Source organism: Culex pipiens, chromosome 2, assembly GCF_016801865.2.
Source record: "Culex pipiens pallens isolate TS chromosome 2, TS_CPP_V2, whole genome shotgun sequence".
NCBI classification, from domain to species: domain Eukaryota; kingdom Metazoa; phylum Arthropoda; class Insecta; order Diptera; family Culicidae; genus Culex; species Culex pipiens.
In genome coordinates, this window is record NC_068938.1 from 79,175,829 (window position 1) to 79,229,225 (window position 53,397).

General features: G+C 40.2%; 4 protein-coding genes and 1 pseudogene across 6 annotated transcripts; 2 read left to right on the top strand and 3 right to left on the bottom strand.

Annotated features, from left to right (window-relative positions):
• Positions 1–3,383: 3,383 nt before the first annotated feature.
• Positions 3,384–5,342, bottom strand: LOC120422988 (protoheme IX farnesyltransferase, mitochondrial). The gene is made up of 3 exons (XM_039586598.2): positions 5,104–5,342; positions 4,514–4,805; positions 3,384–4,452 (listed from the first exon to the last, which is right to left on the bottom strand). The coding sequence occupies exons 1-3, from the start codon at positions 5,215–5,217 to the stop codon at positions 3,482–3,484; spliced, it is 1,377 nt and encodes a 458-aa protein (XP_039442532.1). The 5' UTR covers positions 5,218–5,342; the 3' UTR covers positions 3,384–3,481.
• A 74-nt stretch (positions 5,343–5,416) lies between these two features.
• Positions 5,417–27,585, bottom strand: LOC120422985 (U3 small nucleolar ribonucleoprotein protein MPP10). Of its 2 annotated transcripts, XM_052708944.1 has the most exons (3): positions 27,316–27,585; positions 25,305–27,257; positions 5,417–5,432 (listed from the first exon to the last, which is right to left on the bottom strand). In XM_052708944.1, exons 1-2 carry the CDS (start codon positions 27,414–27,416, stop codon positions 25,313–25,315), a joined length of 2,046 nt encoding a protein of 681 aa, XP_052564904.1. In that variant the 5' UTR covers positions 27,417–27,585; the 3' UTR covers positions 5,417–5,432; positions 25,305–25,312. The 2 variants fall into 2 exon arrangements, with proteins under 2 accessions (XP_052564904.1, XP_039442530.1); XM_039586596.2 differs by lacking the exon at positions 5,417–5,432 and having other exon boundaries at positions 25,261–27,257.
• LOC120422994 (6-phosphogluconate dehydrogenase, decarboxylating-like) lies at positions 9,557–10,585 on the bottom strand (annotated as a pseudogene).
• LOC120422983 (anamorsin homolog) lies at positions 14,865–16,107 on the top strand. Its single transcript, XM_039586593.2, has 4 exons — positions 14,865–15,132; positions 15,194–15,397; positions 15,513–15,838; positions 15,898–16,107. The coding sequence occupies exons 1-4, from the start codon at positions 14,991–14,993 to the stop codon at positions 16,009–16,011; spliced, it is 786 nt and encodes a 261-aa protein (XP_039442527.1). The 5' UTR covers positions 14,865–14,990; the 3' UTR covers positions 16,012–16,107.
• A 1,383-nt stretch (positions 27,586–28,968) lies between the features above and the next one.
• On the top strand, positions 28,969–50,527 carry LOC120422984 (ethanolaminephosphotransferase 1). 2 transcript variants are annotated; one of them, XM_039586594.2, is made up of 6 exons: positions 28,969–29,457; positions 38,500–38,601; positions 41,953–42,405; positions 42,474–42,809; positions 42,870–43,046; positions 49,522–50,527. In XM_039586594.2, exons 1-6 carry the CDS (start codon positions 29,380–29,382, stop codon positions 49,591–49,593), a joined length of 1,218 nt encoding a protein of 405 aa, XP_039442528.1. In that variant the 5' UTR covers positions 28,969–29,379; the 3' UTR covers positions 49,594–50,527. The 2 variants fall into 2 exon arrangements, with proteins under 2 accessions (XP_039442528.1, XP_039442529.1); XM_039586595.2 differs by having other exon boundaries at positions 28,970–29,457; positions 38,533–38,601.
• Positions 50,528–53,397: the final 2,870 nt, after the last annotated feature.

The window sequence follows — 53,397 nt, forward strand, 5'->3', positions numbered from 1 at the left end:
TATAAAGCACACTTTGATCAGCGCAATGCATGTCACGACCAAGTGTCACTTCAGGATACCAAAAACCAGCATGGCATTCCGAGCATGCTTTGCTTATTTCAGATTTTTTTGCAACCACGTGACTTATTCAGATATGAAATGAAGCATGTTGATCGAACATACCAACAATTGAGCCTACTAAGGGACCTCTGCGATTCTCGCAACTGCGGGATACGATCGCAGCAGAATGATAATTAATCCTAATAGCCGCAACAGCCAAACTAATATCCGTATTGATTTTTAATAGGGCGAATCCATAGATGTAAACAAGCAGCCTATCCCTTTCTTACTCAACGTGAACTGTCACTAGAGCTTGCTGAGGAAAGGCTATCCAAATTTTTAAGCGAAGATGGCGTAACGAATGATGCACGCCCGAAATGTCAAAATCGCGCAGTGGTACCAACATTAGAAAAAAAAAGTGTGGCTGTCATGCCATGGCACACTTTTTTGTAATGTTGGTACCACTGGAAGACTTTGACATTTCAGGCGTGCACCATTCGTTACGCCATCTTCGCTTAAAAATCTGGTATCCTGGTATCACTCGAAAAACGAACTTCTAAATTCGACATCCTAGACCAGTAGTTCTCAACCTTTTTCATTCCATTCCTCCCTTGACTTTTTTGAAAGAACTTCATTCCCCCCTTCCCAGTTTGAACATATTGGTATCAATGCACAAATAAAACAATTTATTAAAAAAAATAATCTTCATAATCAAATTAAATAAATCATACACACAAAAAACTAATTAAATCTGAGTGAACTTTGAAAACACATTTTTTTAATAGAATGCAAAACCTCACAAAAAATCATTTTCAACAGCATTTTTAAAGACTAAATAAAGTAAATAGCTGATCCTGTTCAAAAGAATGTAATAACTCAGAATTTTTCTTTAGAAAAAAAAATTTTTAGCTGTTCAACAATTAAACCATTGTACATTCTGTAAAACCTCTCAGAATTCTTCAAATTTTTCAAGATTCAAGATGAATACATAAACACAGAACTCACTGAAGCTAATAAACACAAACAAATAAAACGGTTATTTTGTAATTAAAAAATAACTGTATCAAAGTTAAACTTGTAGGAAATTAGACGGGCTTTTTGATAAAAATACACTGAAAGAAAAATACACGCCAATTCTATGAGATTTTTCAATTTTTGAGTTAAATTTTAAGGTGATATCACGATTTTTTTTCGTTCAAATTTTTTGTGAAAATATCTTAAAATGTGACAAAAAGACTCACGAAAAATGCAGGATGGTATGTCTCTCCTAAAAAAATACAAAAATCCTTTATTAAAACTGTTTTTTTTTTGAAAAGTGTTCTGAACGTCAAAATTTTCAAAAACCGTTGGCGATTCCCCAGACAATTTTACATAAAAGTCTCCATATTGACCATTGTCCTATGTCCAATCCTTTTGATCCTTGTGCGGCTTTAAAAATAAAAATGATGAAAAAATAGGTTTTTTGGCTATTTCTTTATGACAGACTTGATTTTCCAGTCTCGTAAGTATTTTTACCGGAAAGCTCGTCCAATTTCCCATAAGTTTGTCTTTCCCGATTTGAGCTGGAATTGCTCATTAACCCTCAACTGCCTAATTTTTTTTCGAAGATTTTGATTTTTGTTGTGGAGGTCTCTTTGAGCAAATTTTGTTCAACGAAAAACTTTACTTCTGTTGTTTTATGTTTTTCTTGTTTCATTTTTAGTATTTCATTCTGCATTTTTCTTGTTTAGTTTATGTTTGTTTTTGGTAGTATTTGGCCTACTCTACCACCTCCTATCAATAGGGGAGAGTGGGGAGACTTGATCCCCGGGGACACTTGATCCCAAGCCTGTATCTCGTCAGCATGTGGGTAAAATAATTAGCTTTGTTCTAGAAAGTTGTGCGAAATTAACTAAAACTCATAGTAGAAAACAAAGAAAAAAATTAAAAAATGTTTAGATTGAGTTACACACATTTTTCTAAAACGAGCTGCAAAAAACTTCCAAGAGATCTTTTTTTTCTTTTTTTGATATGTATAGAAAACACTCAAAAAATATTCAAAAAAATATTTTTTATATATGAATTGTTCGATAAACTTATCAACTCCAAAACCCTTACGCATTTGATGTTAAATTTATCGTCATACTATTTTTACAATCAATTGTTTAAAAAAAGTGCGTTTAGGAAGACTTGATCCCTGCATATTTACAGTCGCTGGAATCAGCCTCAAGATTAATTAATTGGGCTGGGTTTTCATACATAGTTTCCTTTAGTATAGTTGTACATAACTTACTGCAGTTTGAACCTTTTTTCAAAAGTTTTGTAAACAAAAATTTCCAGCTTTTGTAAACATGCTCAATTTTGGTCTAACAAATAATATTTTAAGTTTTTAAATATTTTACATACTAAAGTTGTTATATTTTGAACACCAACGTACAGATTTTATGTGAAATTGCTGTAACTTATAGAAAATTAAAAGTTTGGATGAATAAGAAACATTTTGCTTAAGATTTCTTCAAAATGTTGAAAGGGGGATCAAGTTACCCCTAACATTTTTAAAGTGCCGGTTTCAAATATTTTTTTATGACGCTTGGCATGATTCGAAGAGTTCATCTGATGAGATACCCTTTAGCCAGACATAGATGAATGTTTAAGCTTTCAATTCATGCAAAAAGTTTATAGTTTTGTGAGAAATTGATAGAGTTATGTGCGATACAAAAAAAGGGGATCAAGTCTCCCCACTCTCCCCTACCTTTTGCCTATCTAATTTTTTCATGTTTTTACAGTCACTTTTCAATTTTTTGCTTGTTTTTCACATTTTCTGCTATAAAATGGCACTATTATTATTTAAACTGTAAAAAATGCGTTGAGGCATAGTCTGGGAAACTACAAAAAATACTGCATACTTATTTTTACTTAAAATATAAGAAATGTTAGTAAAAAACACAGCCAAAGTTGACCCCAGAAAATATGACATTTTTTTAAAAATTGGCAAGGTCACATAACATAAGTCAAACTACCAACCCTAACATTATCTAAAATTTTAAGAGTTCTGCTTTCAATGCTTTTTAAAGATCAAAAATTGGTTGAAAAATAGATTTTTGGATTTTTTTTAGATCGAAGCCCGTCTAGATGCGGGGTTGGGTTGTAGATGGTTAATCTTATTATTGTAATGATTGAATTTTTGCCGGTACAGAAAAAAAATCCTTATCTTCAAGGTGAAATTATGCATGGAATCAATGTTTGTGTGCCAAAGTAAAGCTATCCAAAGATATTGGACCAAAATTTTCTTGTTTACTATTTTTAAACAGAAAAAACAGCTTTTGTGGGCCAATTTCTTTTCGCAAAATCCAAACACTTTACGCTCCGATCACAATAGTCATCCCGTTTATTCAGCTCATCTTACACAACAATATTTTACACAGCATCTGCGACGCGCGCGCGCGGTTCACATATAATTCTTCTAGTTCTTCGCGGCCGCCGCCGGCAGAACGCTAGCCACGTTCATCAGCAGGTTATCCTCGATCGCCTTGATGCCACCGCCGCCACTTCCGGCGCCCACTTCGGCCACAATATTTGGGACCAGATATTCGTCAATCTGCTGCTCTTCCGGCTTATCGTCACTAAACACCCAGTGCTTTTTGTTAAGTAAAAAGAGGATCATGAGCAGGGGCAGATGGAGCAGCGAGAAGCGGAACAACTTGCGGGAGCTCTTGCTGTCCGCTTTCTGGTGGAACTCGTAGGCGAGGTACGCAAAGTAAGCGTTCAGCGGGAGAGTCTCCAGGGCGAACCACATGTTTGTGACGTCCAGTGCCGGTGCTAGAAGGCACAGGGCCGTGGTGTAACCCGTGTGACGTAGCGAGACCCTCGTGCAGAGCTCCGGGTGGGAGTTGGCCATCATTTTGTAGCCCGCCTTCAGGTACTCGGGGCGAATGTTCCACGAGAGGGCGTTAAAGTGCGGAAACTGCCAACAGTAGAGCAGACCGGCGAGGATCCAGGCGCCGGCACCGATGTCCCCACCGGTGCACGCGGCCCAACCCATCAGCGGCGGGATGGCGCCCACCAGCGAACCGACCCACGTGTTCAGTATGCTGTACCGCTTCATCGGCGTGTAGATGCTGGTGTAGAGGATGAGGTTGGCCGCTCCGAGCGCCGCCGTCAGCTCGTTCACGCCAAAGTAGAGCATTCCGACGCCGACGGTGCTGGCGCCGAGCGCGAATCCGACCGCGTGGAGGCGACTCAGGTGACCCTGGACGAGCACGCGGTTGCGGGTGCGGGCCATTTGTGCGTCGAACGACGTTTCGATCACCTGGTTGATGGAGTTGGCGGCGCCGGACACCAGCGTGGTTCCGATTGAACAGAGCAGGAACGTGCTCAACTCGAACGGTGCCGGTGCCATCGCGTAGCCGGCCATCGCCGTCATGACCACGAGTGCTTGAATGGGGAATTTGTTTGAATTAGAGAATATCTAGTGTCAGTACCTTAATTTACTTACAAGTCAACCGAATCTTGGACAACATCAAGTAGTGGTAGATTAACCGGCTAAACCCAGGCAGGGACGTAATCGACGCCACCACCTGGCCATCGTCCTGCTTCCCCGGTTTACTTTTGCTCTCTAACGATTTGGTAATTTCATTGACTATTGCTTTGGTGTCCAACGGCACCACTAAGGGGACGGCCAGCGGAATGGCCTGGGGCGCTGCTCCTTTCGCGGGTCCATTATGCTCGTCGGATGATTTAGCCGCGCCGGACGAGCTAATCTGACTCACTGGAGCTTTGCTTACGTACTGAAAGAAAGAAAATTAGACGCATTTATTTCAATTTCACTCAAGATAACGGTGTTGTAAACAGATAAGACTCATCATCAAGGAAAATCAAAATAATCTAAAAATAGAGGTCATTCGACTGTTTGGAAAATCTACAAAAAAATATGGTAGAAACTTTTATCGTGAATTATTTAGTTGCTAATAAGCTCTAATTAGCGCCCTTATCAATCTCCAATCCAATCGACAAAGATAAACACGAAAAATCGCAGAATATTGGTTGTGTAATCATCACAACACAAAACTTCTTCTGCTGCCTTACCAATCGAACGAATCCGAGTTGGCCTTGGCGTGCGGCCAGGGAACTGCGCTGCTGGGACAGGTGCCGTGCGGCCAGGTCACACCACAGCCGACTGTTGGCCACTATCCGATGCATTTAGGACGCGCGCACCATCGTTCGCAGGAAAAATCGGGTAATTCACAGGCCACCACAGGCGCCGCGAGGATCCGGTGACTGTTTTGAAATCGATTTGCACCGCACCGCGCACCAAAAGAGTGAAAAATACGCACAGCGAATGACAGCTGGAGGCAGTCGCGTGCGTAAAAGCGTTGACAGTTGGTTGATCGATTACTTTTTTTTTCGCAGGGTTGCTGTGTGAAGAAAAGAAAATGGTTGATGGCGTTGGAGTACGCGTCCTCAATAATCTCAATTTAATTGGGTACTAAAGCCCTGGGTGCTGAATAGTGGTTCGCAAAGCGGCCTCAATTTAGAACTGTCAAAGCGGAACCAATTTACTGTTGGTAAAATACTCCCAAGACGTAGCAAGTATTGTAATCGATCAATAATTTATTTTGTCAGGCATAAAAAAAAGTCGATGTCGTCAAAATTTGAAGTGTTCGAAGTCAATTTATCCTAAGAAGAGGGTTGAAATCGAGGTTGGCATAATTCGTCACTAACATTTCAGTAAGCGCTTTATCTCACGCAAAGCCTATGTTTATGATGAAATTTGAAATTTTAACGACGAATTATCAATAACTATGAATCGCACCTGCGACATAATATTGAATAATATTACTCCGATATTATCACTGCGCTTCAAAGATTCCTAACCTCGGGACATCCATTTGGTTGCTCTTATGATTCAGTAAATTCCACCCACTTGTGACGCAATTTTTCGTCACGTAGGAAACAAAAAAGGTCTTTTTTGGCCGCCCATCGTTTAGTCTATGAACAAAACATGCGCGAAGCACTTAATTACTGAGCGAAAAGTCTAACATCAACAGATCCAAAATGTTTCAAAACAAGTCACTTCAGCAGCAAGAAATATGTCACGCTTGAGCTTGAACATAGCCTTCTACTTTGTTTATGTTTACAGCTGTAGTGCAGTTGTATTAGTGGGGAGCAGTAGGGAGCATTCGAAAATCACGTTACGCATTCTGTCTTTTCAGCACCCAGCTAAAGCCCTATGTCAATTTTTATGTACATGTATTGTATTGTATTTTTATGTCCCCTTGGAACTACAGATTGTCTAGGGAAACAGATTGGCCATATTTCTGGACACCAAACGCGCTGGACACCAAACGCCCTTTACGCCCAGCAAAACTGGCAGTGTTGCAAGCGCAAAACATACGTTGCCAGTGCCTGTTTATTTTGCATTGGCCAGTCTGTTTCCCTAAACAGTCTGTACTTGGAACGAGCTGTCAAGTAGGAGCTTTTCTGTCAAGAAGGACCGCGAGGTTAATTTTTCAAAATTGATTTAAAAAACCATTTTAAACTCTTTGTGGTCGTACCAAGGGTCATTGTACTTAGAAAAATAAGCTTTATCGCTGTAAAAAATAATATCAGCAATCTAAGCTTCATTTTAGGACCCAATTGAATATTATAAAATGAAACACAATAGCTTATAGGACTAGATTACAATGCAGTTTTGAGGAAGCATGGTAAATGTTAACATATTTGAGTTTACTTTGACCGAAAAGCCACGCACATGATAATAACACAGACAAACAGACGAGACTCTCCATACAAATTATTTTCAAAATCCATCGTCCTTAATAAATCCATAAAATCACGGTGACGCCAGCGCTGTCTGGCGAGCAACAGCCGAAACACGGCCTAAACATATACCAATACGTAGAACCGTACTGTCATGCACCTGTCACTGTTGCAGCGACCTCAAATTTAAATCATTAAATTTGTCAATTTTTCGAACCTCACCACAGTTCTGACCATGCGCGCTTACGCAAGCATAAATAATTTTACCCGTCGACTCGCGTTGCGCGACAAATAATTAAGCTTATGTACAGGTGTGGATCATGAGTCATCCTCACCTGAAAAGCCCTTTATTAAATTTCGCCAATTGTTAGGCAATCAAAAAAATGGTTAAGCTTTCAATTATGAATGTGCGATGTTATCCCACAGGGGAAATTGAGGGTGTGGCTTAACCAAATTCATTGGCATGTTTGTTCAATGGAGAATTCGACCTTCTCATTATTGACCAACATTTTTGAGAATGTTTTAGGAACATAATTTTGATATTGCCCATGACTTCCGAATTTGAGGTGTACTCACTACACCATACGGAAAGCCATGAAGAATTGCAGAGGTCTGCATAATTTAATTCATGAGGTTCATCGATGCTTCTCATCGAAACGGACCACTTTTAGTAGAACAAAATTTAGTAGAGTTTTCGGGGACTGACTATAAAAACCCCAAAATTCTTGAGGAGGGCAATTAGTTCCAGTTCTTGTTCCAGTCCAGTTCCAGTTCCAGAAGACGCCCCAGACCAGCCAGACCCGCCAGCAGCCACCAGTAGCAGAGGCCCCAGTCCAGCCGGACTTAGCGGTGGAGGCCGCAGTCCGTCGGGACTTAGCCGCCGTGAAGAGTCCGTCGGGACTTAGCCGCAGTGAGGAGTCCACCCGGGACTTAGGAGTTCGGGGTCTGGCATGGTTCGGCGAAGAGGTCTGGAGGACAAGTCTGGCTTCAACGTAGAGAATTGGCTCGACGAAGGTCTTAATGAAATTAGCAACAAAAAGTTGAGTGATGTGATCGTGCGCGTAAAAGTTGAGAGTGTTACCGCAAAAATGTAATCTTTAAAAAGTGTAATATACAAATAAGTGAAGTTTACTGATCTGTTTTGACTCTACAAGTAAATATCACAAAAATCCTGAAAGCCTAAACCGCTCGGGCCGTTCACTGTATGTGTGAGACAATCAAGCCACGTGCTAGCAAATGCCACCATCGAAATGATGTTTTTGTTTTTGACCAACCAGCAGCATCTGGGACGAAAAATCCTGACCAAATTGTTTCAAAACTAATTTGCCCTTATCGTGCGCACGATATTGCCACAAAATATTGGATCGCAGCTAAATCCGCAACCGCCAAGGTCACGGTGCACCGGGAGGAGGCTTCCATTCAAGATTTTACCACTGCAATCTTCGTAAAGATTACATTCTCGGTCGGAAGAATCGGACATTGTCATCTCCGTAGCCAGCGAACAATGTCACGGCTTTCTGCGATCATCTGCTCAACCTGGAAGAGGTATGAGCGAAGAATATTGACAATAAGCGGAAAGTACGGCTTTGCTGAGATACCTGCAGGAACGCCGCAACAATGCTCCAAACACGTAATTCCCGACATTGTCCTCGGCGGACCGACACAAGTTGAGCAGGCTCTAGGGCAGGCCACATCGACATGGTGGTCACATTTGTTTCTAATGTGATGATTTGCATTACCGGTTTATTATTGGGGCAAAAGGTAACTCCTCGCTAGTCAACCGCTCATCTGGCCTTGGCCCTAAGGGTTAAGCACTTCGAGTATACCACATACCGCGTATGGCGCGCGTACCATACGCGCATAATACTGGCCTGATACTGGCATATTATGCGCAACTTTTGGACACGATTTATATCAGTGTAGTTGTCAAAATCGATCAAAATAGTAAACAAGGCTAGACACAAGACAAGTTAATTCGGCAATATGAAAAATTAAAGATTTTGAAAAAGGATTTGTTGCTAATTCTGTTGGCAGTTCATCCGCATTTCGGGACGGAACCGAGCAGTGATTATTTGACTTCCATCGGCCAAATGATTATATTTTTATTGATTCAAACGGATAAATGGAAGGAATCCTAATCCAAGCGCAAAGATCCGGGAAAATTGACTGCGCATCGTTCACCGTCTCGACCATGATAAAGGAGGATTCTACCTTCGTTTTTCCTTCGTATCAGGGCGTTCAGGATCTTTCTCTATGGTTGCGGAGGTTCTTTTGTTCGGCGATATTTTCATTGAGTTTGTTGTGGCTGGCGGTGAGGACTTACTGGAGTTGGGGGAAGTCGAGTTTGCGCTTTTCCTTAGTTGGCAAGTTGTGAGCGACAAACATTCGACAAACATGAGTGCGGATTAGGAGTTGTCAACGACTTTTTTCAGGTCAAAAAGTTTGGTTTGGAATTGCTCTTTTTGTTCGAGCAAGGGCTGGAGCGCTTCAAACTTTTCATCGTGTTTGGCGAGGATCTCCAAAGCCTGATCCCGTTCTTGATTCAGCTCGACGATCTTCTTTTAAGTTTAAGCAACTCAGACACCTCCTCAAAGTGGCCTTCCGGTACGACGAATTGCCTCGCGACGCAGTCCGCGCCACGACAACTCCGTCTTGGGAACCAACTCAAATGAACCGTCTTTCAGGTCAAGAATCTGGCTACAGTTCTGCGTATTTGGATGCTTCGACGAACTGTGCAACAGCACTTTGCATCTCGCCGATAGCCCCAGCCAAAATAATATTCAGGAATTTAATCAGTAGGTACTTGACAAAATGTAGACAAAATCCTAAACATCCACTTTTATTACAAAAAAGAAGAAAACAATTTCGAAATCTAACCGAATGGGCAACAAGAAATAACGACTGATGGAGACGGTGTCCTCTGTTTAATGGAATGTAGAGGAATTAACCAGCGGCATCGTGCTCGTCACACAGTACCAGCGGAAACGTTGAAGCCCTTGCCGGTCCAGTTGGTGTGCACAAACTTGACCTCTTTGCCAAGCAGCTCGTACGTGTGCGCCCCAAGGTAGTCCCGCTGGGCCTGCAGCAGATTCGCGGACAGTCGCTCCGAGCGATAGCCATCGAAGAAGACACTGGGACGCCCGGCTAACGACCTCACGCCACGACTGCTGGTTCTCCACGATGTCGTTCTTGAAGAAGTTGTCCAGCAGCAGATGCGACATCGCCGGATTGCGCACGAACGCGTTCCGAATGTTTCCGAGGAAGACACTGCGGATGATGCAACCTCCATGCCACATCAACGCGATTCCATCGAAGTTCAGGTTCCACTTGTACTCGTTGGCGGCCTTGCGCAGCAGCATGAAGCCCTGGGCGTACGAGACGATGTTGGCACAGGTCAGGGCGTTGCGGATGTGCGTGAGGAACGCCTTACGGTCGGCAACGTTAAGCTTGGGGGCGGGCCGGCGAGTTGCTTGCTAGCCTTGGTACGTTCCTCCTTTAGAGGGACAGGCAACGCGAGAATACGGCCTCGCCGATCACTGTGACCGGAACTCCGTGGTGCAGAGCAGCGATCGCCGTCCACTTGCCGGTTCCCTTCTGGCCAGCCGTGTCCCGAATACGCTCCAGCAACCAGCAAAGCAAACTGAACCTAACAATAAAAAACAGCATCAGAGTTTGACGTTGAGAAATGTCAAAACTTTCCACACTGAAATAAATCTTCTTAATAATGATTAATACTGAGGTCCATACCATACGCACGATATCGAGTATGATACTGACTACATACACACTCCATACACACCTCAGTATCAGAAGTGATTTGCCCTTAGCCTTGGCCAATATTGTTTCAATCTTTCCCGCAATTCTGTTAGCCTTTAACCTTGGTTCTCCGAAGCACTCCAGAATCCCATCAATAATTTTGATTTCATTTGCTGCCTCGCACGTGCTCACGCTCATCTTTGCCAAAATAAAAACACATCACGCCGAGCATCACGAGGCGGGCGAGCTGTCACGACAGCAGCGCCATCAGCGCCGGGTGAGTGGATGCCGAATTGCATTTGAAATAACCGTTTTTGGCTCGGTTTTTGGAGGACGATGGTTCGGCCACAGAGTAACACAGAGTGAGAAGTCCGAATAAATGTCATTTTATTTTTTGGCTTGTTGGTAGCAGGCGTGCGATGTACCTGCGATGTACCACAAAGGGGAACCAAAAATCAAGTGGCAGTGGTTACTCTGTCTTACTCTGTGGTTCGGAACTCGAGTGTCACGTCTGTTTGTCTGTGATAATAAGCAGCATATTTAATGTTTTTAAAATTACCATGGTGGGGCTTTGAGTGTATGTTTGGCAGGTTAAGCACTCGCACCAAATCCATTCAATTGGGTCCTAAAATTAAGCTTAAATCAAACAAAAAAATGTAAATGGGCCAAAGCTGAAATATAAACAAAGAATCTATCCTGCTCACGTCAGTGGATGTTTACATTAAGAACGAGCAGGACAGACTCTTTGGTTACAATTCGGCTTCGGCCCATTTACATTGTTTTGCTTGAATTTTGTGATATTATCGTCCCAAACGATAAAGGAGGGCTAGTGATTTTTCACGGCAGAAAAAATGAAATTACGCGGCATGTCAATTCAAAACATTGGAATTTCGCGGTTCTCAAAAATCTGCCTAAAATCAAGGCAAAATTGTGTTATTTAAGAGTAGTTGTGTACAGGAAAGTTACCGGATGTTTAAGATACAAATATTATCCCCTGACACAAAGTATTTAAGACAGCAAAAAATTGAGAGCTCAATTTCGTGAAATATTGCAAACTTTTTACTACGGGAATTTACGATTCAATCATTCCAATTTTACCGATATTTTTTAAATTTAATTTGCTAAAATATCTTTAAAACGAAGTACATCCTTCAATGTAAATAAAAAATAATCACAACTACTCGATAAATCCACCAAAAGTACAATTAGTAGAATAAGAGATAGTAGCACGGATAGTAGTGAAATTTTAGTATTCAGCCAAAATTTCTTTTAAAACAGTTTTGTTTACCATTTCGTCGCTTGTGTGCTATATTGTGACGCGTCTGCTGTAAAAAGATAGGACGTGCCACAAGATAGCACACAAGCGACGATTTGTTATTGATAAGTCCAGAATATTAGAAAATGTTGCAAAGTGCTTAAACAATTTCTAAAAACACAAAGAACTTTTTTTTTGTACAAAATTTCCTTTTTACAGAGATTCAAAATTAAATAGCTAAACTCCTCTGCACTTTCTTTCTTTGCAGTTTTGAAAATCGTCCGTTCACATTTTTTTGTGAAATGTTAAAAAAAAAACCATGCTTTGAACGTCAAATTGTATTATCCAAGGTATGTTACAATAGGGTGTAATATGGTTGTATGGAAAAAAATAAAATTGTCCAAATCTAATGAGCACAGCAACTTTTTAGTTCCTTTTGGGGTCCTAAACAACTCCCCAAAGTTTGGGAACGATTGGTTTAGTCCTCACTTTGCGCAAAGCGATTCAATTTTCTATGGGAATTTGTATGGGGAAAACCATTTTTACCATTTTTTTTTAATTTCACGCATCACGCTGTACTTAAACCGGATTCATATTCGAATACTCTGAAAGATGCTCTACAACTTTCCCGAAGAGAGTATGGTGCTAACTTGCTCCTATAAAAAGATACAGCGTGTTCAAAACTCGTCTAAAACGTGTTTTTTGCTCGAAAATCACGTTTTAGACGAGTTTTGAGGACGCTGTATCTTCTTTCAGGGGCAAGTTAGCACCATACTCTCTTCGGGAAAGTTGTAGAGCACCTTCCAGAGCATCCGAATATGAATCCGGTTTTAGTACAGCGTGAAACTTGGATTTTTTAAATATTAAAATTCAAAAAAATGATTTTTCCCATACAAATTTATATGGAAAATTGAATCGCTTTGCGCAAAGTGAGGACTAAACCAATCATTCCCAAACTTTGGGGAGTTGTTTAGGACCCCAAAAGGAACTGAAAAAATGCTGTGCTGGAAAATCGATTTTGATATTACACCCTAATGTGACAACCAAAGCTTATTTCGCTGGAACTTTTCGTAAAACATTGTAGGTTGCACCCATTTTAATCACTCTAAGCCGTTCGACCAATTCTCATCACTTTTGCCGTTTTCCGCTATTAAATCAACATTTTCAGATGTATCAACAATGGAGAGTTGCTTGTTCACTTTTATTTCAGCTATTTATTACTTTGGAACAGTCAAAAAATCTTTATGAAAGCTGTAATTCATGATCAAAGTGCTGATAGGCCGATAATAGAAATAGGCTGAAAAAGGGTATAGTTCCCCTTATAAACAATATTATTTGGATTGCTTGAATAAAAAAAAATCGATGTTCAAATACACTTAAGGACAATTGGTTAATTAATTAATAAGAATTTCGCTGCATTTCACGGTATTTACGAAATTTCACGGTTAAGGGCAAATTTCATGGATTACGCGGCTTCCGCGAAATCGCGAAAAATCACTAGCCCTAGATAAAGCTTATTTTTATTAATACAATGACCCTCGAACCCTTACAGTCGATTCCCATCTTAGCGCATCTGGGAATACTTCCGATTCACTTGCTCTGTTCCGAGTCGTCAAGAATGGCCGTGTGCTTGAGGGAATAGTCGCGCTCAAACCTAACGTCAAGTTTTTTTTTGCGTGTCAGGAAAGAAATGCGCCATATTTATACCGTTTGCCTTCCGAGTTCCGCACACTGAGCAAAACTCCCACAGCGCATCGAAGTGTTTCGCACATGATCTGACACCCAAAACACCTGAAGTTGCGGTGATTGGACAAGACATAATTTCAATAACCAGACACCGCAGGCCAAACCCAAACAACTGCTTTCGTGTTGTGCCCTTCGTTTTGAAAAATAATATTTTTCGTTTTAAAATAGTTTTGAAAGGTTAGTGGCCTTTTTTTTGGACAAATCAAGTGTTCGCTGAGTTTCTCTTCCATTCGCACTTGAATTTTAAATGGTGTTGAAAAATAATAGTACGTACAAGCGATATACAGGTTCTCGCTTGCTAGTCGTGCACGATACCACTGCGCCGGCCGGCCAGTTGAAAACGGGAGAGTTTTTTTTTGCTACTGGTTCTAGCCTCGCTTCTAGCCTTCGATAAAAGTCGCGCTAAAAGCAATCAGTTCGCGCTAAAAGTATTAAATTCAAGTGGAAAATCACGTTGACTTTGAATAGTACTTCTTTTGTGTATATCCTAAGGTCAATTTCAAGTGTTTTCCTCATCACTTTGAATAGTTCAAGACAGTGGGAAAAAATCACGAGCAAAACACTTGAAAGGCTTGAGCCACCCGAATGAAAAAAACGTGTCAAAAAAATACCCAAAAATCAATCGCCCAAACAATTGCATTTGATTGTGATTTGGATTGATGTTGAAACATAAATCAATTGGGTCCTAAAATGAAGCTTAGATTGCTGATATTATTGTTTACAAGGGGACCATAGTTGATCCATCGAAAAAATGTTGTCTTGTCAACTTTTTTTTTGCATTAAAATAAGAAAAAAGTGATCAGAAATGGTTTTTAAGCGTGTTTTTAATCGTTGTACATAAAAATTGACATAAGGCTTTAGTACCCAATTAGATCTATGATGTGGCTTTATTCAATCATTCAAGTGTTTGGGCACTTGAATAAAAAGTGTGGCGTATTTTCAGTGTATTCAGCTTTCAACATGAATTTGATGTAAAATTTTAGCTGAAAGCACTATCAAAACTCTATTACCCAGTCACGAAATATTCTAGCAGAGCTGGTTCTGCCAAAATCCTGCTAGAACGGTGGAACATTTCTGCTACAATGCTGTAAAAATATCGAGATCTGTGGAAACTCTGCTAGAATTCTACTATAACGTCGTGATCATTAAGCAATAAAACAGAATTGAAGAACAGTGTTTTTATCCGTTGCACAAAATAATTATTTAAACGATAAAACGTAGTCCCACGACAACATTGAATAACTCGATGTTTCCCAAAAGTAACCCTGCAGAAATCGACGAACCATCTGTTTACATTTTCAGCCCAGTTTGACAGCTCCATTCAGTCGCAAATTGTCATTCCAGCAGTTGTGTTGCGTGCTCGCGAGTTTCACAACGGTGCAGCAGATCTTCGATTTTTGTTCCGATTCATCGTGACGCACATTCTTTATTATTCACAATTTTGTGAACCGAAACCATGAATTTTGTCCAGGAAAATAACCAGGTGCTGTACATCTGGGGTGGCACAATCAGCGCCGACATCGAGCAGGAGGTGAATCAGCTGAAGTCGATTCCCGGCGTCAAGGTCAATGTGGAGAATGCCGAGCGAGTTTTGCTGGGTGGGTTGAGAAATTTCTCGATTATTTTAAGTTTTGAATCTAATTTGTTGCTTTGTTTCAGGTGGTTACGGCCAGTCCCAGTTTGACATAATTCTGGCAAATGTGTCCACCGGAAACTCGGAGCTGGTGTCCCACTTGCTGAAGCTGACAAAACCCAAGGGAAAGGCAGTATTCAAGGACGATTCAGCGGCCGGAGGTGCAGAAACGGTCCGTGCAAATTTGCTGCTGTCCGGGTTCATCAACATCGCATCGGCGGAGGGAAATGGTTAGAGTTTTGTCTTATCTCACAATACGTGACCCATTATCAAACAACCACTTATCAGTTTGTGGTTTTGTCTGACGACATGACTAAACATTAAAAAAATGGTTTCGATCCACAGTCTACATCGCCGAGAAGCCCAACTACGAGATCGGATCGGCGGCCAAGCTGTCGCTGGGAGGCGGCGCCAACAAAGCCAAAGTGGCCGCCGTGTGGAAGCTGGACGTGGACGATGACGGCGAGGCCGAGGAGCGGATCGACGAGGACGAGCTACTGGACGAGGAGGACAAGGTGAAACCGTCGGCGGAATCTCTGCGCGTGTGTGGCACCACCGGAAAGCGCAAGGCCTGCAAGGACTGTTCCTGTGGGCTGGCCGAGGAACTGGACGCGGAATCGAAGGGAGCGGCGGTCGCCGCGGCACAATCGGCCAAATCTTCGTGTGGCAGCGTGAGTTTCATTTTCTTTAGTCTCAAAATAATGTTTAATCTCTACTATTAATTTTGCAGTGCTACCTGGGCGATGCATTCCGTTGTGCGACCTGTCCATACCTGGGAATGCCGGCCTTCAAGCCGGGCGAGAAGATTCAGCTGTCCGACACGCAGATGCAGGCTGATGTTTGAGAGCGTTTCAAGCTTAAATATTGTTTGAGTGTGTGAAAGAGAGGACAGTTGGAGGAGATTTACGGTGATAATAAACTTTGAGTTGAAGTATTTAAACAGAGACTAGTAACTTGTTGAACGTTTCGAAAGCCATCCCATGGTCACCGGCCGTGACCGCTCACAGAGTTCCTTTGCAACCACGTAGTTTGGTTGGTGCCTCGCGTCGCTTGCTGCCGAATTTTTACAAACTCTGCACGTTTTGGGCAGCTCCGATTCTTGGTTGAATGGTCGCCACCGCAATTGAAGCATTTAGCTTCGATGTTCTCGTTGATTGTGTTGCAAGCTTGAGTTTTGTGCTCACCTCCGCAGGTTGCACAACGACTCTTGATGAAACAGTTTCTTCCACCATGCCCAAACTGCAAGCAGTTCGAACATTGTGTCACGTCACGGTGCACTGGACGATAACGTTCCCAAGTCACGATGATGTTGAAAATTGCCCGAACTGCTTTCAGATCAGACGGCGTTGTCGATCCTTTCTCGAGATGAACCAGGTACAGTTGATCACGATACTTGATGTCCTTGTTGTGTCTCGTCATCTTGAAGACTTCGATCACGTTCAACTTAAGAGTTTTGAGCTCTTTTTTCAGCACACTCACATCCATGTCGTACAGGCCTCGGAGGACCTGTTTCATGGGGCGTTTACCTGGATCGTCATGGCTGTAGTATTCAATCACAAACAAACAGACGTGACACTCGAGTTCCGAACCATCGTCCTCTATAAACCGAGCCAAAAATGGTTATTTCAAATGTGGTCAAACTAAAAAGTGACGAACTGTCACTTTTTACACTCACACTTACCATCAAACCAAACGTTTGGTAGTAAGTGTGAGCTTTGTGTAAAGAGGGTGTCAAACTAAAAAGAGACCCCGTTCGCTTGACAACAATTGGTGTCAAACCATCGGGGTTTCAGTGTAGAATAATTTTCATGAATTTCGTCAAAACTTGATAAAACTTTAATTTCGCAATTCGCAATTTTCAGTGTAAGAACGGGCCTTGACCGATCTTATGCACCAGGTTCCCGACGAACACGCACAGCCCTTACACCTACATCTTACCCTTGCTCTGAGTCAGTACGAGCAACACGCTAGAACACGCTTTGAGTGTTCGTGCCAGGCATGCACACCTTCTTTTCCGGTTACGCATTTTAACTCGGGGGGGGGGGGGGGGGGGGGGGTACATTACGTAGGGTTTGATGTAAGTATAAGCGCCTAATCATTTATAGTGTGCCTATCAATTTTTATTAAAGCAAAAACTGTTTTATTTTAGTTTGAATTCAAAAACTAATTGTTATTTTACTATGTATCGTTTTCTCCTGAAATATTCCCTAATGCAGGGTTGCGAATGAGCGAGCGCTCACGGAAAGCGTGCTCGCTCCAGCTGGAGCGTGAGTTTTTATCAGGTAGCTCGTGCTCGCTCACGCTCACCGGAGCGTTTTGCGCTCACGTGAGCTGGTGAGCCTAAGTAGGTAGTCGTTTTTCCCTGTTGAAGCATCTGCCTGTTTTGAAACGAAGTTTCTAGAACTATCTCAGCACAGGCAGCAAAAACAAACAAGAAAGTGGTCAAACAAACAAAAGTAAGCAATAAAATGGATTTAGTCGGCGAACCGGAATATACGTTCTATTTAAATTCAGAATTAGCCAAGGAGCAGAATGATTCACTCTTGAGTGTGTAACAAAGAGCTAACTCATTCTTAATGTAAAAAATCATTGACGTGAAGAGATGCAAATTTAATTAATTGACAAATGTTTATTTTAAGTTTTTAGAATCCGGAGTTTTGACTCAAAGCGGTTTTAAAAACCCCAAAAAAAATAAAATTTGTTTTATTGGACCTTTAAAAAAACAGCAGTAAGCTTTATAAAAGTTACAATCATCCCTCATATTCGGAACATTTTAGAGAATGTCCATTGAATATTTTCAGAGGCTTGGTAGCGGAAGTGTTAGATATAATTTACTTGACGGAAGAGGAGCCACCCTTTATGTGCTAAAACATAACAATGACAATTTATATTATTTCATTCAAATGGGTTATTTCAAGCACTAGCAATTTGGAGGCTTTTGTAAAAAGAGAACTGTTTCAACAATTTTACCCTATTTTCTAGAATGAGAAAGAGAAAGTTTAACTTTATAAAAATGATCAGCCGTTTCCAAGCACTGAACGATCTGGGTGATGAATAGAGAGAATGCATACCGTGATTTTCGAATGATCCCACTTTGTTTACATCTACAAAGTAGGAGGCTGTTCAAGCACAAGCATGACTTTTTTCTTGCTGCTAAATGAGCTGTTTAATAATCAGTAGTATGTGTTTTATTTTGTCTATTTTTTGACATTTTTTGCTAGAAAATTGTCGCGTTTCGATCGGTTAGAAGAGATTTTTTTACGGGTGACGAAGAACTGCGGCGAGAGTGTCATTCTGCGATGTCGCAGATAAATTCCCTGACTGATTTTGGAATCCTGCAGCTCTTCCTGGTCCAACGAAAAAACATAGCTACTTCAAGCGAAGCTGATCCAACAAGTAGAGAGAATTTTAACTAAACCAGGTTTTTAAACGGAATCAAACAATAAAGACAGCTTCTGGGTGGATAAAACAACTTCTATTCATAATTATAAAAAATGACGATCTCGCCTTCAACTTTCTTAAGATTTCTTGACTTCAACTCCAGGTCCTCAAAAGCCACACATTTTTCATTAAAAAAAAAAATAATGATCGATAACAATACTCTCTACTTTTGGCGAACAGTAAATTGGTTCCACTTTGACAGTTCAAAATTGAGGCCGTTTTGCGTACCACTTTTCAGCACCCAGTCAACGATCTATTTAATGGAATGACTTTTGTTTAATGGTTGCTTATTCTGATCCGCACGCTGGAATGGTAGCCAACAAACTGTTTAGGTACATAAAACAGTTTAATTTTATATTTTAATCAACCAAGCATATAACATTGAATCGAACTTACCCCAGCATAAATCTTCTTGAATTATTTCATTGTTTTGTAAGTTTTTCTAAGGTTTACAGTCCTCAGGCGCTCATACCCTTCCCTTGTTTCCACTGACATGCTGCGCCTTAAGTACAAAATCTAACTAGGATTGAAAAACAAAAAAACTGTTTCAAAAAGTTAAACGATTCGCGATACTTCCAAAGTGAGCGCTCCGTGAGCGAAAAACGAGCGCGAGCGCGAGCGAGGGGCAAACGCGAGCTGAAAAAATCGGAGCAAACGTGAGCGCGGGCAAACGTGAGCTAGCTCGCGCAGCGCTCCTCCTCACGAATGAGCGAAAAGTGAGCGCTCACGAGCGGGTGAGCGCGTGAGGAACGCAACACTGCCCTAATGTTAAGTCGTGTTTATCTGTTGATATTTCTTATGTCGCGGTGTTTTGTTACAATTTTTTTTTGACCTAAGCATGTTATTCAAAAGTTTACCAAAAGTACAATAGTAGTATTTGTGTTAATCCTTCAATCATTCCATAAATTGAGTAAGGGCTCGAACCTCACTTGTTAGAAAACAATAGACAGTAAAGGAGAATATACTTTATAAAGAAGCAATAGTAAGAGAATCATAATTGTGTGTTAAAAAATAAAAAGAATAAGCTTGATGTAGTAGATGTAGAAATAGGCAATAGTTAATAAATAGAGATAACAAACAAATTAGATTATTGTTATGATGGACAAGATAAAAAATTATTCAAATGAATAAATAAAGAAGTAAATCAACAAAGAATAGGCAAATGATAATTAGACTTGGTATCACTAGTACATTAGGGGAAGGTTTATTTTAAAGAAAACACACAGTTTGTTAAAGCAGCATTATTTGGAAAAAAAGAGTGACAAGCATTGAGAGATACGAGAATCAAGAGTTAATAAAATCAAAACCAAATGGTAAACAGAAGAATTAGTGGTGAAGTACGAATCAGTAGAGCAAAATAAAAATAGGAGATAGATGGTAGCTGAGAAAGATGAGAAGAAAAATCCCGTTGTGCGATGTTTCGGGTACATCCACAGCAGTTGACTCAACATACTGCGAATCAAAACAATACCGTCTACAATCACAAATTACTTCCCTTTCCCACATTGTCGCGCCCCTTTCTTTCAGCCGTCTCGACTCTGACCCGCGGTGGTCAAAGGTTTACGATCCGTTTCTACAGGCCACCAGCTAGGTCATCATGAAAACCAAGCCAACGTGGAGGTAAGAAAATAGGACACTCGCAAGGAACCAGAGCTATACTGTTCTGATCAAATAATTCGGATGATCTAACAGAACTACGGATGTAGTTAGTTACGCTCCTTCCAGGATGTTCCTTACGTGGACGTCAACCGAAGAGCACGCAACAAGGTCAGTGCCATTGCATGCTCTTAGGTATCAATCCTTGGCCTGCAATTTCTTAGAAGTTGTTACTGAAACAAAATTGAATTTTCTTCCGAAAAAGTTTGTTTGCACTTTCTAAATAAGAAATATCGAAATAGTCTTCAAAAGAGATTATTTTTGTTGATGATTTCTTTAATTAATTTATTATTACACTCAACCAGGGATGGAGTAATCGCAAAAAAATCATTTTCGCCAGCGAACTTCCTTCACCTGCGAAAGAGAGAGGAGGCAAATCACGCAAAAGAATATCGCTCCCGAACTTCTCCAAAAAATCGATCTACTGATGATTTTTTGTGAATTTCCTTGTCAGCACCACTTAAAAATATGTATTTCAATTTGTTTACACACATTGTTCATCTACAAAATGTGACAGGTCATTTTTCGACGTGTGACGTTACACTTGCAAGTGTAGTGGTGAAAAAGATGTTCCGCCGAATAATCAAGATGATGATTTTTTTTAGATTCCTTTTACCGATCTTTCGTGCGCGAGAGAGGAGAGCCATGCTCCCTTCGGATTTTTTCTCTTGATTGACGTTCAATGATTTTCTTTTGATGATGATTATTCCATCGCTGCACTCAACTCATTTTAACATCTGCTACCGGCTCTGAAAATTCAATTTCAATTTTTATACTGGATACAATCAATTATTAATTATGTTAATGTGTGGTCAAATCCCAAATATGAGCTTGATTGGACGTAACAGAAGCTGGCTTTCCGCTACTGATTTTAGATGAGATCTAACCCGTAGAAAGACATTTTTTCTAAATTTAAGCATTCTTGTTTTCAGAAAACAGCTCCAACATTCAAAATTCATTGTTTTAGAAATTCCAAAGCTCATTTTTTTTTTAGATTTTTATAGATCCAGTTTAATCCAATCATTTATAAATTCAGATTTTTAAATAGAGGAAACATACCCATTTTAAGCCTAATAAGCGGTCGTGTTTGAATGATGCTGGATAATCTGGATTGTTCCTTGAAATTCACTAAAACCAAGTACACCAACGAGTAGAGCAACTTTTTGTGAACATTTCTGTTTATTTTCACTTTTATTAAAAGTTATGCTATTCCTTTTACAAGCATTTAAAAAAATATTTCAAAAATGCATTCTAATCAGTCGAGTGCATTGGGCCACGCCCATTTTTCTATTTTCAGCTTAGTTCTTTTTTTCTTCCAACGCTCTTTTGGGTCTGCTTAGTGCTGCCAAAATTGATGAAATTTTAAGCGAACACTCACGAAAAGTAGCATTCATAGCGAAAGTTTCCTGGCAGCACTTGCTCACTCCAACAGGCGCTGCACCAGCATGTTGGTGGTGTTGGTGGCCACCCTTTGTTCTTTATTTGCCTTCGCTTCTCGCTCGGTTTTCTTCAGCCTTCGATTGGAATGGGTATTCAAAATTGAAACGTCAAAAGACTTAGCGCGTTTGTTTTTTTGATGGCGCTTGCTAATTATTTACATGTTTCGGGATTATTTTTCAAGTGAGTGACTAACTAATGGGCAAAAGAACATGTTGCCGGTAGTTGGAAGCAATTTTATATCTTAAGCGCTTTGAAATCGTTAGCGCAAGTGAAAAGATATTGATGGCGACTTTCGTTAAGCAGTTAACCTCTGATCTTGCGTGTGGATGTGTGTGCCACCAAAATGATGAGAAATGGTCTCGCAAAATAGAAATTATGATCAAAAGTGCATTAAATTTGTTTGGCCAGTAAGTGGCATACATTTGCGTGCTTACTCGAGGCGGTGCTGTTGCTGGTATGTTTAGGGTGGGTACGGATTTTGAAAAGTTTTCAGATCAAGTTCTGGTGTGGTTCTCCTTGCAGGGCATACCCATAGGGACTCTCACGCCAAATTTCAGCTCATTTGGTTGAAAACTGGCTTGTCTCAAGCGAGTTCAAGTTTACATGGGATTTACTATGGGAAACGGTTTTCCCCAGAAAAGCATCAAATTTTCCTTAGCATGCTATGAATGCTATGAATGCTTGGTTCCGAAAACCCCGGATGTATTGCCGTTGAGCTTGATGGGGGTTGAACGAATCGACCTGGTCTCTTAGGGATAGTTGATCTCCAGATGATTCCGCTCATTTCTGGCCATCCTAGAAGTTTTTAGGGTAGGGTAGTCATCAATGAGACACTTTTGGTTTTCAACTTTCAACGATTTTTAAAATTTTTTCATTAGCATGTTTTAATGAGCTTTTAGTTGCATTATCTTTCTTTTAATGTGTTCTAACATTGACCAAAATATGAGATCGATCCGACATCTACAGCCAGAGTTATTCAACTGTCTCATTGTAGACGCACTTGGCAGGAACAATGAGACAGGTGGGGAACAATGAGACACTTTACGAAAATCAACATTTTTCTAGCAAAACATCATGTTTTTGTATTGTTTCATTGCAGGTGACTTGCCTTGAACATTTTAGAGCAATTTTGCCAACATGAAACTTTTAATAACAAAAATTACACTAAAAAGTATTGAAATTTTGTAAAATCCATATATTAATGCCAAATAACTTAGTATTTTTGGTTAAATGAAGTTTAAACTCTATAAATATGCCAAAAATCACATTTAATTCATGTTTTGAAAGATTTCCATCGATTTTGAAAAGTTTATTGAAGAAAAATCAAAGTGTCTCATTGTTACCCATGGGCTGAAATGAGTGGGGAACAATGAGACAGCCCTGGATTCCGGGTATATTCTAAATTTTGGCCAAATCTAATGAAAGGACGTTGTAGCCCAACTTAATCCCTATGGAACGTCGAAAGAAATTTGAAGAAATATTAGTTTTGGTGTAAATTGCAGCCTACGAGCGAAAAAGTATTTTTTGTCCATAATTTACTTTTACACCCCATAATCAAACATCTATGAATTACTTTTCAAAGGAGCGTCCATAACCAAAGCCACTAATATGGCAGACGTGCATCCAGTAGACACACCTTTCCCCCAAATATGAGCCTGATTGGTTGAAACTACGACTTGTGAGAGCCATTTTATCATTGTTCCCCGTGTCTCATTGATGACTACTCTACCCTACATGTTTTCCCCAGGCCTGTAGGAGCGAATGAATGAAAGTTCAAAATTTCCCATAGTAAATCCCATGTAAACTTGAACTCGCTTGAGACAAGCCAGTTTTCAACCAAATGAGCTGAAATTTGGCGTGAGAGTCCCTATGGGTATGCCCTGCAAGGGGAACCACACCAGAACTTGATCTGAAAACTTTTCAAAATCCGTACCCACCCTAATGTTTATAGCCTGAATAGTATTTTTGGAGCTTTAGCTTTAAAAAAATTAAAAAAAAAAACAGAATCAAAGAATTTAAAATTCTTTAATATTAAAAACAATCAATAGAACAAAAATTCATGAATTCCTAAATTCTTCAATTCTTATATTCTGAAATTCTTGAACCTTTAAAACCCCTTTAAAAACGACCTTTAATAAACTGCAGCATTTTTAAATTCTGAACCTTTCAAAAAATGAAAAACTGCAGAATTCTTAAATTCTTAAATGGTACACTGCCCATAATTGAAAATTCGGCTATTATGCCAAATCAAGTATTCCGAGAAAAACGCGTTTTAGTGTTTGACGCAAAATCTCCGTCAAGGTAATTTCCCATAAGAGTGGCATATTAGCCGTTTGGTTTTTCGCATCGGCAGCCAAGTCTAGACACTATTTCAGTAAAATTCAAGTTCCAGAAGATGCGTTGGAACGTCCTCTACCACCTGGTGCTAATATCTCGTTTTTGCCAAAAGTGGATATTAGCCGTTTTTTCAATGGTGGGCAGTACAGTTTTTGTCACCATCATAGATTACAGAAAATCTGATAACTTTGAAGCATTGTTGAAGTCATATTTATTAGGTTAGAGAAATTTTGAGAAAAAAATAATACAAATTTCGTGTTACGATGTTTCTGAATGACACTTTGGCGAGGATCATCGAGTACGAACTGCATTTAAATTATCAAATCCTTAGATTCATGAATTTGAAAAAAAAATCAATTTTATAATTTTTTATTCTATTTTTTTAAAAAGGCGCGGATTTTTTTTCGACTTCTCCGTAACAACCCTGAGAGAAAATGAAAAAAAAAACGACTGCTTAGTAACGGTGTCAAAGTAAGAGTTAGGATTTATCTTGGATTTTATTCACAAACCAAATCATAGCCTACTAACAAAACTAGTGTTCAATGGAACACTTCTATCCGATTTTCTTCAGAGAGAACTGTCATTTCACCACACAAATATAGTATTTCTTGACCATGAAGCTAAACCAGGTTGATCGATCATGGGGATAAGGAATACAGTATATTAAACGGCGAACGAATAATTCAACAGACGTGCGTCATCTAAGATTATGCGAGAAGCTGCAGCTGCTTTTAGTACTCGACCAATTGTGCAAACACGAGCTAGTATGGAAGACACAAAAGCTGATTATCTTCAGGGTGCAATTATCGTAAGCGGGTCTAGAAACCGAGTAGAGGATGGCTGTATCGCTATCCAAAATGATCTATGGCTTTCCACGCCTGGAAGTAGCTTGATTTGTGTACATATAATCAATGGTTGTCCAAGATATTGTCAGCAGTCAACATCTAATACCTTCGACTATAGCTTCTAAAGAACGTTTTCAACGCACGATGGAAAGTTTTGTTTATATGTATAGTTAAAATAAGCAAACTGGATAAACATAGAAGTGACAAATTAATCTGTCAATCATACGTGCTTGACAAACAACTTTAGATACTTGAATATCACATCCTGAGATGGGAAAGGGCATCTTTAGGCGTTTTATTTCGCTTCGTGAAATTTTGGATTGCACTCCAGCCATTTGGGACGTCATCAACAAAAAGAACCCAATCTTCCTAACTAAAGTTGAAATTTTATAAAGTAGGTAATCATCTCTTTACTTACAACAGCTCTTACAACTTGACGTGCGTCGCCTGCAGTCCCGTCGCGCCGCCATTCTTCTTGGCCTTCTTCTGGCCTGCCAGCTTGCCCTTGATCTGCGTGCTGACCTCATCCTGCAGCTGGGAGAAGAACGCCGTGGACGATTTGGACGTGGCGCCCTTTCCCTCGACCATCGTCGACACGTTCTTCGCCTTGGCCACCTTCTTGAGCAGCTTTTCCTGCTGCTCTTTTCCCTTCGGTTTGATGCCCTTCTCGAGCAGTTTTTGCTCCTTTTCCGCCTGGCGCTCGAACTTTTCCCGCTGGAAGCGCTTCTTGAGCCGTCGCTCGCGGTTCTTGTCGGCCCGGGCGCGCTCGTCCTTGCTCATGACGTCGCCCTTTGGCCGGTTGTGCACCTCTTCGGGGGCGAGCAGGGTGGCGTCGCTGGTGGCCACCGGTGCGACCTCTTCCATGTTGATCGCCGGGGTGTTTGTGATTATCTTGAGCTCCGGGACGGCCGGCCGTGGCGTGTAGTGGAAGTTTGAGAGGGCGTCCAGCTGGGCGAGCAGGGTCTTCATCGCGGCGCGGATCTGACGGTGCTCTTTGGATTCTTCTTCGGAGGCGTCCTGGTCGGCGGCATCTGGGTTGGCCTTCTCGAGCTGCTTCAGGTAGTCCCGTTCGTAGATTTGTGCCAGCGATTCCTTGCTCTTTTCACCGTCCAGCACGAGTTGCTTGCGGTACTCGCGAGGGTTATCCGGCGGCCGCACCTTCCGTTCGACGTCGTCCCAGGCCTTGTTCTTGACGCGTTGCCGGATGATGTCCTCCAGGCGCATCGTCGTTTCCTCCGTGATGACCGGCGCCGGTCGCGTTGTCGATTCAAACTCGAGCACCTCCTCGAGAAGGGAATTTTGCGGCCGCGTGTCGGCGGAGATCTCTCCCTTCAGCTGCCAAGGTTTAGCGTCGAGCAGTTGATTTTCCATCTTCTCGATTCGCTGCTGAAGTTTCTCTTGCCGCAGCTCGAAGGACGATTTTGGACCGTCGTCGCGCTTTCTTTCTTCTTTCTCGGCACTTTCTTCCTCTTCAGCGTCGGATTTCTGCTCCGCTTCACTCTCCGAAGACTCGGGCCGCTCGATGGGAACCTTTTTACTTGTACTCCCAGGTAGGAAATCTCCCGATGCGTTGTACAGCTCAAACCGTAATCGACGATTTCGTTCCACTTCGTCCTCGGAATTCAACTCCTCTTCGGATTCAGGTTTGCCTTCTTCTGCTTCGGAACCACTTTCGTCTTCCATTTCCTGATCTTGTTCGCCATCTTCATCCTGCTCGTCGTCCTGTTCCTCATTATCGGAATCGCCCTCCTCATCGTCATCGAAGAAATCAGAATATTTCAAGTCCTCTTCATCACTGTCGTCCTCATCCTCCCCAACATCCGCACTGAAGTAATCGATCTCGATCAACGGATCCACATCCGGCTTGCCCTCCTGCCGTCTCATTTCCCGCTGGTCCTCCTCGTCCAAAAACTTGGCCATGTCGTCCAGTCGGAAGAATTTATCGTCCACAATCGATCGCTTCGCTTTCTTGCCCTTTTTAGTCGTCTTGCCCTTACCATTCTGCTTCTGCACCGGAACCCCCTCATCCTCATCTTCACTCCCACTCGCTTCCCCGTCCATGTCCTGATCCTCTTCCTCATCCTCCCCTCCCAAATCTTCACCATCCCCCTCCTCCCGGAACGCAAGCTGCAACCGTTTAGATCCCATCGACAGCAGTTTCGAAGTGGCCGGCAGATCCTGCCCGAGCAGCTGTTCGTTCTTCAGCTCCAGCTGTTGCCAGATCTGCTCCTCGTCCATCTCGTCGACGATCAGCTCGTCCAGGAAGGCGGCGTTCCGGCGCTTGTCCGTGCCGGTCAATTCCACCAGCTGACCGTGGTCGTACAGGGATTTGACCAGCGATTTGATCTTTTCCGCGCGGGCCGTTTGGGCGCTGTAAACATAATCACAAATGTTTGAATAGCTCTAAAAAAACAGCTAGTTAAACTTACGACAGGAATATTTCCGGATTTTTCGTGTGCTCGCGGAACTTTTTGAGCACCATTTTCAACCCCTTCTTGGAAGGGGTTTCCCCGTTGGCGGTTTTGACCATTTTCCAATGCTATGCAATTAAAAATCGCTTGCAGCAGTAACAGTGCGTGAAAACAACTTTAAACTTGTAATAAATGTACTTATTTTACACAAAAATCCACATTTCGGTAACAAATTTTGAAACCGAACAAAAATGCGCTCTCCGAATGTCGCGTGTTTTTATTCTTGACAGTTCTCGCACGTGTAAACACTGTGAGGGAGCAGGGCGGTTACGCCGTACTGGCTTTACACCGCACTTTATTTTTCTCGAAAAGAAAGACACAGATGGAATTGTACCAGACTGTGCTTATTTTCGGATAAAATCTGGAGTTTTTTTTAAAGGTTCAATAAACCAAATTTTCCAGGGAAAATAATTTTCAGGTAAAATTGCAGTTTTGAAGCAAAAGACCAATGTTGGTTTCGCTTTTGTTTGCAAACAACATCGTGTTTGTCCCTGGGACTAACACGATTCCAAAACAAAACAACCCAGTTTCCACATTGGACCTTAGCAGCAAAGGTCTATCAGGATTTTAAAAACAAACAAGGTATCATTGACATTGGCCTTTTGGGAAATATATATTTTTTCATACAAAAATCGAACTTTTAATACTTTTTCGATATGTTGCGATAGATTAAGATACTTAGCATCGTTTGCAGAGAAAATGTGGTTTGTTTACATTTTCGACTTAGGGCCTTTTACATTGTTTTGCTTGAATTGATGTTTTCTAAGTCTCACCCAAACAACACACCATTTTCTAATGTCGATATCTCAGCAACTAATGGTCCGATTTTAAATGTTAAAATATGAAACATTCGTGAAATTTTCCGATCTTTTCGAAAAAAATATTTTCAAAATTTTTAAACCAAGACTAACATTTCAAAAGGGCCAAACATTCAATATTACGCCCTTTTAAAATGTTAGTCTTGGTTTAAAAATTTTGAAAATATTTTTTCGCAAAGATCGGAAAATTTCACGACTGTTTTATATTTTAACATTGAAAATCGGACCATTAGTTGCTGAGATATCGACATTGAAAAATGGTGTGTTGTTTGGGCGGGACTTAGAAAACATCAATTTTCCTGTTTTTAAACCATTGCATGGCAATATCTCAGCAACTAAGGGTCGTATCAACAAAGTTCAAAAATGCAAAATATAGAGAATTTTCTCAGCTTTTCAAAAATATTTTTTTCAAAAGTGGGCAAACATGTGCACTAATTTTAAAAAATGAAAAACTGCGACTATTTTCAAAAAAGTCACCTAAAAATGGATTTAACTTGAAAACGGTGCACTTTATCAAAATTTACTAATGTACTTTTTGATTGCAAATCAAGGTTAAAGTAGATGTTCAAACAAGACAACTACTGCATTTATCTCAAAATCGACAAAAATACATATGGGACGGACTTGCTTAGAGCGGCAGTACACGAAGTACTAGTCTTTTCGCTTATCTGTGACTTTTCATTACACCGTCAAAAGTCATCGCTCCGACGGACGCCGAACCACCCTGTTTTTCGCGACAGCGCGCTTCTGTCAGCGACGCCGACGCCGCAGTGCAAAGCTGTCAGTTGACCGCAGAAGCAGAAGAGAAAAAAATCTGAGCAGCGAAAAAAAAAAAGCTGCTAAACTGATTGTGCCGCCGCGCCGCGAGTGATTTGGCCCCGGTTCCCGGTTTCGAGCGATTTTTAAATTGTTGGGATAAGGAAAAATAAAGTGGTCAAGCGCAAATTATACAGGCCCCAGTGATAACCCAATTAACGGTCCAATTACTACAGGGGAGGGGAAAAGGCCACAGTGAAAAGTGAGAAGAAAGTCGGTGCGAAAAGTTCTTTGCCACGTTCCGGCGTGACCATTTTGCAGTGGTGAATCCTTTTTGTGTCCTTGCTGAGAAAGTCTCTCGGAATTAGTGAAACGATCGGAACCAGGAAGTTCCGAGCAGTTTGTGCAACTTTGTTGTTGAGCACCAAATAAGGAACATCAAGGGGAAATGGCTCCGGCGGACAAAATGGCCAGCAGCGAAGGATACTTGACCAAGGAGCACCTGGCCGGGTTCGATAGCTACAAGGTAAGACAGGACAACGACCTTGGCGCCTTCTAATTACATAAGTCGGCTGCTATCGTCCTGGAAAAGTCCAGAAATGGGGTAGCGGAAACCGACATCGATTTGCCACGCGAGCCGTGCTCTGTTTGGGTGGCCTCATTACGGGCTCAGGTGTTCCGCAAAAAGGAACGTAGTAAAACAGAATGCAATGCAGTTAATTATTCATTCCATTCAAGTCTGTTTTTGCGTTTGTTTTTGCAAACACATTCCAGACGAAGGCAATTTGCGCTGAGCTTTAATCGCTTTAATTAGGCGCGAATATCAGCTGAGGGATTCCCCGATTTACCACCAATTCAACCGACTAATTTTACTTCCGAAATTTGGACACTGAAAGTGTTACAATGTATAGGAAAAACTCCTCACGGCTCTAACTTTAAACAGCAAATATCGATCAAATACGGGTGTCACTCAAATAGCGGTTGTATTTTTAGAATTTTCGACAGGAACGACACACATTAGTTATATTCTTGCTCCTCTCGTGACGTACGTAAAGCATTTCTGATATGAGATAATACTGGTTTTAGAGAAGCGATGCAAAGTTGAATCAGCCAACACGGGCTTGTTTAGTATGAGAATCACGTCGGTTAGCGGCCGATTTATTGTTCACTCATTTATGGGTGAAACTCTATAGAGGGAGAAACGAGTTATTCAATTCGAGCGAAACTGAGTAATACAATGTGTGAAGCGAAATGTTGGCTGCATTAGTTTGGTTCTCGATAATTCTGAAGATAGTTTTTTTTGCAGAGAAAGTTATCAATGAATTCAATTCAATCATAATTAACATGACTTCTCTTGTTTCATGTTTTTCTTCTTCCATTGTAAGTATGTACCGTTAACTGGGGCAACTCGGGACTTAGATCTGAATAGGGAAAGTCGTTTTCAAAGCATTTAAAAGCATCAAATAAAAAAAATGGTTTATAAGCTTATTTGGTTGCTCTGTGTCCCCTTTTTAATGTAATTAATAAGTAATTATCGCTCCAAGACACCTATAAAAAATCGTCAAAACACATTTTATAAAGCATTGGAAAGTAAAATTCTATTTTTTTTAGAAGACAAAAGCTAATGATTTGGAGTTCAAACTTTGAATTAAAACAAAAACAGAGATTAACTGATCGATTTGATGTCTCCGGAAGAGTTACATATCATAGGTAGGAAGAATTCTAGCAAAACAATATAATCTGGTCAAAGTGAGTTTGTAAACAAATAGTGTAGGTATCCTTCTCACTTCCAATGAACTGTAGACTAATAGTTCAAACAGGTCAAAGATCCAATATTGCGCCCTTTTGTAATCGTAGAGTTGATTCCAAAATTTAAAAAAATATTCATTTCGAAGAGATCAGAAAATTTCCCAAATGTTTTTTTTAGCATTGAAAATATGACCATTAGTTTCTGATATATTGATAGGTACTAGAAAATAAAAGGCTGTTTGGACTTAAATTTTCTTGTTTGTTAGCATAGCATAGCATAGCATAGCATTACGGGTCTGCACCACGCTGTAGGGGGTGCCACAATGGTCAATTCAATATTCTTAGACAATTTGATTGCTGCCCGGTACAACCAAAAATATCTAAGAACGGAAATTTCCACACTGTGCTCCAAGGCTACGCCCATACAGTCCCGTGGGGATTTGGGAGGGGATGTTTTTGTTGTTCACTAGTGGCAAAAGTGCAGGGAACCCATGCGACTTTTAAAAGTGAACGGAATATTTTTGGGAGGTTTGGAATGGGGGTTAGAGGAATTTCATCGGGCCGATGAAAATGGTTGAATGCGTAATGTATTACATGATTTGGATGTTTGTAAGTGTAAATGTTAGTCTGTAGTGTATTATCTAATAAGCATATTGTTTTGTAATAATAATAATAATAAATATTATACAGTTGCAAATTACATCTTGCGCGCACCAGACGTCCTTCTTCGCTGTGCTTCTATTGTTCGCTAAACAATACATACGTTGTGGCTGGCTCTGAAAAATGAGTGCTGCCCGCAAAAACGTTCTCGTTGTGGACTTCAGCGTCCTCCCGGACCGTCCAAAACTGGATGTCGTGCAGCGGTTTGTGCAGAAAGGACTTGGAATTGCTTCCGCCGATCTGAAGAGCATCCAGCTACACAACATCCGTCACTGCGTGCTGATCGAGATGGCGGACCCAGGAGCCGCCACCAAGATTGCAGCGGAAAACCATCTAAAATATGCATTCAAGACGCACCCAGGCATAAAGATCCCGGTATACGTCGACGATAACACCATCGACGTCCGGGTTCACGATCTCCCGCTGGACTTGCCAAACACCCAGATCGCCGACGCCATGCGTGAGTACGGAGAAGTGCTCACAATCAGGGACGAGGTTTGGAGGAACTTCTTCGCCGGTGTGCCAAACGGTGTGCGGGTGTTGAAGATGAAGCTCTCCAAGCCCGTCCCATCCTACATCACTGTGTGCGAGCTTTTGTCACTTGCAACCCACACCAATCAAGTTGCCACGTGTCGCCGTTGCGGCGAAAAACGCCACGTATCGAAGAGCTGCGCAGAGGCAGCCAAAAAATCGAACGCGAACAAGCCAAAAAACTCATCCACAAAAACAAACACTCCTGTGCCAACACCATTGGTTTCACCACCAGCCGATCCAACGGTTGTTGAATCCCGAGTCATTGCTTCAAGCACTGAAAACAATGGCAATGACGGATTTACGACTGTTGTAAAGAAAGGCAAAACCAAAAGGCAGCTATCAGGAGAAGAAGACAAATCTGCTGAGAAAAGAAGCTGCTTAGATGACGACGAAAAAAACACATCCCAACAGAATTCTGGAAACGACAACTGCAACGATCAAGGACAACCGAAGGAAAAAGAAATCGTCACCCCGAAGAGAAGACAGTGGAAGCCCACAGTTTAACGTAGAACTACGTCAATCAAATTGATTTCTTTTGTATTTTTATAATGTATGAATTGTAAAAAAATTATCAAAACTTGGCCAGCCTATGTTTACAGAGGCCAGTAACGTTAATAAAAAAAAAAAAAAAAAATAATAAATATTATAAATATGGTAAATAAAATAAATTTAAATATAATCAAGATGATTCCAGGAAGCTGTAAAAAATAGCAGTAAATTAAAATCTAAATGCTCCAGATGGTTCCCAAACTGTTTTAGAAAGATTCGTTAATTTAAGCAATTTGATGATATATGGTATGAGGAGATGGTATGTTACAGGAAAGGTATAGGATGAGGAATAATATGAACATGTAAATAAATAATCATTTAAAATACAAATGCTCCTGATGGTTCCCTTGCTGTTTTAGTAAGTGTCGTTAGTTTATGTAATTTGATCATATATGGTATGAGGAAATGAGGATATAAAGGAAAGCAATACGAAAAAAAATAATTTGAACATTCAAATAAATTTACATATCAGCAGCTAAATTGAAATTAATTCCAGGAAGCTGTAAAAAATAGCAATAATTTTAAAACAAATGCTCCAGATCGATCCATTGCTGTTTTTTAAAGCATCGTTAGTTCATGCAATTTAAATGTATATTTTATGGGAAAATAGTATGATAGAGGATTAGAAAAATATAAATAAATCATGTAGTGAATAGATACATGTTAGCAGTTAATGTAAGGAAGCTGTGAAAAATATAAATATAAATATCCCGTGGAAACAACGACGCAGGCCAAACACGATCGAAGCAGGCCTTGCCTCGCAAAGAGCAACGACGAGACTGGCCAGCTTCTTTCAAATACACTTTTTTCTTCTTTTTCTTCCGCGCGAAACAACGACGCAGGCCAAACACGATCGAAGCAGGCCTTGCCTCGCAAAGAGCAACGGCGAGACTGGCCAGCTTCTTTCAAAATCACTTTTTCTTCCTTTTTCTCCCGCGCGAAACAACGACGCAGGCCAAACACGATCGAAGCAGGCCTTGCCTCGCAAAGAGCAACGGCGAGACTGGCCAGCTTCTTTCAAATACACTTTTTTCTTCCGCGCGAAACAACAACGCAGGCCAAACACGATCGAAGCAGGCCTTGCCTCGCAAAGAGCAACGGCAAGACTGGCCAGCTTCTTTCAAATACACTTTTTTCTTCTTTTTCTTCCGCGCGAAACAACGACGCAGGCCAAACACGATCAAGCAGGCCTTGCCTCGCAAAGAGCAACGGCGAGACTGCTGGACTTAAATTTTCTTGTTTGTTTTTATTTTATCCGCTGTGTTTCCGCAACCAGAGGTCCAACCTTCAATGCCTTTTATACAGTTTTTATGGAAATATTCTCAACCTTTCGAAAAACATATTTTCAAGGATATAACTATTTAAAAAGATTCGGGACTGGCAACACCAGCCAGCAACAGTCAAGTGTTCGGAGCTCTTCAGACTTTTCGATTTTTTCGCCGTAATTTACCGTGATAACCCGGGAGTTTGCTCCTCCAGCATGCCAAGGGCCAGCCGTGGCCGAGGCAGTTCGAGTGCGGCCTCGAAAAACCCGCGAAGTTCATCTACCGGCAGAGTGCAGAAAGGTAAACACACCAATGCCGCATCGACCGCCATCGCGCACTGGAGCGTGCCCGGTGACGTCACCGATCCTTCATTTTTACACGTGTCATACCGTCCACGTGAGTCCCCGGTACGGACGAGACAATCGACCCGGGCATCCGGAAGCACTTCCGGCCAGCAGCAGCAGCAGCAGCAGTCCACCAGCACTACGACGACAACCACTTCCAACGTTCCCACCAGCAACGAATTTGAGATGCTGAGTGGAGATGAAACAACACCGACAGTGACAGCAGCAGTGCTGGCGACGACGATGACGATGATGAACTTGCGCGCAAGCAAGGAAAGCAGAAAAATGGTAACTCTCCGAAGGAACGACGACCACCTCCAATTTTTGTTTTGGATACGTTGGCTGACGATGTTGACGAGTTGCTTGAGGGACTCCAATATTGTCTCAAAATTAGCAAAACTTCTGTGCAAGTGATTACCCACAAAAAGCTACATTTCGACTTGGTGGTGAAAAAGTTGAAGTTGCGAAACTTCAAATTCTTCACATTTGATCCTGCAGAGAAGGTCCCAGTGAAGATCGTCCTTCAGGGATATCCGGACCGCCCGATCTCCGACCTGGAAGAACACCTGACGGGCGTCAAGGTTAAGCCTCGATAGATAAAGGTGCTCTCAAAATCGACTACGGTGACAGATACGTACACCTTGTACCTCCTGTACTTCGATCGCGGGTCCGTCAAAATCCAGGACCTACGGCGGATCAAAGCACTGGACGGCTTCTTTGTGACGTGGCGATTCTACACGAAGAATCCGGCCGACGCAGCTCAATGCCACCGCTGTCAGAAATTCGGACACGGCTCAAGAAACTGCAATCTCCCACCCCGGTGTGTAAAGTGCGGTGAGACCCACTTCACCGAAAGGTGCAGTCTTCCGCGGAAAGACCAACTGGGGGAAAACGCCCAGCAGCACAAAGCACGTGTCAAGTGCGCCAATTGTGGTGGAAATCACACGGCGAATTTCCGTGGCTGTGCCGCGCGGAAAAAGTACATCGAGGAGCAGGGCAAGAAGAAGATAGCGCCAGCGTCCCGCCAACCTCCGAAGACTTCGAGCTCGACCGCTGCAGCAGCTGGCGGCGGAGCGGCTCCATCGACCAACCCAGCGTTCCCTCCCGGTTGGGGAGGTTCGTACGCTAGAGTAGCCGCTTCTGAGGGCGGTTCTCCCTCGGGACAAGCTGATGTTACCGGAGATGATCTCTTCACGTTTCCTGAGTTTTTCGCCCTTGCTGGAGAGATGCTCACGCGCTTTCGTGCCTGCCGAAACAAGGCAGAACAATTCCAAGCTCTCAGTGAGCTGATGATGAAGTACATCTACAACGGATAAGCTGCCTTGTGCAGCGAAGTTTTTCGACGTCAATAGACAAAACATACTGTGATTTAGTTTTAAGCTTTTCTATTTCTATCCTTTTCCTTAGCAAATCTAGAAGGTTTTTTTTTTTTTAATGTTTCCTTCTCTTGCCAAATCCATTGTTAGAATATCCAATTACATCAAAATGAATTATAGTGTAAACCATAGTTGAAAGGAACTCCAAAACTCTATTAGGTTATAAGAAATACGGAATTGTAAATTGATTATTTAGTGACAAAATAAATTGTATTGAATTGAAACTATTTGAAAAAAAAACGAAAATTTGAAATTTTTCAGTTGAAATTAAATTTAAAGTGGCTATATCTTGAAAACGGTGCACTTTATCAAAACTCTGTTGAGTAATTTTAAATTGCAAATTTGATTTTAAGGCCGTAATAAATATTTTTCAAAGTTTTTGTCGATTTTCATCAACCAAGTATACAACATTGAAGGGAACATCCCAAAGCATAAGCCTTCTACATAAATTTGTATGTTTTTCTTAATTTTTGGCGCATTTTGCTTAGGCGGGCCTTAAATTCTTAAATTCTTAAATTCTTAAATTCTTAAATTCTTAAATTCTTAAATTCTTAAATTCTTAAATTCTTAAATTCTTAAATTCTTAAATTCTTAAATTCTTAAATTCATAAATTCTTAAATTCTTAAATTCTTAAATTCTTAAATTCTTAAATTCTTAAATTCTTAAATTCTTAAATTCTTAAATTCTTAAATTCTTAAATTCTTAAATTCTTAAATTCTTAAATTCTTAAATTCTTAAATTCTTAAATTCTTAAATTCTTAAATTCTTAAATTCTTAAATTCTTAAATTCTTAAATTCTTAAATTCTTAAATTCTTAAATTCTTAAATTCTTAAATTCTTAAATTCTTAAATTCTTAAATTCTTAAATTCTTAAATTCTTAAATTCTTAAATTCTTAAATTCTTAAATTCTTAAATTCTTAAATTCTTAAATTCTTAAATTCTTAAATTCTTAAATTCTTAAATTCTTAAATTCTGAAATTCTGAAATTCTTAAATTCTTAAATTCTTAAATTCTTAAATTCTTAAATTCTTAAATTCTTAAATTCTTAAATTCTTAAATTCTTAAATTCTTAAATTCTTAAATTCTTGAATTCTTAAATTCTTAAATTCTTAAATTCTTAAATTCTTAAAGGATTTTATTTCCAAATTCTTAGTTCTTAAATTGCAGGCCGAGGATTGATACCTAAGAGCATGCAATGGCACTGACCTTGTCGCGTGCTCTTCGGTTGACGTCCACGTAAGGAACATCCTGGAAGGAGCGTAACTAACTACATCCGTAGTTCTGTTAGATCATCCGAATTATCTTGATCAGAACAGTATAGCTCTGGTTCCTTGCGAGTGTCCTATTTTCTTACCTCCACGTTGGCTTGGTTTTCATGATGACCTAGCTGGTGGCCTGTGGAAACGGATCGTAAACCTTTGACCACCGCGGGTCAGAGTCGAGACGGCTAAAAGAAAGGGGCGCGACAATGTGGGAAAGGAAAGTAATTTGTGAATGTAGACGGTATTGTTTTGATTCGCAGTATGTTGAGTCAACTGCTGTGGATGTACCTGAAACATCGCACAACGGGGTTTCTCTTCTCTTCATTCTCAGCTACTATGCTACTATAATCTAAGCTTGTTTTGTATCTCTATTTATTAACTATTGTCTAATTTTACATCTAATACATCTAGCTTCTCATTTTTATTCTTCAAAATACGCTCATCATTCTCTTACTATTGATACTTGATTTTTATAAAATAAATTCTCTTTTACTGTCTATTGTTCTCAATCTTCACCCTTTTTTTCAAACTAGTGAGGTTTGAGCCCTTACTCAATTTATGGAATGGTTAAAGGATTAACACAAATATTACTATTGTATTTTTGGTAAACTTTTATAACATGCTTAGGACCAAAAATTGTAACAAAACACCGCGACGAAAGAAATAGCAACAGATAAACAGACTCAACAATAGGGAAGATTTCAGGAGAAAACAATACACAGTAAATAACAATAAGTTTTTGAATTCAAACTAAAAATAAAACAGTTTTTGCTTTAATGAAAGTTGATAGGCACACTATAAATGGTTAGGCGCTTATACTTACATCAAACCCTACGTAATGTACCACCCCCGGCCGAGTTAAAATGCGTAACCTGAAAAGAAGGTGTGCATGCCTGGCACGAACACTCAAAGCGTGTTCTAGCGTGTTGCTCGTACTGACTCAGAGCAAGGGTGAGATGTAGGTGTAAGGGCAGTGCGTGTTCGTCGGGAACCTGGTGCATAAGATCGGTCAAGGCCCGTTCTTACACTGAAAATTGCGAATTGCGAATTGCGATTTTGAACCAAACTGCATCAAAAACTCGAAATCGATGAAAATGCATATGGGACATTTATGCGATCAGGGCAGAGCAGTGTTTTTTGACGAGGTTTTTCTCTGCAGAAATTCTTGGTGAAAAGTAAACTAAACTTTTTTTTGAAGTGAATTGGTGTTAAGAATGTATGAAAAGTTCACTTTATAACACAAAAAGTTCCTCAAGTACGAGAACCTAACGAAAAATAAAAGGGCACATTTGAACTTTTTTTTTTGGTTTGCAGTGAACATGGTTATGTGCCCTTTTGTGTTTTTGATTTTTTCAATAGGAAATTGTTTGTTATCAATCTGATTCTTGGAGGGCATGTAGGGAGTGTACTAATGAATGGAATAGTGGAATAATCCCAAATGTTTACGTTTTGGTTTTGTGCCCTAATGAAATGTTTGGCTCGAGTTATTGTGCCTTCTACTGGTACAAAACCAAAACAGTTGCTTTTCCCCATAAATTCATGCGATTTTTTCCCATACAAATTTCAAGAGCTTAGAGGGAGGGGTTCCTGTGTTCAGAATAAGCTCAAATTTGGATGTATCTTTGATTTCAGGTGGTAGCCCCGAGTAAGCCCAGATTTGGACCTCCCTAATGTTCAAGTGGGTTTTAAAACTATTTTCGTTTATTAACCTACCTCAGTTAAAACCAGATTTTTTTACTATTCCTCTTTTAATTCTTACGATACATAAAAACCAGAAACAGCCGAAAATTTAATGTTATTTTTTGAATATTTTTCAATTAACCGCAGCTCGTACCCGTCTTTTCCATTTCCTCATTACAGTACAGCGCTCGGGACACCTCACCGCTGAGCATTTACATCATGCACCCGTTCTGGAATTGGCTCGTCGAGGTAAGTAAACCATATAAACCGATTGCAACATCAGGCTAATCCCTTTTTCCTACGGCCGGCGCGGTTGAGGCTCCAAAGCCATGCTTCCGCGTGCTATAATTTACGACTGCGACTGGGCCAATCGCTATATCATTAAGGGGCCGGGCTCGGGCGGTCGAGGAACCGTTATGCCTTCGCCGGATTGTGCTGATTCTGGGCTTGTTTTAATGTACATGTTTTGCTCTCCTTTTGATGTTGGGAAGCGCCAGAAGTGCCCTTCATCGCGTTGAGTGGCTGTATCCTGGAAGTGATTTTGTTTGGACTGTTGCTTTTGCTGTGATTTTGGCTTGGTGGTGAAATGTAGAAAATGTTGCAAAATGAAATGAAATCCATGTTGACAAAATTTCATAAAATTTGAGCAATTTACTGTTGAAGTCAAAACGAGTAGCTCTTGGAAGTTAAATTTTGCATTCGGTTACGAAATTGCCAAACTGTCCAAATTCGTTTGTTTGTACTGATACCGAGTTGAAGCACAGCGCAACATGCGTGGATTAAACAGACATGTGTGATAAGAGCAAAAAAATCTTGGAAATCGGTGAGGTTTGTTGAAATTGCGGCCAAGACAAGAAGTAAATACATAGATTGATAAGAACGCATACATTCAGTTACATAAAATAGACGCGTTAAAATTCGCAAACAAATTTCGTATCACTTTGAAAATCTCAGAAGAGACGTGAAATGTCATTCTTAGTATAAATGTCATTTGGATTTTTTTAACCTTTTCCGAATCAGGTAAAAAATTGAAGTGTGGTTATTTGTGAAATATTATATAAAAAATGTGCACAAATAAGTAATTTTTAGGTTAATTTTTGTAATTTTGTCCAATTCCTATAACAGTAGTTGTTCGGTAACTAGGCGTCGTTTAACTGGGCGCTCGATAACTGGGCCGTAGCCCAGTTAAAAAGCAGACAAATGTCAAAAAACCAAAACAAACCAAAATGACCTACACAGAAAAAAAAAAGTGAATTTACTCGACACGGAAAAGCTTTATCACATGTAAACTCAGTTGATGTAAATTTGAGATTCGATGTAAACGGTTGAATCACACGTAAAATCATGTTTTTACGTATAATTTGTTGCAAATTAACATCAAATTGCATTTAAATTTAAATGTTAAATGACGTGCAAAAGTGTTACATCATAAATGATGTAACATTCGGAAATATTTTTTTGTGTGTAGGGGTTAATGGATGCAAAAATCATATTCAATAAATAAAAAAAAACATTTTTCAAACGTTTGTTTAATTTCAAGCTACAATTAAAGAAATATGAAAAGTATGCATTGTAAATAAATTTGAGTAACTTTTATTGTTATTTTTCATCTGGAAAATATTATGCATCGGTGGTCCCCTCGTTATTTTTTGTTCAGCCCAGTTAACGAGCAACATTCGGTGACTGGGCTACGTTCTCAGCCCAGTTACCGAACAACTACAATATTTGTTATGTGACATTTCGTGCTTGCCATTTCATTAGGGCGCATAACTTTTTTTAGGCAAGAGTGTGTCCCTTTCACACCTTATGTAAACAGTCATTCGAATGAAATGGATACACCATTGTTTACAAAAGTTATGTGCCCTTTTGAAATGTTAGGTTCCATTTTGTCACTAAAAGTTGAATTCCATAAATATGTATTTTTTTAATTTTCGAAACTTTTTGATATGTTTTAGAAGAACAAAACGCCATTTTTCATCATTAATTTGTTATGCATTTTTTTTATTTTCTAATCAATTTGGTGTCTTCGGCAAAGTTGTAGGTACACGGACAAATAAATTTCTGTACTTTTTTTATCAGTAGAAGTTAAATACCGTAAATCGGGGTGGATTGAGATTTTTCCGCAAAATTAAGTGTACAAATTAAATACGTACGGAATGGTATGGAATCATACTGACCATGGTAGAGAGATTGTTCAAAGTACTTGTAGAAAAAGTTTTTATTAAATTTAGAAAAGTTTAAAAAGTTAGTTAACTATAATTTAAAAATGTTGATTAAAAGTATCATTTCAATATTCTCAAAGTGTCATTATTCTCTCCATGAACATGAATTTGAATCGGAAAACGGAATGCGATAATTTGGACAATTTAAAAATGTAACATAAATTTGTAAATAATAAGTATTATGTGTTTTTGAAACATCATTCAAAAAAAATCTCAAAAACGTGGGTTTTATAGAAAACCTAGATATATGGGTATCAAAAGATCGGAAATTTTATGCCTTTTCCGATGCCACATAGGTTGACTTGTGAATCGGTTCAGATGCCGGCGGATTTTCCGACGACGTAATTCCGGGTAGGTACGAAATCCCAACGAAAAATCTATTCTAGCGATACAAAGACCCCCAAAACGGTGTTATACCCACTCCAAAATGTTTATTTAGCAATTCTATGGTAATATATTGACATTTAGTTGAATTAAAAGTTTGCAAAATTATGTTTAGATAAGTTTTATATAGAATTTCCAGAGTTATATAAACTTTTATACTAAGTAGTTAGTAAACTTTATATTCAATCCCAATTATTTTTTAAATCAGTCAAGGATACCTATTTGGAGTCGGGAGCCTGGATTTATGGTGAATTGTCAACAAATAACTTTATTTATGTTAATTTTTCGAAAGGTGAACAAACTTTTTTTTGCACCGTTTTTGATTCTTGTAATAGTATTTTTTATATAACTTTTTATATAAATCATCTATTTATGAGCTCTTTGTAACAAAATGTTTGGCATGAGTTTCTGAACAAAACGTAGTACAAGGTTTCTGAAAATTTTAAATTGTTTACATGTTTCATCACAAAATGTGCATAGTGCCTGGTTGCTGGTTGTTGAAATACAGCCTCTTGAAGCATAAATTTTTAATTGTTTATTTCTTATTTTTCGGAAACAACAATGAGCTGTCCGATCAACAAAGTCCAAAAATTCAAAATTCAACTTATAGTAGTAAAAAATCAAATAAAAAAAATCGAGAATCCATGTATCTAATTTTTATGAAAAGTCGCAGTCTAACCTTCAACTTTGCCGAAGATACTAAATCGATCAGAAAATCCCTTCTTAAGAAACAGATTTCGAATATTCACATGGACAAAGTTTAGTTCGCATTAAACAGCCTTCCTATAAGTAATGATGTTGGAAGGACTATTTCAAGCAATGCGGTTCGCTTAATTTTACTTAACTTATTTATAAGAAACTTTTATTTTTATCTATAGTCTATGAGACTGAAAATTGGTGAAAAAAAAATAAATGTTTCATTATTGAAATTAAAAATTGAAGTAGATCAAGGTTTAAGAATCACATGTGTGTCTTTTTTTCTGTACGCCCTCAGTACTTCCCCAAGTGGGTCGCCCCCAACGTGATGACGTTCGCCGGCTTTCTCTTTACGGTGCTCAACTTTGTGATGCTGTCGTGGTACGACTGGGGCTTCTGGGCGAGCACGGACCTGCCGGGGTCCGTCCCCATCCCGAACTGGTTCTGGGCGGCGGCCGCCGTGAACATCTTCCTCGCGTACACGCTGGACGGCATCGACGGCAAACAGGCCCGCCGGATAGGGCTGTCGGGACCGCTGGGGGAGCTGTTCGACCATGGGCTGGACTCGTACTCGGCGTTCTTCATTCCGGGCTGTTTGTACAGTATCTTTGGCCGGGGGGAGTTGTCGGTGCCGCCAATCCGGATGTACTACATCATGTGGACGATCTTCTTCAACTTTTACCTGTCGCACTGGGAGAAGTACAACACGGGGGTGCTGTACCTGCCCTGGGGGTACGATCTGGGCATGTGGGTAAGTTGAGACCACTTGGGTTGATCGCTGTAAGCTGTACTGATTTCATTAAATTTTTGATTTCGTAGGGATCGGTGCTGATGTACCTGGCCACGTGGCACTACGGCTACCAGGTGTGGAAGACCGAGCTGCCGTGGGGAATCTCGGCCGGTCAGCTGATGGAGCTGGCGTTGCACGTGAGCGCCATGTCCAACCTGCCCATGGTGCTGTACAACATGTACCGATCGTACAAGGATCGCACCGGGAAGATGCGCACGATCAAGGAAGCGTTGCGTCCGCTGTTCACGTACGGCACGTTCATGTTCGTGTCGCTGCTGTGGGTGTTCGTCTCGCCGAACGATATTATGAACCGGGACCCGCGCGCGGTCTACATCCTCAGCGGAACCGTGTTCAGCAACATTAGCGTAAGCAGTTTAGATCCGGATCTTGAAATCGCCGAAAATCTGACAATTTCTTTATTTTAGTGCCGCCTGATTGTGTCCCAGATGTCCAACACCATTGCCGATACGTTCAACTGGATGACCGGGGTGTTGGGCCTGGCGGTTGTGTTGAGTCTCGCGATGCCCGCCATCGAGCGGCCGCTGCTGTATCTGCTGGTGGTGGGATCTACGCTGGCCCACTGGGAGTACGGCTCGACGGTGGTAAGTTGTACTCGAATTGTTTTGCGGTCCCGTACAAAGTTGTTGGGACCCCCGATTTGGCAAAAGATTTAGCATCGATACTTAACTTTGCTTAATAAAACGAAGAGCGATTGTAAGTTCCTGGAGCTTTTTTTACATGGAGAAAAATCAGTTGCTAAAATTATGATTTTTCTCCGTGTACGGACCTAAAGCAGCTATTAGCCTACGATAAACAAACACAAATTCAAACTTTCGAAAAAAAATGTATGCAGGCTGACGTTTTGTTAAACAAACGAAGCAGGAAAACTGTCAAAAAGGGTGAGTTTGTTTGCCGTAGTCTAATAGCCCCTTAAGGAGAGATTAGACTATGACAAATAAAATCACTCAAATTCGCCATAACTTTTGCTAAACCTTGAAATTTTTAGACATTATTTTTTTTAGTATAAATACACATTTTACAAAACTTATACACCTTGGACGACCCTTTGGGGAGCGTCCATAAAAAAAGTTCCTTTAAAGTTATTGGGCTACTTTTCGATTTCAAATTGAAAAAAAAACGTCAAAAATCCATTTTTTGACCAAAGCTGGTTCTTATGGTCTTAAATGAAAGCTTAGGATGTCCCCTTTCAGAAACCGACCTGGCAAACCGGACTTGGTCGCTGTGGTCACCGGGAATCTGACACAACCGAAAAAAGCCCCTTTTTGAGACCTCAACTTTGCCGATTTGTATCGCCGGCAAATTTTAACCAATCAAGATGCTCCGGGTTGCATTCGAGAGATTCTCCTATACTTTGGCCAGATGACCTACCGGTTCCGGAAATCCGGAACATTCGAAAGATCATTTTTTACTGTTTTTCACGTATATGCGATACCATTACACTCACGGTAGTTGAAATTGATCCACAAAATTTGCTTAAAACGCAATACACGATTGCCTGAACCACCCTGGAGTGTAATTGGCCAGTTCCGGGTAACCTGGAACCGGTTCCCGGATACCCGATGAACGGTTAACTTGACTTATTTGTGAAACCCCACCATGACGCACATCAAACTACATGAAATTGAATGATTTGTCAATCTATGGTCATGCCGTTGCTCGCTGACCCATCCTGGAACCGATTACCGGTGGCCCCTTGAGGACACTTCAGGAATTTGAGAGAAACCCTATCATCCGACATATCAAACTTCATGAATTTTAAGGAAATGCCAATCTATGTTCATTCCGTAGTTCTCTGACCCATTCTGGCCAATCTGGAACCGATTACCGGTGGCCCTTTGAGGACACTTCCGGAATTTGAGAGAAATCCCATCATCCGACATATCAAACTTCATGCAATTCAATGAATTGTCAATATATGGTCATGCCGTTGCTCGCTGGCCCATCCTGGCCACTTTGGAACCGATTAGCGGTGGCCCCTTGGGAAGACTTCCGGAATATGAGAGAAATTCTATCATCCGACACATCGAACTTCGTGAAATTAGAATATATGTAAATCTATGGTCAAGCCGTTGTGGTCGAACCCATTCTGGCCACTCAGAAACCAACCTACAGGTGATACAGTCATCCCACATATTCGGAACGGTTTCCAGATTGTCCAATGTTCAAAAAATCATAGCAAATCGATAATTGAACTTAATGATTCGTTTTTACCTTCATTTGAAAGCTTTTCTTGCGATCTTTCGAATGCTGTATCGTACATCTGCAAATTTTGACTTTTATATGAAGTTTTTAAAGAATTACTTTGACCCTTGAAATCCACAAATTCGGAACACTTTTTTCTTACGAATGTAAACAAACTTTGGATCTCTCCAGGAGTACATATTTATTACCAAATAATGACTTCACACACTGAAACCAATGAAATTTAAGCTTAGTGATGTTTTATACATGGTTTGATAACTTTTTTCGTGTAAATATCAGTTAAATTCAGGTGTTCCACAATTGTGGGAGGCACAATAACATCTCACAATTATGAAACAGGCCATTTGGAGGCAGTGTTTTGCTGCTCTGGACAAAATAGTCTTGAAATGAAGTTTTTGTTCAAAAAGTACTACTTTGACTAGTGAAATAGCAAGATAATGTCCAAATAAAGGTTCAAAAAATAGTAAGGTCGACAGAAAAGCTACTTTTGGCATGCTACTGACAAATTATCATAAAAGTGTTCCGAATTTGTGGGTGTTCCGAATATGTGGGATGACTGTACAAGTCGGCAAAGTTGGGGCCTCAAAAAGGTCTTTTTTTGTTGTAGCAGTGACCAAATTCGGTTTTCCAGGTTTCGGAAATGGGACATCCTACACACCAAATTTTTTTTACTGAAATTCAGTTAAGATTGACTGAATTTTCATCTACAGAAATTTCAGTAAACGATTCAGTAATTTAGATTTTACTGAATTCTCAGTTAACTGATATTCGTCACTTTGACAGATGATTTACTGAAATTTCAGTAAAATGGTTGTCAAAACAACTGAAATTTCAGCAAAAGAAGCATCAAATTATTTTGCTGAAAATTCAGTAATATCTTGTGGCAGTTTGACAGATCATTTGCTGAAGATTCAGCAATCGTTGCTGGTATTTCAGTTATCAAAATTTGATTTTGCTTGTCATTGAAAATGTTTCCATTTATTTCATCAATCGTCCAAACCTAAAAAACAGTTGGTTAGCATCGAGGCATTTGTTATTACCATTTTTCTTATGCATTATGCAGTTACTGATTTTTCAGCAATGTTTTTGTTCATTACCGAATATCAGTAAAAGTGATGATTACTTCAGTTAATTATTTTACTGAAATGGCAATCTAAAATTTGCTGTGTAAGCTTTCATTTGAGACCAAGAGAATCAGATTTGGTAAAAAACCGGCGTTTTTTTAAGCTTGGAGCTTTTTGTTCTTTGTTAATGCCAAGGGAAGGTTAAATGATATTTCGTAAATCTCTCCCAGTCAGTGATTCCCGTGCACCGCGTTCAACCGCGTTCTCTGTTTGCTGTACTCGATCAAACACCAGCACCGCGTGTGCACGCGTACAAGCAAACCTAAACTCTGCCGTGTACAGACTGTACCCGTACACGAACCTCAAGTTTAAACCGAACCTTGCACCTCGGGTACAAACCCCGTGCAGGCCGACGACGCAGAAAAGAGACAGAAATTTTCCCCTCACGCTCCCTCTGCTGTAAAGTGGTGTTCCATTCCCAAGTAACCACAAGCACTAAATTGAAGTATTAATTCAGTACTAAATCAGCACTGGAATGTTTTGAAGTAGTAAATAAGCTTTGCGAATGCTTTAAAGTACCAAAACTTTGCAGCATTACAACTGGCATTAAATCACCATTTACGACCATGAAAATGTGCTTCAAAGCATTTGATGTTTATCAACAAAGTAACCCATCGATACGGGAAACATTTCAATCAGGCACGCTCTTATTGACTTTAATCCTTCTCCCGTCATACCGTTCTAGTAAGCGTGCGGGCTAAGGCGCAGTTCCCCCAGTGTGCATCAGTTTCATTTTTGCGTGAACTGGGTTCAATTCCCGCTGATTGAAGTGTTTTTTTTTGTACAAAACCGCAGCCTGTAATTAAGTCAAATTTTTCAAAACATATTCCCATAGCACAAAGGACATTATCAAAAGTTCTCTGGTAAATTGAATGACTTTTCTCACAAGCAAAAAGCTGCTTTCCGGAAGTCTGATACACTTTGTGAAATTTTGCCAACCGTGGACCAAGCACTCCTCGGAAAAGCAGTTCCCGTTAGCCGTTAGCCAGTGCTTGTCCCTTTTAAACCGTAATTAATTGTACTGCACTTGACTGGCTGGCCGCAATTTGCTGAGTGATAATCGATAATTTCCGTCCAACGAAATCACAACGGAAACTCGAAACAGCAGAAAGAAAGTCTTAATTAATGTTCGATGCATCAACCACATCGATTAAAACTTTCAAAACAAACACTCAATTCCGAATACATCAGTGGCTGGCGCGCATCCTGGAGATCGACGAGAAAAATGTAAGAATAACATCAAAGTGTCACACTCACACATGAAACGCAACAGGAGAAAAAAAAAACAAAGGAGGCCCACCACCAAGTGTGTGAGTGGAGCAGCTGTTCTTTTTTTCCCCCAGCCTTGACGTCGATAAAGCAGTTTGTTTTTGTTCGAGCTTTCGGCGAAGCATTAAATCGGCATCACTGTGCGCCACTTGAAATGCAGGCCAAGGGTGCACATGATACTGATGATACTCGTCGGTTGACACACCTAGGCGAGGAACATCCCGGAAAGAGCCCAACTACATCCGTAGTGCTGTTAGGACAAAACAGCATGGCTCTGGTTCCTTGCAAGTGTCCTATTTTCTTACCTCCACGTTGGCTTGGTTTAGTCATCATGATGACAAGGTGTAACCTAGCTGGTGGCCTGTGGAAACGACTCGTAAACCTTTGACCAGCGAGGGTCAGAGTACAGACGGCTAGAAGAAAGGGGCGCGTCAATGTGGGAAAGGGAAGTAATTTGTGATTGTAGACGGTTTTGTTTTGATTCGCAGTATGTTGAGTCAACTGCTGTGGATGTACCTGAGCATCGCAGAACGGGGTTTCTCTTTTTTTTCCATTTCAGCTAACAGCTATCTTCTGTTTATTTTGTTTCACTGTTTTTCTAAAACGGCTTCTGTTTACTATCCTCCATTTGATTTCGATTTTACGTATTTGATTCTCTTATTTCCCAACGCTTTTCCACTCTATTTTACCAATTGATGCTGCTGTAACAAACTATCTGCTTTCCCTTAATTTAGCAGCGATGTCAATTTTGTTTATCATGTGCCTTTTCTTTATGTATCTATTTGAATAATTTCTCATCTTCCCTGTAAATGTTCCATCATAACAATAATCTAAGCTTGTTTGTTACCTCTTTTTATTAACTGTTGTTAATTTCTATATCTACTTCATAAATTACTATATTCCTTTTACTATTGATTCTTTACAAAGTATGTTTCTTTCACTCCTTCATTATTTTGAAACTTCACCTTTTTCTTAAGCAAGTGAGGTTCGAGCCCTTGCTCAATTTATGGAATGATTAAAGGATTAACACAAATATTACTATTGTACTTTTGAAAAACTTTTCTAAGATGCTTAGGACCAAAATATTGTAACAAAACACCGCGACAAAAGAAATAGCAACAGATAAACACGACTCAACAATAGGGAAGATTTCAGGAGAAAACAATACACAGTAAAATAACAACTAGTTTTTGAATTCAAACTAAAAATAAAACAGTTTTTGCATTAATGAAAGTTATTAGGCACACTTTAAATAGTTAGGCGCTTATACTTACATCAAACCCTACGTAATGTACCACCCCCGGCCGAGTTAAAATGCGCAACCGGAAAAGAAGGTGTGCATGCCTGGCACGAACACTCAAAGCGTGTTCTAGCGTGCTGCTCGTACTGACTCAGAGCAAGGGTGAGATGTAGGTGTAAGGGCAGTGCGTGTTCGTCGGGAACCTAGTGCATAAGATCGGTCAAGGCCCGTTCTTACACTGAAAATTGCGAATTGCGAATCACTGTGCGCCACTTGAAATATTTCTCAAGGGAAAAGTGCTGATTAAATGTTTTGAAGCATTATTTGCTGGTATTAAATGCCAATATAATGCTGATTTAATGCTGCTATTTAGTGCTTCGCGGTTACTTGGGTTCTCCGCTGCAGTCACACTACAGTGTTTGCCACAGAGAGAGTGAGAAGCAGTCTTTTTTTCGTCTCTTTATACGCTCTTCGCTCGCACGGCGTTGTACCCGAGGTGCACCCCGTGTTTACACCGCGTGTAAACATGAGTGCGCCGTGCGAGGAGAACTCGAACATGGTAGCCTGGTGTGATTGAGGTTCATCTGCACTGAAAACTTGTACGGCGTGTACGGCGTGCGTGCGTTTCGGGAAGACTGCTCCCAGTGTTTCAAATGAGTGATAGAAAAAAATATCATTTGATGATTCCTGCCCCAAATTACCAGAGAGAGTGTAGCAACCGTCGCTGTAGCCTGTGATATCTCTTCCTTTGTCTCGTGATTCCCAGCAAAATTGTTTTGTGGCGGCTTTTTTGGTCCGACATCGTTAAGGGGGGAATACTGTGAAAATGGAAATGAGAAACATAGGAAGATTGTCAAACGCGAGTGTGTAAAAACAAAAACGTGGTCGGCTAAGTTCGGCGCTGAGAGAGTTTACTGTTGTTTGGAGCAAAAGAGAAGAGATATTTAATCACTTTTAAGTTTGACTTTCAGAGAGCGTCCAGTTATGCTCTCTGGGTGAAGATTATTTAATCGATGCTTGATTTTTTTTTGTACAACAAAAGATGGCCAAAATAATCTCCTGAAAACGAGATAAAAAACGAGAGCTAAAAAAGTGACATTATTGGAAAGTTAACTCAATTGAAGAAAATGTTTTAAAGAGAATGAGATATTCGAAGAAAACTATAATAATCTTGAGAATTACAACAGCATTTTGAATTCACCCCTCCTCCTCTCATTTTAGGTGCAGCAAATGTGCAAACACTTCAACAGGATATGCTTCAAAGTAACCAAACCAAAGCCAGTCACCGAATAAAATCTAAGTCAATGTGGCAGTACACGCGACGAGCCGTCGTCACCGACGCTACCGACGGTTCTGGTCAAAGAAGTTTAAGCGTAGGGACTATGTTTTAAGCATCACACAAGAAGGCGACACATAATTGTAAAGGCAAGATATCAGGAAGAACAACTTTTTTGTTTTGTTTCTAGTAGATAGGACGCGTATTCAAAGAAAAGTATCCACCCCTTAATTTATTTTACAATTTTAAACCAGTTTTTATTGCTCTCGAATGACTCGAAATGTTGTGTTCCTAAATAGTGGCTCTCGAAATGTTGCATTTCTTTTTTAGGGTTTTTGTTTGAGCGGCACGTGCTCGCGCGTCTAATTTTGTGTATAGGGAAAGGCAGCGAGAACAAATTAGATGTAAACACACATACACACACACATACACACTTTGCTATGGCAGCGTTTAGCAAAACAAAAAGGAAAAAAAAACAACAAAACAATACTTTATAATATATTTTGGAATTGTCTTTTTTTAACATCACGACAATAAAGTTAACGTATTCGACTGAAGAAATTGCTTTGCGAGCGTGTGCGCGTTAGTTGGAGAACATTAGCACCGGAGAAAGTGATATCAATCGTAGTTTTAACAATCGGACAACTTATTAGCTTTCATTGTTTCACGTTTCGTCAGTCTCTTTTCTTCTATTTGTGCCATTCTAGCTTGGATTAAATTATTTAAAATGCAGATGCGAACGCGCTTTCACCATCGATTTGTGTGTCTAAGAACAAAGATAAACCGAGATTATGATCGATTAGTATTGAGATGAAAGAAATCGCTTCCAGAAAAGAGTCTATTAAGTCGGAAAGGAGTAACGTTATTGTAAATATATACTATACACGTTCCACCCTGAAACAGAAGGGTTTTGCGGGAAGGAATCGTACGCGTGAACAGAGCAGGGCAGCATTGTGTAACACTACCTACAACTCTAGCGAGAGATATTCTAACTTTTTATCAGGAATTGACAAACTTATCTTAAACCTACAATTATTACAACAAGCTATCACTTTAACCAAACTCGCGTTGAGGTTCGTTTAGTTTGCGAGGAATTCCAAGTTCGTGTAGTCGCAGTTCTTTCCTTTCTGTTCTAGTATTTAAAATATTAAAAACAAATGAAGAACAAATATAAACACGCTTATTACCGTTAATTGTCTATAACTCCTAAGGTCGGCAGTACACACACACACACACTTTGAATGTCTCAAAATGTAATCACTAACCTCTCCCCCACCCCCAAACATCCTGAAAACACGTGAGGATAAACAGCGTGAAGATTCGTTCCGCTACTACACGATCGTATTATGTAAAACCTGTCGTTTGGATTCCACCAAATGAACCCACAATTATTGTGCTGTAAATGATCAGTTTGTATGTATGGAAATGCCAGTGAATAATAAAGCATTGCTGAATAAATAAAACAAATTGTTATTTTATTGAAAGAAAAGAAAAATCCTCCCAATCAAACGATTACACAACATTGTTGCTTGCAATTGGTGCAACGTAACACGCAGGTCAAGGTCTGAACGTGCTTCTTTGCGAGACAGTCGCATCTCCCGGTCGTTGATTGTATGTCTTTTGTCGTTATTCTGAAATTTAGTGTCTGTCGTAACACGAACAGGCAAATGGTTGAATTCGAACTAAGCTTTTAGAGACTCAACAATCTTAATTACGGAATCCAAATATTATAACTCTTAAACAAATCAAATTTGTTTTCAACCGATCAATTTCAACCCCTTTCTTCTGGATTATACCTTCCAGCTCAATGATAAACGTTTTCGCTTGGTTTATTTCGCTAAACAGGAAGAATCAGCAGCACACATTTGCGCTGCGTCATTTGTTGCACAGTGATAGTTGATGGATAGATTGAGTTAGTGCGAGAAAGAGAGAGGGGAAAAGAAAGTATCGCGCGCGCGGATCTAAATAAGATGGATAAATATAGAATGTGGAGAGAAATGGAGAAGATATAAAGAAAATCAAAAAACACGGACCGGTAAGCGATGGTTTTAGGGTTGCTTAAACAAGTTTGCAAATGGTTGTTTTGAATAATGTTAACAGTTGAACATTGTATTCTAATGGTCTCTTATTTGGCTGATAACAAATTTGACTTTTCTCGCCTCAATAAACAGTCAATCAAATAATTTTCAGTTCAAAAAATATACCCAGATAAACACTAAAAACACCCAAAAACTTTGGTACAACGTGGAGAATTTCCCTTGTCCTCTTAAAAAAGTGAAGTCTCATCACTTCTTGCTTTCAAATCCCCTATCCTTATCCACTGGTGTGCTGTGAGCGGCCGGAAATGGACGGCTGCCATTGTGTTGTGGGTTTTTCACCAAAGTTTCGAGTTGAACCTGCGCAGAAAGTGTGGACTATGTTAATAGAACTTTATGACGTTTCGCGTACGCACACTAGCGCATCATTTGGTTTTGCTGGCTGACAAAATTTAACCTCACTTTATTTTCGTGTACGTACACGCAATACATACGCACGTAGAATGCTCTATAGGCCAATGTCGAAGTGTAAACAATCAGTCTATCCTGCTCTTATGATGTAGATCAACGTAGACTTGCTTGACTCAACCTTTTGGTGATTCTGGGACCACAGATCGCAAAACAGGCTAGCAGGCTTGGCCGATTGGTTAAGCTGTTCGCTTAGTAAGCGGAAGATCATGGGTTCGATTCCCATCTGCTCCAACCTTCTATCGGATGAGGAAGTAAAACGTCGGTCCCGGCCTTGTATGTTGTTAGGCCGTTAAGTTATTTTATATGTAGGAGTCGTCTCCACGCTATAAGTACAAATAACAGACCAAACCAAGCCTGCTCCGGGGAAATCGCTGGAGATTAAGGTTCCTTGGAGTAAAAATAGGTTTGAGTGCCTTTGGACTCCTAGGTTCGAGCAGAAACTTGCAATAGAGACCACAAAAGATCCGGGGGTCGTGAAAGTGGATGGTTTGATTTTTTGATTTGAGATCGGAAAACGACGTAAAACCTTTGGGCAAAGAATTTGTTTATTAGGGTGGTCCAAATCCGGGCTTTCTCAGGGTTACCCCCTGAAATCAAAGATTGACCCATCACTACGCTAAATTACAAATTTGAGCTCGTTCAGACCACGGGAACCCCTCCCACTATGCCCTTGAAGTTTGTATGGAAAAAATCGTGAAAATCTATGGAGGAAAGCAACTGTTCTGTGTTTTATCATTAAATTAAATTTAGAACAGCTGACTCCATGCGCCATTTCTTTAGGATTTTTTTGCTAAAAAGTTATAAGCTTCCAAAAAGGACCGTTTTTACGCGGCCTGCTCAAAGGGGCAACATAACAGTGCCCCAGAAAGGCTAAGTAGTACTTATAAAACAAATGTTTAATTTGTAGGGTAATACCCTTACTATTTTTGCATAAGTTTTATTTTTTGGTCCGAATTTGACAGAAATACTATTTTCAATGATTTTGATTTTTCCTTTATTTTCATTTAAGTTAAATCAAGACTATCATTTCAAAAGGGCGTAATATTGAATGTTTTTACCTTTTGAAATTTTAGTCTTGATTTAAAAAAATAAAGTATTGTTTTCAAAAAATCGGAAAATTTCACGGATGTTTCATATTTTAACATTGAAAATCGGACCATTAGTTGCTGAGGTATCGACATTAGAAAATGGTGGGTTGTTTTGTTGAGACTTAGAAAATATCAATATTTCTGTTTTTAAATCTTTAAATGGAAATATCTCAACAACTTAGGATCGTATCAACAAAGTTCAAAAAGCAAAATATAGAGAATTTTC

What these genes read in the sequence shown, in the direction of transcription:
- LOC120422988 (XM_039586598.2), bottom strand. Translation starts at nt 5,217, where the DNA reads ATGCATCGGATAGTGGCCAACAGTCGGCTGTGGTGTGACCTGGCCGCA. An exon ending in AACTCGGATTCGTTCGATTG is followed by an intron (nt 4,806 to 5,103) that starts GTAAGGCAGCAG and finishes TCTTTCTTTCAG; the next exon opens with TACGTAAGCAAAGCTCCAGT. An exon ending in GTCCAAGATTCGGTTGACTT is followed by an intron (nt 4,453 to 4,513) that starts GTAAGTAAATTA and finishes TCCCCATTCAAG; the next exon opens with CACTCGTGGTCATGACGGCG.
- LOC120422983 (XM_039586593.2), top strand. Translation starts at nt 14,991, where the DNA reads ATGAATTTTGTCCAGGAAAATAACCAGGTGCTGTACATCTGGGGTGGC. An exon ending in TGCCGAGCGAGTTTTGCTGG is followed by an intron (nt 15,133 to 15,193) that starts GTGGGTTGAGAA and finishes GCTTTGTTTCAG; the next exon opens with GTGGTTACGGCCAGTCCCAG. An exon ending in CGCATCGGCGGAGGGAAATG is followed by an intron (nt 15,398 to 15,512) that starts GTTAGAGTTTTG and finishes TTCGATCCACAG; the next exon opens with TCTACATCGCCGAGAAGCCC.
- LOC120422985 (XM_052708944.1), bottom strand. Translation starts at nt 27,416, where the DNA reads ATGGTCAAAACCGCCAACGGGGAAACCCCTTCCAAGAAGGGGTTGAAA. An exon ending in AATCCGGAAATATTCCTGTC is followed by an intron (nt 27,258 to 27,315) that starts GTAAGTTTAACT and finishes TTATGTTTACAG; the next exon opens with CGCCCAAACGGCCCGCGCGG.
- LOC120422984 (XM_039586594.2), top strand. Translation starts at nt 29,380, where the DNA reads ATGGCTCCGGCGGACAAAATGGCCAGCAGCGAAGGATACTTGACCAAG. An exon ending in CCGGGTTCGATAGCTACAAG is followed by an intron (nt 29,458 to 38,499) that starts GTAAGACAGGAC and finishes AATTAACCGCAG; the next exon opens with CTCGTACCCGTCTTTTCCAT. An exon ending in GGTACGATCTGGGCATGTGG is followed by an intron (nt 42,406 to 42,473) that starts GTAAGTTGAGAC and finishes TTGATTTCGTAG; the next exon opens with GGATCGGTGCTGATGTACCT.